Source organism: Peromyscus maniculatus, chromosome 2, assembly GCF_049852395.1.
Source record: "Peromyscus maniculatus bairdii isolate BWxNUB_F1_BW_parent chromosome 2, HU_Pman_BW_mat_3.1, whole genome shotgun sequence".
Classification (NCBI taxonomy): domain Eukaryota; kingdom Metazoa; phylum Chordata; class Mammalia; order Rodentia; family Cricetidae; genus Peromyscus; species Peromyscus maniculatus.
Genome location: NC_134853.1, coordinates 163,215,729 through 163,287,817, shown reverse-complemented (window position 1 = coordinate 163,287,817; position 72,089 = coordinate 163,215,729). Strand labels below are relative to the sequence as shown.

The window sequence follows — 72,089 nt, the reverse complement described above, 5'->3', positions numbered from 1 at the left end:
AGGCAGATGTCCATGTGTTCAAGGCTGGCCTTGTCTACATAATGAGTTTCAGGATGGTCAGTCAGGGCTAAATAGATAGTATCTATCTGTAAAAGGAATAGATTGTCAATGAACTCACTCAGTGTATGTAAAGGATACAACCATGCTTTCAGGCAAAACTATTTTATTGAAACCTATGGGAAATTATAATGCCATAGAAGGTGTAGAAAAGAATACATCCAGCATTAGGGTCTCCCCAGACATGAAAATGTGAAATCATAGCTGAACAGTATGTGTTTAAGCTGATGGACACTCAGGCACTGAGACAGATAACTCATATCTGAATCTGATAGCATTGAGTGTTTCTAAGTGACTCTCTAAGCCCTAGAGAGAGACAAAGGAGCTCACCTCAGTAAGTTTTATAGTGATAGAGAGATGGCTATAAATTCAAGGTAGCAGGGGCTAGTTAGGCCCAAGATCATTCTGAGCTCAAGACCATGAAGGTCAAGACCAGGATGTTCCCTGATAGAAAGTTAACAACTCAAGTCTTGTCCTTCTAGGCAGAACTGTGACTGTTTCTGCCTCTAGCTCTACAGTTTTCTCTGTACTGTCAAGCAGAAAACAAGACCACTAGATAGATATGTCAGCAGGAAACCCATAAGGAACAACCAGGAGACACTTAGAACCGTCCCTGGGTGTGCCAACCTTTGGCATGATGAGCCCCACCTCCATAGCACAGTGTTACACTGTGGTCATAATCATGATCACTCATTTCAAATATACTACAGCCACTACCTGTGCTCGAACTGCCTTTGACCCATGAGGAATCAGAGGCAGCTAGAAACTGTTCACAGAGTTCTGGGTACAGAGTTGACATGGGGCAATGTGCGGTGTAAGTTCTCACACCCTCTGCTAGGTCTTCCAAACCTAGCAGGTCCAGGCAGTCATACCAGCCCAAGGCTCAGAATATCTTGTCTGGCCATTCTGAGCCTTATAGCACCCCCATTCATTTCCTTTGAAGCCCCACCTCTAAGCCACATGTTGCCACCTGGTTGGATGATGGACTTCCACCTTATAATTCTTTTTGGAATTTTGCATCTGTAGCTTGAGTGAAATAAATCTCCGTGTGGGAAAGTATGAAAGCAGAGGTTATGGTCAAGGTCCCTGGACCATCCATGATCCTTCTAGACAAACTTTCAGCTCTGGCATTCATTGTCTTTCTTACATTACTACTACATTTTTTTTAATCAGATAAGATCTCACACTGTAGCTAAAGTCTATCTGGAACTCATAATGTTACCTGAGCTGACCTGTAATTCTCAGTAATCCTCCTGCCTCATTAGAGATTATGTAACAGAGTGTGTTCAGGTTATTTGATCTCTATAAAGTAGAGAGAATAAGATTCTACTTGGTAAAGGTAAGGATCCATTCCCAGAGTTACTGCCGCAACACTCAAACTTCCTTTCCTTTATTCTTTTTCTTTCTTTCTTTTTTCCCTTCCTTTCTTCCCTCCTCCCTCCCTTGCTTCATTCTTTCTTTCCATACCTGTACCAATAATGCTCTTGATGAAATTGTTGCCTAGATGAGGCTAGAAAACAGCTGTATCATCAAGTGGTATTGAGTCATTGATGAGAAATCCAGAGTGAATGTGATGTCTGTTATTGGTTCCCACCCCCAAGGAATCATGTTGGTGTTAAAAAGCCGAGCAGTTGCCTACCGGTTCAGGGAAGGAATGGCTGAGAAAACTATAGAGGAAGGTTGTCTCTGCCCTCTTCCTCCATTCACAAAACCCTGGTTCTCTCTCCAGCATTGCATGAACAAGACACACAGAGATATGCTGGTCACTCCAGAACTGAGTTTTGGGCCTGAGGCTCAGAGATTCAAGGTCATCTTGGACTATCCAGCAAGATTGAATCCAGCCTGGGCTATACAACAACCTCTCTCACAGAGCAAGGCAGGGCCCATGACTTTCTGTTGGAAGAGGTGCTGCAGAAAAGCAAGTCAAGACTGAGAGCTGAACCAGACATGGCCCCACATGTAGCACAAATCCTAATTGGTCTTATAATCAAAACCTGGAGCCAGATATCTGGGTCAATGCTGAAAGATCAGAGAAGCAGAGCAGTCAGCTACCTCACCAATCCTCCGTTGAAAATGCTGAGCTCCTGTCTCTGGAGTCCTCACACTGAATGGCTCTGAGATCCTGTCTCCTCCCCCCTCATATTCCTGTCTCCCCCTCACTAGTGCTGGGATTACAGGTGGGAGGCACCACCACTGCTTGGCTCTGTTTCTCCTTTAGAGAGATTCAACCTCCTATATCCCAGGTTGGCCTTGAACTCCTGATCTCCCTGCTTTCTCCTCCCAAGTGCTGAGATTAAAGATGTATGCTACAACTGCCTGGCCTCTATAGTTAATCTAGTGTTTGGCTCTGCCCTCTGATTTTGAGGCAAACTTTGCTTCTTAGAGCATACACCCACACACCTTTAATCCTGGCATCTGGGAGACAGAGGCAGGCTCCTTGACTCCATAAAAAGTTTCAGAACACCAAAAGCCACATGGTCAGACCCTGTTTCAAAAACAGATTGGGATTTAGGAGGGGATGGTGGCTCACAATTATTCCAACAGAAGACAGAAATGGTATTGCCAATTCTTCTGGGAAAACAAACAAAAACATCAAAACAAACAATAAGCTAAGCATGGTGTCCACCCTTTTCATTTCAGTGCTCTAGAGAGTGAAGTAGGCTGATCTCTGTGTGTTCAAGGCCAGCCTTGTCTACATAGTAACTTCTAGGCCAGTCATTTCTACACAGTGAGATCCTGTCTTCATAAATAGTTTTTTGGCTGGATAGATGACTCAGATGTTCAGAGCACAGACTGCTCTTTCAGAGGACCTCAGTTTAATTCTCACCATCAATATCAGGTAGCACACAACCATTTCAACCTCCAGATTCAGAGTGACCCAACTTCTTGGACCTTTGTGTCACCTTCTTCCCTGTGAACTTTTCAAAACACAGACAACAACAAACACATAATTAAAAATAAAAAAAAACAATCATTTGAAAAGTGGGATAAGTTGGAGGTGTAGGTCAGTGGTAGAGTTCATGCTTAGCATTCATGAGGCCCCAGGTTCAATTCCTGGCACCTCCAGTGCTTTCAAGCTCCTGTAGGTTACCAGCTTTCTTTTCTCGCCCCCCCTCCCGACTTTACTATTGCTCAACAGTGGTGGTGTATGCCTTTAATCCCAGCACTCAGGAGGCAGAGGCAGGTGGATCTCTGTGAGTTCGAGGCCTGCCTGGGCTAGAGAGTGTGTTCCAGGAAATGCGCAAAGCTACACAGAGAAACCCTGTCTCAAAAAACAAAAAATCAAAAACAAAAAAAGTGGGATAAATGAGCCTATCCACACATAAATTTAATAAAAAATAAATGAATATGTTTTTACTAAAATTAAATCAAGATGATTTCTAAGAGGTATTTTATTTACATACAGAAGACTGGGACAATTTTGTGATTAAAGGTCCAACTGTACTTTAATGTTTCTAAGGTAGATTCCTTTTATGTACTGCTAGGGTTTGGTCAACCATTTGCATGCCTGGTGCTTGTGGAGGCCAAAAGAGGGTGCTGCACTCCCACACCCGGAAAGGCAGAGAAATTTGAGCTAACACTTGAGTCCTAGAAATTGAACACCTGTCATTTGGAAGAGCGCCCAGTGTTCTTAGCTGAAGAGCCATCTCTCCATTCCCCCATTTACAAAAGGTTTAAATCCCCTATTTTCTATGATGATGCATGCACGGTAAAGGTAAGTACTTTCACACTGAAGCATACCCCAGGCCTTTTCAGAATTCCTTCAGCAATTCATTTGTATATTCATCCACACATTTGTGGGTGCCATGGGCCCTGGCCCCCGACTGGGAGTGGCTGCGGCCTTGCTTGCTGACCTCGATCAGATGTCCTCCCTATTCAGATTCCCTGTCGGTATCCACCCTTCTGAATGCTTAGGGGAAGTTCCTTGTTTGGGTATCCTGCATTTTGGTTGTTAACCACTTAGATGCAAGAATGTAGAACATTGGGTCTGGAATGTAGACCATTGACAGCGAACTTCTGCCCTCCAGGGGTTCCTCCATTTGTGCTGTAAGCCTGTATGTATTTAAGGTTTCTTCCCTCTTTCAATAAACGGCATTTGACATCCAATCGTATGAATGACCCGCAGTCTCTTGTCTTTATTTTTAATCCGCAGCCCTTCGCTCAGACATGGTAAATGGGTATCGGTAATGCTGGCATTACCGCTACACACATTCATGTTGTTTGAGAGTACATTTCATTTTCTAGCGGAGGCTACACTGGGATTCTTGGAGTAGACAGGCAAATACATGGGAACCTGCCTGCCTGCATCAGCCTACTTAGATTTCAGTTACAGGCATGAGCCTAAAATAGTTTTGTTGTTGTTGTTGTTTTGTCTTTATGAGCAGGGAACAGACATGTATCCAGAACTAGTCTTTAACCCACACACTGAGCCATGCTGCCTTCCAACAAGAGATACTCCATCCTAAACATCTTAGTGTATCACCAAACCAGGCTCACAAACAAAGTTTGAAACCTTTGCATTGGCTGAGAAAAGCAGGGATGGATATGGGTGTGTTTCCTTAAGCTGTATGTTCCCTGTGGATTGCCTGTGAGTAGACTCCATGGTGTCTGCATGGGGTGACAGATCTCTGGGAGTTTAAGCAGTGGCCCTAGGCTCTAGGATTCTGAGATTCTCCATCACCTTCTCTGAAATTTATTTTTGGTTCCTTGCCTGCTTGATTTTGTGTGTATACTTTTGTTATAAGAGAGGCTATTGAAGTTTCCCTGGCTAGCAGTCAATGCACAATGTATCTGAAGGTGACCTTGAACTTTAGGATCCTCCTGTTTTTGCCCTCCCAAAGGCAGGAATTGCAGGTATTTGCCACCATGACTCATTTGTGTCAAAATGTCTAAGAATCATTGGACTCCACACACCCTTTCCTAAAAGTGGCTTTCAATCCAGACCAGATTCCAGAATCCCCACCCAGATCCTCCTCCAGATGTCCTACACAGGCTGGGACTGATGGCATCAAATGTGTCATCCAGAGATGGAAGGAATTAGAGATGTGGTGAAGGCAGAAGCTCATCCATTTCCTACCCCACAAGCATTGACTGCAGGTTGCTGATGCGTGGCCACAGTATCGCAATTTGGAAGGGGAAAGACCTGACCAGCCTACACAAAACCATGTTTCACAGATAGTAATAACTTATTTTATCTTTCAGACTGGAGAGCACGATTCAGAAGCTACAATCAGCTGAGGAAGAGGCCCAGTGTCTCAGATCCAGGGCTTTCAGCCCAAGCTGGACCTGGAAGACATGAAACAGGGTGGAGGAGGACATGATTCCCTCTGAAGGGTATGTCCTCATGGCCATGTTCCTACTTGAGTCACTCTATTATCCTGAAGACCTTGGTAGCACATAAAGATGGGGCCAGGTTAGAGTTTGGCATGAAGACCCTAGTTAGTGTCTTTGTCTGTCTGCCAGTGAATTACCACCACCACCAACCCAGAAGGCCTAAGGTTATACTTGATGCACATGAGATCTACTGGTGTTTTAGGAATTTAGCAGAGTCAGTGTATCTGGATTAGAATGAACAACTGTTTTCTAGAAGTACACTGACCTTGAAGAATCCTTGAGGAAAACAGTTTCTGTTTTGCTGAAGGGGCATTGCAGCCATCCCATGACTTTGGTCACAAGGCATATGGGGCACACCTGAAGCTCTTATTTTATTATGTATTGCAAATGATACATAATAGAGGACTAGAGTCATGGGGGCATGTGATGCTTTCCTTTAGTAAGACATGCAAATTAGATTAGGGTCCTTGGTATAAGGAAATACTTTGTGTAACAATCAATAAATATGCCTTTGTATGGCTGTTCTGGGTTCAGTCCATCAGAGAATCTGGACTTTTCTGCTGCCACATAGACCTTAAAATTTCTTCTTGGAGTGCCTTCTTTCTTAAGCTTCTTTCTTGTGCTACTTGGTGTACCCTGACACACTGGACTTCCTGAGAACATGCTGGGCTGGGGGAGCAGACTTTCATAGGAGGAATATAAAACTACTTGGGCAATGTCAAAATATGTCAATAGCAGAGTGCATGCCTGTCTGTGATGTTAGGTCTCTGTGGGCTTTTGTGTTGTAAATCATGTGTAGCACTTTCTAGCAGGTATCCATTGGATCCTGTCTGAGACTGCTATGCTGGCAGTCTAGGATGTTCAGGTTTCCCCAGATTTAATTTTTTCAATTAAAATTTAAATACTGGAAGCCGGGCGGTGGTGGCGCACGCCTTTAATCCCAGCACTCGGGAGGCAGAGCCAGGTGGATCTCTGTGAGTTCGAGGCCAGCCTGGGCTACCAAGTGAGCTCCAGGAAAGGTGCAAAGCTATGCAGAGAAACCCTGTCTCGAAAAACCAAAAAAAAAAAAATTTAAATACTGGGATGGGTTTGTCTATGGCTGGGTATAGCACCTGAGTACAGGTGCCCAAGGAGGCCAGAATATATAGATACCCTGGAGCTGGAGATACAAATATTTGTGAACTCACCTAACTTGGCTTCTTGAAACTAAACTCAGTCCCCAACACTCTAGGCTTCTTCTATCTACATATTTTAAATATGAGTTTTATTTTGTATGTGTTCACACCAAACTCATGCTGTGCCTGTAAAGTTCATTCTTAACAGGTGTCTGGTCCCTTGGAACTGGAGTTACAGAGGGTTGTGAGCCACCAGATGGTTACTTGGACCCTAATCTAGGTCCCAGAAAGGAACAAGTGCTGTTGACTTCTCAGCTGTCTATCCAGCCCTCTTCTGTTGACATTTCTACTTTTGTTGAGAATGTAATAGGCAGTCCTGAAAACGTAACATTCAAGTGACACTATACAGATATGGTAGGATATATATATATATAAAATGTATACAGTGTTCTGTCTGTATGTATGCCTGCTGGCCAGAAGAGGGCACCAGATCTCATTACAGATGGCTGTGAGCCACCATGTGGTTGCTGGGAATTGAGCTCAGGACCTTTGGAAGAGTAGTCAGTGCCCTTAACCACTGGGGCATCTCTCCAGCCCCATGGTAGGATATATTAAGGAATATTTATAAAATATATATGTACATAAATGCATGTAATGCCAATTCATGAAAAAGGTCATGCTTTTGAATAGCAATGAGGGTTATGTGGCAAAGTTTTAACGGAAGAAAGGTGTAATTATATTAGAATCTAAAAAGAATATATATATATATATATATAATTGGTGAAGGACCTTCACAGTTACATTTGATTGAATTCAGCATCCATTCACAATATTGAATCATGGGATCATTAAGTATGTTCATTTTGTGTGCTTATACATGACAGAACATACTTGCCATTACCTGCTTGTGAAGGTCAGAGGTCCACGTTGGGAATCAGCCCTCCCCTTCTATTAAATGGGTGTCCTGAATCAAACTCAGATTGTCAAGGTTGGCCCCACGTACCCTTTACCCATTGAGCAATCTTTTTTTTTTTTTTTTGTTTTTGTTTTTGTTTTTCGAGACAGGGTTTCTCTGTGTAGCTTTGCACCTTTCCTGGAACTCACTTAGTAGTACAGGCTGGCCTCGAACTCACAGAGATCCCCCTGCCTCTGCCTCCCAAGTGCTGTGATTAAAGGCATGAGCCACCACCGCCCGGCTCCCATTGAGCAATCTTGACTACCCACATTTTAACTAACCTACCAATGAAGAAAAAACAAAAGTTGTGACACAAACTTCTTTTTTTTATTTTATAATTTAATTTTACATATCAGCCACGTGTTCCTTGTTCTCCTCCCCCGCCCCTGCCGCCTTCCCCCCAGCCTACCCCCCATTTCCATCTCTTCCAGGTCAAAGACTCCCCTGAAGATTGAGTTCAACTTGGTAGATTCAGTTCAGGCAGGTCCAGTCCTCTCCTCCCAGGCTGAGCCAAGTGTCCCTATATAAGCCCCAGTTTTCAAACAGCTAACTCATGCAATGAGCCCAGGACCTGGTACCACTGCCTAGATGCCTCCCAAACAGATCAAGCTAATCAAATGTCACACTTATTCAAAGGATCTGATCCAGTTGGGGACTCCTCAGCTATTGGTTCATAGTTCATGTGTTTCCATTCGTTTGGCTATTTGTTCCTGTGCTTTATCCAACCTTGGTCTCAACAATTCTCGCTCATATAAACCCGCCTCTTTCTCACCAATTGGACTCCTGGAGTTCCACCTGGGACCTGGAGGCTACCTAAATAGACAGGACACCAAGAAAGACACAGGGATCACCCAATGACAGAGAAATGGATGAGATCTACATGAACACCCTGGACATGAGTGGGGGTAATGAAGGGCGAGGGTGGAGGGAAAGAGAGCTTAGGGGAGCAGGAGATCCCAGCTAGATCAAGAACAGAGAGGGAGAACAAGAAATGAGAGACCATGGTAAATGAAGACCACATGAGAATAGGAGGAAGCAAAGTGCTATAGAGGTCCACAGAAATCCACAAAGATACCCCCACAATAGACTACTGGCAATGATCGAGAGACAGCCCGAACTGACCTACTCTGGTGATAGGATGGCCAAACACCCAAATTGTGCTAAAAATCCCATCCAATGACTGAGGGAACCGGATGCAGAGATCCATGCCCAGACACAAACATCTTTATTGCTACCTGATTATACAGACACAAGGAAACACAATTAGGCTCAGAGACTCATTAACAAAATAAAGACAATTCGACACTGGACATTTACTATGCAGATCCTAGGGACTGGCAACCCTTTAGGACAGGACAGGGACCTGTGTTGGCATTCTGGCCTGCCCCTGGAAGACCTGCCCTGTGCATGTTCTGACTTCAAGCCTACTTTTTTTTTTTTTTTTTTTTTTTTTTGGTTTTTTCGAGACAGGGTTTCTCTGTGTAGCTTTGCGCCTTTCCTGGAGCTCACTTGGTAGCCCAGGCTGTTCAAGCCTACTTTTAAGAGAAAACTCCACCTTCTCCCCTCTCTCCCTAGTCAGAGGGAGGCACCTCTCCAGCTTGAGCTCTCTCCTGCCCTCTCTTTTTCTCTTTCCCTCTCCCATCTCTTCCCCCACGAAGTAAAACTCTTCACTGAGCACTGTCTGCCTGGCATCTCTGTCTCTCACCCGCCATGGGTCGCCTTGGCTCCACTTGCCAGGGACTCCGAGTGCTGTATAATAACAGGATCTTTGTCTGTCTACTGGAGGTGTTAATGTGCAGGTGGCCAGCCAGAATGGGGAGCCCTGAAGTATAGTGCCCCACAGTCAGGTGGCCAACAAGCTGGGTTTGGTGCTTTCTGTTAGAAACCCCATTAATCTGTAAGAGGAGGGAAGAGGATGAGGAGTTTAAGGCTACACTGAAAAGACAGAAAGAGAATGGAAAAGAACTATGCTCATCCCCATTCTGTTGTTGTTTGTTGTCTTTTGTTCTGCTTCAGACATCTTTGATGTCCCCACAGTGCATCCCAGTACCCTGGATCGCCATCTGCTTCCCATTCCCCAAAACTCCCTTCCTTAACCCTTGGCTTTGCAAACATTGCTGCTTTGAAAACATTACATATAACCCACTGCAATGCACAAGTGGGAAGACAATGTCAGATTAGCTTCAGGTCACTTGGATGTTGAGAAATCTTAGCCAACAAGAACTGAGGCAAGACAGTATCTTTCCATTCCTGTGTACAGTCAAAGAACTGCCCTGAGCATGATCGAGGACCAGATTAATGGAGAAGCAAAGCAGCACACCACAGACAGAACACCAGGTTCTCAGCTTCTGACAATTACTTCGTATGCAGGAGGAAGGCCCTAAAGAGCCAGTCCTACCAGGTGGTGGTGGTACACACCACTAATAGCAACACTTGGGAGGCAGAGTCAGGCCAATCTTTGTGAGTTTGAGGCTAGCCTGGTCTACAGAGTGAGTTCCAGGACAGCCAGGACTGTTTCACAGAGAAACCCTGTCTCAAGAAAAAGAAAAGAAAAAGTGCCAGTCCTGACAGGAGCTACAGTTTGAAATGTAGAACACTTTTTCTGACTCCACAAGACACTTAACCTCACTGTGCTCATCAATGTCAGCCCCCATGTTGTGTCCCCACTGCATGCAATTTCATTTCCACCACACTGAGCAGTGTCCAAAACCATGTGTTCTAGGGTCCTCTGGATGAGAGGCCTATCCCTGTGCCTTCATTTCTTATTATCCAGAAGGAATTTACGATGAGCAATCACAAAGTTTTGTCTCTAGTTTGTAGAAATAACGCTCACAACAGTCCAAACAGGGATTGCTACCGATGCAGACTGATTGGAGCTGCCTTACATTAACATGTGTGCTCTTCAGCTCAGCACAACATTGGGAAAATTCCACTACCTTGATATAACCAGAGTGATCATAGACCTCTTTAGGAGCAGGGTACAGCTCCTCGTTCAGCTGGCTTAGGTTGGCAGTGTGGTACAGAAGGTCTTTCAGGGCATTGGTGGAAATTTCATTGTCATAAAGATTGATGCTGGTCAGCAGGGAGCATTGGCTCAGGACAGGGAGAAGGACCCTGAGGTCAGGGTCCTTCATCCTACAATCTTCTAATTCCAGGGTCAGCAGAGTGTCTGCAACACTCTGTAAGAAGACTTTGAGAGGCATGAAATTCAAATCACTTAAATTGACACCTCTCAGGCACAGATGTTTAAGCTGGCAGTGACCCCACTGGGCAAAGGACTCCAAGTCCGACTGTGAGAAATTGCAGAAAGAGATGGACAAGGACTCCAACGGGGTCTTCAGGCACCTAGGGAGAGACCAAGGGGTTATTTTGAAACACAGTGGTGGGTTGTCCTAGAGCTAGAGGGGACCACATAGCCAGGGTCAGTGTGACCACGGGATGGCCATGAGCACACAGTACAACCCATTAGTCTTCTTACTCAAATCACACCACTCTTGCCCTAGGGAGTCATCTTCATGGTGCAGACTGGCTCATTCCACAGCTACCTTTCCTATTCTTCAATGACAAGCAGAGACCCAGAGTTGCTATGGAGACTATTAGGCTAGAGCATGCACAGGAAGGAGAAAGACAGGATCCATATGGCCATGTCAGGTTGCCTTCTGAAGAATCATTGACTCCCCGTCACAGTGTCTGCACCTGTTCACTCTTCAGCCCTGCCTCTGACTCTCGCCCCAGCTTTTCCATGTCCTGTCCACTTAGGCCACTCCTGCTCTCAACAGAGCCTTACACTGTTTGGGAACCAGACTGGGATGTATTCTCCCCATCAAAACACAGAGCTCACCTGGGAAACTGTGCAGGTCTGAGTCCTCCCTATGCAGTGCCCTCTTCTTTTCCTGTTCCTCCACATTAGATCAGATAGGGTTGCTATGGAGGAAACCGCAACCCACCCTCCCTAGATCTAACCCCCAATGCTGGCCTTCTACCCTGGCAGCTCTGTCCATACAAACGACCCCACTTCATCGCTCAACTGTATGAGTGGTCATGTGGGCCCTTGAATCAGTTACCATGGAGTAAGCTCATCCTTACATGTTCATTGTGAAATGCACAGAGGTCTGCAGATACCAGGTGCCCACTAATGTATAAAAGAAAGGTTTGCCCTTGTAGCAGGACCTGCTCTCCATCCTTTCTTACATAAGCAACAGTTTCATGTGGTCATTGAGGAAATAGACATCATCTATGGTGACATGCTTGAGACGGTTGTGTTTGGAGAACTGAGAAAGGATCTTGCGGACGTACTTCTCGTCTCTGTCAGTGGTACTGCCAGTTGCAGGAGCATGGGTGTAGTCTTGGAAGACACGTACTAGCAGGATTTTGTGAAGATTTCTCATCTTCCTGATGAAAGGTACAAAACTGGCCAGTGTGGAGAGATCACCCACTGTATTCAGTTCCAACTCCTTGATGAAGTGCAGCTGTAAAATTTGGAAGACATTCCTGACAGTGCTGCCCTTTTCTTTACCAATCCTCAGCCTCACACAGCACAATTTCAGGAAATCCTTTATATCCTTTGCCCATTCCAACAACTGCTTTTCATATTCATCCGCAGGTAGGTGAAGATCAGTGACAACCTTCACATGCTGCCTCCTAGCTGCGTTGAGGAAGAAGGCCCTCCACTAATAGCTTCTCAGTCAAAGTTTTTGTTGAGTGGTTTCCACCATCTCTTCCAGACCACACACCTCTGAAATCATGGTGCACATACCTCAAGTCAAGCACTCGAAGCTTCTGCTCTCTGTAGATAAAAGAGAAGTGTCAAAAGGTAAGTTGAGACCCAAAACTTTTTCTCCATCTCTGATGGAATTTTCTCCTCCTTATCTCTGTTTTCTTCATATTCCTGCTTTTCAGTGCTGGGTCTCCAATACAGAACCTCAAGCTTGTCAAGCATGAGCTTTTTGCCTGAGATGTATATTGGAGACCTGTCCTGTTTCCCTGCATTCAGTTGCTCTGGACTTCTGTCATCTAGTATTGTTTTTGTTGTTGTTTGTTTTGTTTGTTTGTTTTTGTTTTGTTTTTCGAGACAGGATTTCTCTTTGTAGCTTTGGAGCCTGTCCTGGAACTCACTCTGTAGCCCAGGCTGGCCTCGAATTCAGAGATCCGCCTGGCTCTTCCTCTTGAGTGCTGGGGTTAAAGGTTTGCACCATCGCCTGGCCTTTTTTTTTTTTTTTCCTAAGTCAGGGTTTCTCTGTAATTTTGGTGCGTGTCCTGGATCTCACTCTGTAGACCAGGTTATCCTCGAACTCAGAGATCAGGACTCCCTGAGTGCTGGGATTGAAGGCATGTGCCACCGCTGCCCAGAATAAACCTATTTTTATTACCTGGTGGCGACAGAGGTACAGGGTCATACTCCTGTGGCTACATCTGCACCAAGAGCTATCTCATACTTAATTGCTATTTGCTACAAGGACTCTAGAGCTGTCAAGGCCCCTGCAGCCCTCCAGGATACCAGCCAAAGTCTCTGATCCACCTTTGACCCCATACTCCCTGATCCCAGATGTTCCTTCCATATATGCCAGTGTGTAGCATTTGACATTATATGGTTATTGCTTACCCGGGGGGAGACTCTCTTTTCAGCCTTGTGCCTACTCCATCCAACATAGCCCGGTAGATCTCCAAGTCAGGTTTCTTCATCAGCAACCCAACAGAAATGCAAGGGTAGGGCCAGTCTGCCACCAGGGCCTTAACCATCTCTGTTTTGTTCTGAGTGTCAGCCTCCTTCAGCAGAATGGGAAAGCACTCCATTGGCTGGTCCTGCAGAGCAGAGATGTCCAAGGTCTCATTGCTCACTAAGCTTCGCACTGCGAGGTGCAGGAGTGGTGGTGGGGCCTGGAGGCTCATTCTGATGGATGTTAAGGGAGATGATCCTGGGGAAGAATTTAGGAGAAAATTTATCTTCAGTCTGTCTTATGAAGATTTCTCCCCCTCACAGTGAGCATCTGTCACCACTCTGGCCTTGATGGAGACTTGGGTTTACTCACTACAGCACTATTTGGCAGTCTCAGAGGCAAATGCTGCTAGCCTGGCAGCATGTGGAGCCTCTCACAATCATTCACATTCACCAATGTCCCATCCAGTTTGCTACTCTGAGTCCCATACCGCTTTGGAAGGGGAAAACCGGGAAGGAAAAATCTAAGCTCTGTTTCTTATGGCAGAAAGGATACTAACCCCTTTTCAGAGACAATGGAAGTATTATATGTACAACCTACCCATATTGGGCTTTCAACAGATTGATCCTGCCTGGCAAAGACTGAGAAGAATCTGTGAAATGGGATCATTGCTTTTAATTTTCAAAGATTCAGAGCCTGGTTTAGGGAACCTAGCTATGTCAGACAACTTTGGAGTCTAGAGTTTCCTGGGTATGTTTTAGGGGCTAGTGGAGTATCTTGTCCTTCTAGCAACTTACCTGTTTTTGTTGAGACAGGGTCTCACTGTGTAGCCCAGAGCTGGCTATGTAATCCAGGGTGGACTCAACTCACACTATGATCCTAAAATTGTACACTAGCCAATCTGATGTGACCTTATTGCTCAGCATGTTCTGAATCAAACATTGCTTTTCAAAACTGCATGATGTCAGTCTGGTTGGTAAGAAACTGAAATTTCATTACTGTAGAGACAGATGTAGGAGGATTCCATCCATCTAGTCCATACTTTAAGTTTGAGGTTAGGCCAGTATTAGAGGCTTCAAAAATAACCCAAATACACAAGAATGACATGGATTGATGAGTTCCTTTGTTTTTGCCTGAGGTTGTTTGGTACTGGGGTTTGATCCAGGCCCTGGCTTTGTGGTAGACAAGTGCTTTACCACTGAGCTGCATTCAATTTAATGATTTCTAACTTGTATAGAGACCAAGTCACTCCATGGACCCCAGGCTATCCTAGAACAGGGAATGGTTTCCCCTCACATCTCCAGTGCTAGGATCACAGCATTGTGCAAGCAGCCTACTTGGCTTCTGTTGATGTCAGTCTGAGGAGTGAACTTGTCCAACTGACCAGGCAGAAGCAACTGCATCCAATAAGCACTGTCCAAAAACACCACGGTGTCTTGTAGCCCCTCTGAAAAATCCATCCCCAGGCTTTTTTTAAAACACTGTCAAAAATGATTTCAATTAGCTGGACGGTGATTGTGGGCGCCATGGGCCCTGGCCCCCGACTGGGAGTGGCTGCGGCCTTGCTTGCTTGACCTTGATCAGATGTCCTCCCTATTCAGATTCCCTGACGGTATCCACCCTTCTGAATGCTTAAGGGAAGTTCCTTGTTGTGTATCCTGCATTTTGGGCGTTAACTACTTAGATGCAAGAATGTAGAACATTGAGTCTGGAATGTAGACCATTGGTAGCGAACTTCTGCCCTGCAGGGGTTCCTCCATTTGTGCTGTAAGCCTGTATGTATTTAAGGTTTCTTCCCTCTTTCAATAAACGGCATTCGACATCCAGTCGTACGAATGACCCGCTGTCTCTTGTCTCTATTTTTTAATCCGCAGCCCTTCGCTCAGACATGGTAAATGGGTATTGGTAATGCGGGCGTTACCGCTACAAACGGAGGTTCCTACCAAGATCCGAGAAAGAAGGACCAGCTGACGGACACTCTTGGAAGGCCGGCCAGCATTTTACAGGTGAGAGTGGATTGAAATGGGTGCAGGTAGCTCACAGTCAGTTAAATGGACTGTTGAAGCAGGAAGGCACCAAAATTAAAAAGGGCAAGACAGCTAAAAATTTTAAATGAAAAAGGAAATCTTCCCAATAGAAAAGAGGGAAGGAAAGGAAATTTCCCGTTAGAAAAGGGAGAAAAAATTTTAATCAAGAAAAAAGGATTTTCCCGGTAAAAAGGGGAAAAATTTTTGAAACTAGGCCTAAAGATTTGGGCCCTGTAGAGGAAGCATGAAGGAAAGAGAGAAGCCTCTTCCCAGTGGTAATGGAAAATGTAAAGACTTTTTCCAGTTGTAGAGTTTTCAGGATAGCTGAAACTCTGAGCTCTTTCTCTCTGCCAGTGCAGAGCGGCAGCATCTGAATTACAAAGAATCGGCAGGTAGGCCTCATTGCTGCTGGCTGAACAGCAAGTGAGCCCAGAGCTTAAAGTTTTGCTGTCTGTTTGCTTATTTTAGTTCAAATGTTTTTTATTTTTCCCTCAGAGTGGGAATAATTCAATATTTAGGATCCCTTCGTGGGAAATGTTTTTCTGTTTTTCCCTTATGGTGGGAATAACTCGTTATTAGGTAGTCCCTTCATGGGAGTAGGAAATTTAAACGTGAGTTTGTGTGTGCGGGGCGCGCCCAGCGGCTGTGGCAGACAAAGGCGTGCACAAGATAGCCCAGAGCAGCAGGCGGACAGGCACGCCAGTGGGAGGCAGAGCCGTGATGGAATGCGGGCCAGGCAGGCGCTGGCAATAGAGTCTGAGCGCTGGGCAGAGCCAGCGAGCTGAGGCCGGGAAGGGACAGGTGCTAAAAGTTTAAACGGGGCCTAACTTCTGGTGAAAAATGTTTCCAGCCAGGACATTGAATGCTAAGTCAATGCTGTTTGAATAAAGGATGTTCTGTTCTTTTGATTGTCTTGATAAATGTTTGGATGAATGTTTGATCCTCATGGTAGATAAACTAGAGGAACAAAATTCATAATTTTAAACTATATATTAGGTATGGTCTTGTCTGTTGACCATTACTGAAAATTTGGCTCTGCAAAAAACTGTGTCACTAGAGGTCCTGGGGATACTAGAAGATTAGGGTCTTTTCCATAGAGGTCACTGCACAGCAGCCTTCAATAATACAACCGATAAAAATCACTTGGAAGAGTGATGAGCCTGTATGGGTGGAGCAGTGGCCCCTTACTAAGGAAAATTTGGAGGCTGCGTATGCGTTGATTAAGGAGCAGTTGGATGCTGGACATATCATTCCTTCCACTTCACCTTGGAACACACCTATATTTGTTATTAAAAAGAAATCAGGAAAATGGAGGCTGTTACAGGATCTTAGAGCTGTAAATAAAACCATGCTTCTCATGGGAGCAACACAGCCTGGCTTGCCTGCCCCTGTGGCAATTCCTAAGCATTGGCATTTAATTGTGGTTGACTTGAGGGATTGTTTCTTCACCATTCCTTTGCATCCCGAGGACAGTCCTCGCTTTGCTTTCAGTGTTCCTTCAGAAAAACTTAAGGAACCTTATCAGAGATATCAGTGGGTGGTATTGCCTCAAGGAATGGCCAATAGCCCTACTATATGTCAAATTTATGTGTCTTTGGCCCTAGCTCCAGTTTGAAAAGCTTTTCCAGGTGTTTATATAATTCACTGTATGGATGATATATTAATGGCTGCTAAAGATAAAAAACTTGTTTTTGATGCTTTTTCTTATTTACAAGAGGTTCTTAGCTTGGCTAATTTACAGATAGCCCCAAAAAATGTACAGGTATCTTTTCCCTATCATTATTTAGGTCATGAATTGTTACGCACGGGCATACGCCCACAAAAGATTACTCTGCGTATGGATCAGCTGCGCACACTTAATGATTTCCAAACCTTTCTGGGAGATATTCAATGGCTTCGGCCCACTTTAAAAATTCCAACAGGTCAGCTTCGCCCCTTGTATGATGTCTTAAAGGGCGACCCTGACCCTTCATCTCTCCGTAAATTAACAGCTGAAGGACGTGTAGCCCTACAACATGTACAAGAGACCCTGAAACAGGCTCACGTACAGTATATAGATCTTAATTCTCCCTTATTGTATTTATGTAAAGAATCATTGTCTTCATGCTTTTGCTTGCATGGGAGTGCCAAAATACATAAAGACTAATAATGGCCCCGCCTACAGTAGTATGAGATTTTCAAAATTCTGCCAAGATTTTTCTATTGTTAATAAGACTGGTATTCCTTATAATCCTCAAGGGCAGGCTATAGTAAAACGCTGCCATAGTACCTTAAAAACTTATATTGCTAAAGTAAAAAGGGGGGAGTTTGGGGCTCATCTCTACTCTCCACATTCTATTCTTTCCCTTGTTTTATATATTTTAAATTTTTTATCGGTGGATTCTGCAGGAGTATCTGCTGTACATAAGCACTGGAGGGCTCCTGTTGCAAGTCATCCTCTGGTGCAATGGAAAGATCTTTCTACTGGCACTTGGAGGGGACCCGATCCGGTGTTGGTGTGGGCCCGGGGATCTGTTTGTGTCTTTCCACAGGACAATGAAGTTCCTCTCTGGGTTCCTGAACGCTGTGTGCGCCCTGTGGCTGCTGCTGAATCCCAACATGGCAGAGACCTATTGGGCCTTCCTAAAAAACTCTCCCCTTCTGATGCCAATGGGGATTGAGAGCCCAATACGGCCAGCCTTGGCAAACATTATTCTAAGCCTAGGAACTGTAGCCATGTGGTTGGATTCCTCAGAAGGTAATGTATGGTAACTTTTTTCAAAAAACATTGAGAATGTACCACACCTTAGAGATTAAGAATAACTCTGAAGGTCAATGAACTTCAGTTGTAAACAGTAGCATACCAGCTAAGCCTTTTTCGCATTTTGCAACCCCCCTCAAGCTGGTGTAGTACCTACTTTTCAGGAATGGCTCTGTGCAACATTTATTTGCCTCCTGAAATTCATCTAGCCTTTTTGAAGATACCTCAAAATTTGTGAGCCTGAATGTAGCCATTATTGAGGCCATTAGTTCTGCTCCTTGTTTGCTGTTTTTGTTTTCTGTTTTCTTTGTTTCTCAGTTGTTCTCTTGCAGACCTGCCAGCCTAAGTAGTGCTGGGATCAAGAAAAATGGGCCTTGGTGGTTCGTGTTCCTGGAGCCGTGACCATGCCAGTGGACCGTGGCAGCTAGACACAGATGATGCTCACACGCTCCAGAAGAGACTCTGACATCGCTGTTGCCGTTGTTGCTGTTATAGCAGTGGTGGTCACTGCTGCTATTGTTTCTGGGATTGCTATTTCATAATTGGTTACTACAGCTAGCACAATGGAGACCCTGGCAGCAAAAGTAGCTACCACAGTTAGTTAATCTTTCTACTTATTGGGCATGACAAATTTAATTCCACTTTTATACATTATAATTGGCTTTGTAAGTTGTAAATTATTAAAACTCAAGTTCCATTTGCTTATGGGATACCACCTTACAAGGACTCCAATTTACAGTAAGGCTCGTTTAAGAAGGGAATGGTTCAATTGCCTTTAGCCTGCTGGCTATGGGTGGGTTCGGACTTCTGTTGGTCTTTTCTGTGTCACACAGATTGCAAGCCCAGTGCCACTTTGAGATCTTTGGCAGCAGTCACTCTACAGCTCACATGGTTGAGTCTGTATGATAATGAGTATTCATAGACGGGTAATGCTTGGGGGGCTGCCACCAACCTAAGACAGAGCACTTGTGTGGCCTAGGCAGGTGTCTCTATGACGGGTAAGGTGGTCTGCTGGTCCCACGCAACCTAAGTCAGAAGCTCATTTAATAAAAAGGGGGGACCTGTGGGCACCATGGGCCCTGGCCCCCGACTGGGAGTGGCTGCGGCCTTGCTTGCTTGACCTTGATCAGATGTCCTCCCTATTCAGATTCCCTGCCGGTATCCACCCTTCTGAATGCTTAAGGGATTCCTTGTTGTGTATCGTGCATTTTGGGCGTTAACTACTTAGATGCAAGAATGTAGAACATTGAGTCTGGAATGTAGACCATTGGTAGCGAACTTCTGCCCTCCGGGGGTTCCTCCATTTGTGCTGTAAGCCTGTATGTATTTAAGGTTTCTTCCCTCTTTCAATAAACGGCATTGGACATCCAGTCGTACGAATGACTCTATTGTCTCTTGTCTCTATTTTTTAATCCGCAGCCCTTCGCTCAGACATGGTAAACGGGTATTGGTAATGCGGGCGTTACCGCTACAGGTGATGGCATATGCCTTTAATCCTAGGACTTGAGAGGCAGAGCAGCCTGGGTCACAGAGTGAGTTCTAGGACAGCCAGGGTTACACAGAGAACCCTGTCTCCAAACACAAGACAATTTCTTTTCAATGGAATTACAAAACTGCCACCTGTGAAGTCTAATTCCTGGGATTATAAACACATTCAATAACAGTGAGACCATAACTGAGACCAGCACAGCAGAGAAACACAGAGCTATCCGGAGTACAAGACCAGCCTGGGCTGGTGAAACCTTGTCTTGAAAACCCTCTAAGAACTGAACAACCTAAAATGTAAATTACAGTCTATCAGTTATCTCATTAAAACCAACTAAATCTCTGGGTGAGGGTGGTACACACCTTTAATCCCAGCACCCAGGAGCCAAACCGTAGGTAAATCCCGGTGAGTTCAAGGCCAGACAGAATGTTCTGAGTTCTACAGAATGAGTTCAAGGACAGCCAGCGCAACACAGAGAAACTCTGTCTCAAAAATCAAACAAAGAGCTTAACTAAATCAAGACTAACACACAAACAAACAATCCCAGCCTGCCTCCTGAAGGAATTTATCTCAATTTTAGAAAATATTTGTTGATTTTATGAGCTAGATATGAAGTAACAGGTCTGTGACCTCCATTGCACCTCTTGTGAGGTACAAAGAAGACTGCTCTTTCAAAGTCAGACTGAATTACAGAGAGGTCATGACCTAATGAGATTCTGACCCAAATAAAAGTTCTAAAATGAACACCTGTTTTGTTCTTTGTTTTAGTGTTTTCAAGACAGGCTTTCTTTGTATAGGCCTGGCTGTCCTGGAATTAGCTCTGCAGACCAGGCTAACCTTGAACTCTCAGAAATCCACCTGCCTCTACATCCCATGTGCTGGGATTAAAGGTATGTTCCACAGCTAACAGCTATAAGCACATATGATTCCATAATTGAGAAGTGGAGGCCAGAAGATAGTTCAAGGTAATCCTGTGTTACATTAATCTCTAGGTCAATATATTCTATATTGTTATCCGGTCACCAAACACTAGAGGGATTTTATAATACAGTTAGTTTTGATCTCCACACTCAGGAGGATCAGGCCAGTGAATTCCTGCAGGTTTGAGTCTAAAGAGGACTAGAGAACCAGACTATTTCAAAAAGCAAAGAAACAAATTCTCTAATGTGCACTAAGCAAAGCTAATATCAAGGCACTGAGAACCTCCCAGCATGAATGCCAGATGTTGGGGGCTGAAGCAGAGGACCTGCCAGGGATTCAAAGGTTCATGGTTTAAAGAATGAGGCCTTGTCTCAATATTAACCAACACAAAGTAAGTAGTTGATAAGAATCAGAAAATGGTGGAGCATGCAGGTCATTCCTTCGCACAGGAGGCTGAGGCAAAAGGATCTTGATTCCCAACCCAGTGCAGCTACCTAGCCAGGCCTAGGAGAGTCTGTGCAGCACAGTTAGGCCCTGTCTCAACACCCAAAATTAAACCAAAGGAACAGAGGTCATTGGAGAAAAGAGCAGACCTAGATTTGGAAGCCCAATGCCTTCTGTCCTAGTGAAGAGAGTGATTTCTGTGTGCCCTGCACTGTCTTGTGTCTAAAATGTCTCTCAACAAGTTGGAGTGTCCTGATGGAGGTAAAGGACTTACCTGGCCTGGACATGAATGACAGGCTCCAGAGCTCTGAGGAGTGTCTTCTCTGACTCTAAGGGCACTTTCACAAAACTTTCTCCTCTCACCCCTTAGCAGCGGCCCCACCAACCAAAGCTGCCATATGATTGGATGATTTTGCTCCACCCATGTTATCTTATAGGAACTTCCTCCTCAATACACATTGGGCTCCATGGGGGAAGGAAGAAATAAAGAGAATTCTGAGCCTAGGATGAATATTAGGAGTCCGTGAATGAATTCACTTCACAACGCTGAGTTCATTTACTTTTTAAAAGTCATTCATTTATTTGCTTATTATTGCACTTGGCTTATAATGTACTGCAGTGATGGACTCTTAGTTTCTAGATAATCTTGTTTTGGACTCTCTACAATTCTCCTGCCTCACCTTTCCTATAGCTGGCTGAATTTTGTTTCTATGTTCCCCATATTGTTCTGTTTATGAGTCATGCCATGGTTTATCTGTGACTGATAAGAGACAAAAAGTAAGAAAAGAAGCTGAAATTCTTATTGTCATGACTGTGAGTATGTTCTGGAGTTCAAGGCAGAACTGGTTTCTCTTTCAGTCATCTACTGTGGCAGCTCTGAGAAGACTGGGGTGCGAGGCTGGAGAAGGAACAGTTCAAAGTCATCTTCAGCTACACAGCAAGCTTTAGCACAGCCTGGGCTAATGGAAATGATTTTTTTCTAAACTTAAGTAAAAACAAACCAAAAGGAACAAGAAAGGCTTTGAGGGAGAAGCTGCCCTTAGTTCCCCAGGGGGTAAGGGCTTTAGATAAAGGATCTGGCTGCAACCTGCTTGGGGAAGAGGAAATGGAGACTGGGTGGGGAGCAGGGTGTGGTGGGCCACACCTTTAATCCCAACACTCAGGAGGCAGAAGTAGAAGGATTCCTGTGTCTTGAGGTCAGCCAGACCCACAGAGGGAATTCCAGACAATCCAGAGCTTCACAGTGAGACTCTGTCTCAAAATTAAAAAATAACAAAAAAACAAAATAAATTTTTCATTTAACAAGGGGGCTGGGCAGCTAGCAAAAGGGAACATTTGGCAATGGTGCTTGGCATTAGCCTAACTACCCAAGTTCAGTTACAGGAAACCCCATGATTGAGAGAGAGAAAGACTGCCCTGGTTGTTCCTCCACCTCAACATGTATGCCCCACGCCTCCCCCAAAATAGAAATAAATGCATACTAAACAAACAGACAGATAAATAAATAAATAAATAAATGTAAAAAATATATGGTGGCAGGCACCTTATATGGTGGCTCACCCCTTTAATCCCAGCATTTGGGAAGCAGAGGCAGGCAGATGTCTGAGTTCGAGGCCACCCTGGACTACAGAGTGATTTCCAGGAAAGGCACCAAAACTACATGGAGAAACCCAGTTTGGAACTCCCCACCAACACACACACACCCACACCCACACCCCCCCACACACACATACACACACACACATATACATGTGTGTATGTATGTATATGCTGGGCAGAGGGTGGAACAAGCTTGTCACTGATTTAAGGAAGCTGAAGAAGACTGTCTTCAGATTGAGTCTAGCCTAAACCACAAAATGTAATTTACCTCACCTAACCAATGAACAACAGTAGGAGCTGGGACTCAATACAGAGAGTATCTTCACATCCAGTCAGGAACTCCATGATTTTGTCAACGCAGAGCCTCCATGCCATGGCAGGTGAGATCCTCAACCACTCCACCCCGGTCACCCAGCACTCAGACACACACAACAATAAATAGAATAAGATAAGTTTAAAAGAAAAGGCCCAAAGTCCTGTGCTAAATGCCACGGTGGTTATATGCTGACTTCCATAAACCGTAACTGATTGTGGAAGACACTTCCAAACATACACTTTTAACAGAAGGCAAACTCAGAAATGTGTGGGGTGGCCATTCACCAACCCCAGAGTTCCCCAGAGTTTTCTTGAGTGAGAGTAGCAGGAACTATTAGATAGAAGGATTTAGAGTGTAGAGATAAACAGAAAATACAAGATATTCTTCAGAGGGCCTGGAACCCATCCCAATGGGCCCTGACTGTCTCTGCCCTAGGATATTTGTAGAAATGCCAATGGGTGGAGCCAAAAACCTCCCCCCAGCACCGCCAAGTGCAGACCATCTCTGACACGTGCACTCAGGCCCCTGGTCTAATCATCGTCTCTATGCAGACCTGCTGGGTAAAGCCACTGGGAACTGAAAATGGGCTCCCAAAGAAATGTGGTGACTTCCAGGATAGGGACACTTTAGGCACAATCTCATTACAAGGGCTCTTGATATATTATTTGACATTTAAAATAATTCTGTTACATTAGCACTGACAGACCCCAATAAGAAACATAAGCACATGTTGTGGGCGCTAGACAGTCTTTTAAAACATATTTCTAATTATTTAAAATGCAGCATTGCTTAGTTGAGAAACTATGGATACATCCAAAATTCACTTCGGCACCTAAGGCTCGGGAAGAATTGCAGAAAATGGGTGCAAAGATTGTGAGAATCAAAGGATCAGAAGTTAACTGTGAGGCTGTGTCTCCTATAAATGTTGGAAGTTACACCATTCCAGTCTCCCTAACATGACTGCCTAAAGATGAGGTGAGCAAGAGCAATAGACATAGCAAAGTAGCCATAGGAACAACTGGAAGGCCTCAAACCTACACATAGCACTAAGGGATATTGAAATTGGAGAATTAGTCTTTCTAAGGAAAGGACACACCCACTGGTTATTCACTATCAAATGGTCAGCCCTGAAAACATACATATGAGAAGTATGCTGAAGGAGCAGGTTATACTTCAGAATAAATGTGTGTGCACATTTACATACATGCATGTAATGGCAGTTAATGAAAAAAGAGGCCATGAATTTGAAACTGAGCACGAAGGGGAATATGGGAGGTTTGCATGGACTCTGCTTTCCAGAGAAAGCCAGCACTTCTTTCTATAAAGCATCATGGTTGTGTTAAATCTGTATTAAAAAATCCTTCATTTTTTCTTTTTAAAATATTTAGTTTCATCGTATGTGTGTAGGTATTCGCCTCCATGTATGACTGAGCATCACATGTGTGCAGTGCCAGAAGAGCCCAGAACACGGTGTCAGATAGCTCTGGAACTGAGGGGAATTACAGATGTTTGTGAGCCACCATGAAGGGGTGGTGCTGAATCTGGGTACTCTGCAAGAGCAGCCAATGCTCTTACTTACTCAGCCTTCTCTCCAGAGCTCCCCTTTTCCTGATTTGAGCATCCGTCTGATCTCAAACTCACTGTGCAGCCAAGGAGGACCTTGAACTTCTGATTCTCCTGCTTAGGGGCCTGAGTGCTGGGATTTGAGCACCACACCTAGGTTACACAGTGTTTTGCAAATCAGACCTAGGGCTTCTTGAATGCTAGGCAGGGAGTCTAAGGAGGGAGCTACAAACAGTCCTAAATTTTTGTTTTCTTTGCTTTATGAGGTAAGGTCTCATGTATTCAGGCTGTCTTTTAAATCCTTATGCAGCTGAAGCTGACCTGGAATTCCAGCTGCCTTTAGCTTCCAAATCCTGGTGTTACAGGCATTGGCCACCACAACCAACCACCAATGTATCTTTTTTGTTGTTGTTTTGGTTTTTTTTTTTAAGACAGGGTTTCTCTGTGTAGTTTTGGTGCCTGTCCTGGATCTCACTCTGTACACCAGGCTGGCCTTGAACTCACAGAGATCTGCCTGTCTCTGCCTCTTGGGTGCTGGGACTAAAGGCGTGCGCTGGAGCCACCGCCGCCACCACTATTGAGCTCTAATTTATCTTATTCTGTGAGACCAAAATGAGACATCTTAGAAATGCTTTCACCCAAAAACTAAGGCCTAAGATTTCTCCTTTTGGGAATAGGCCATTAGTTACTGAAACCAGTCAGTTCAGATTCCAGAAACCAGGAAGTGTAAAAGTACAGAGTCACAAGATAGTCACGAGGTAATGCCCACCAGACTATGGAATGTCCTCTCCCTGGTTTCCAGGGTAACTGACCACAGAAATGACCCCACCTGAGGGCAGCTAATGAGAAATGATGGCAGGCAACCACTCCCTTAGAAGTAATTTCTAGCCAGGCGGTGGCGATGCACGCCTTTAATCCCAGCACTCTGGAGGCAGAGGCAGGCGGATCTCTGTGAGTTTGAGGCCAGCCTGAGCTACCAAGTGAGTTCCAGGAAAAGGCGCAAAGCTACACAGAGAAACCCTGTCTCGAAAAACCAAAAAAAAAATAAATAAATAAAAAAATAAGTAATTTCTAGAAGTCCCTAGAAGCCAGCCAATCAGAATTGTACCCGTACTAGCACCCCTAAATGATGTAACCTTGTGATTTTTCCCTTTAAAAGCTGAGCTTGCAGACAGGTGGGCACTTCCTCCAGCCTCCATTCATTGGATGTATTGGTCGAAGTCCCTGCCTAGGATTGTATTGCTTTTGGATATCCAGAATTAAACCCGGCTTTTGCATTCCGGCATGCTCGTGTTTGGTGGTCTCTCAGGGGGTCACGATCTGGGCACAACAATTCAAGGACAGAGAGACCTGGAAAAAAACAGGTGAACCTGTTATCACTACATCTTTCAAGAATTTTCTATTTGATGATATCATATTTTTAACAAGAAAACCCTGGAGATGGAGAGATCGATCATAACACACTTAAGGGCACTAATTGCTCTTATGAAGGACCCAAGTTCCGTTCCAGTTACTCACTTTGAGGACTCACAATTACCTGTAACTCCATCTCCATGGGAATCTTACATCCTCTTCTGGCCTCTGCTGGCACCTAAATTCATGTGCATACCTTTACATTCAGGTACACACACACATGTATATAATTTAAAACTAAAATGAATCTTAAAAAATAAGAAAACACCTTTGTGGATTCCTGGGAACCTCCCTAGCACTGTGCTTCTCCCTATGACCATGGGGTCTTCATTCATCAACAAGGTATCTCTTTCCTTGTTCTCCCACTCTGTTCCTGTTCCAGCTTGAACCTCCCGCTCCCCTAAGCTCTCATTCCCCAGTCTCTTGCTCTCCATTATCTCACCCCCTGGCCCAGTTTGCTCATATAGTAGATCTTATCCATTTCTCCATCTCTGGGTGATCCATGCATCCTTCCTAGTATCCTCCTTACTAGCTAGCCTCCCTGGAGCTGTGGGTTGCAGTTTGGTTATCCTTTGCTTTACATCTAGTATCCACTTATGAGTGAGTACATACCATGTTTGTCCTTCTGAGTCTGGGTTACTTCACTCAGGATGGTATTTTCTAGTTCTATCCATTTGCCTGCAAACCTCATGATGTCATTGTTTTTCTCTGCTGAGTAGTACTCCATTGTGTATATGTACCACATTTTCTTTATCCATTCTTCAGTTGAGGGGACTCCACCATAGACTACTGGCAATTGTCAGAGGGTTCCTGAGCTGACCTACTCTGCTGATCAGATGGCTGACTAACTGTCATCATAGAACCCTCATCCATTGACTGGGGGAAGCAGATGCAGAGATCCAAGGCTGGGTTCCAGGCAGAGCTCCAGGAGTCCAACTGATGAGAGAGAGGAGGGATTCTATGAGCAAATGAATTCAAGACCATGTTTGGAAAAAGTACAGAGACAACTAGCCAAACTAGTAGAAACACATGAACTATGGACCAATAGCTGAGGAGTCCCCATGGTACTGGACTAGGCCCTCTGGATAAGCTAGACAGTTGTTTAGCTTGAACTGTTTAGGGGCCCCCCAGGCAGTGAGATCAGGATCTGTCCCTAGTGTATGAACAGGCTTTTTGAAGCCTAGTGCCTATAGTGGGACACTTTGTGCAGCCTTAGTTCATGGAGGAAGGCTTGGACCTGCCTCAACTGAATGTACCAGGCTCCTCTAACTCCTCACTGGAGACCTTGCCTTGGAGGATGTGTGGATGGGGGATGAGTTGGGGGGGGAAAGGCTGAGGGGTGGGAGGAGGGAGGACAAGGAATCTGTGGTTGGCATGTAAAATGAATAGAAAAATCTCTTAACTAAAAAAAAAGAAAATAGAAATTTTTACTCATGATTATGATTTACTTTTTAAAAATCTTAATTTTTATTTTGTTTTATGAATAGACTTTTTTCATCTCAGGGCTCTGGAGCTGGAGTTACACACAGTTGTGAGCAGCCACGTGAATTCCATGAATCGAATGAGAATCCTTTGGAAGAGTAATCAGTGTTCACAACCACTGAAAACTCTGTAGCTCTCAATAATGATTTAGCTTTTGTTTTCTTTTGTCTTCTAAGATGCAGTCACACTGTGTAGATCTGAATTTTTGTGGAATTAATAGTTTACCCAGATATTTGGCAGGAGCATGTAGTTGTTGTCTGAAGTAGAATGGCTGGAGCCCAGCTACAGGACATTTTGATGCTGAGGACATGGGGATTGATAATTCTGATTCCATGGTGCTGAGTACAGCATCAAAGGCTTCTGGTGTGCTAGGCAGAAGCATTTCTACCAGGCCTGGCACTGCACACCTTTAATCCCAGCATGCAGCAGGCACAGTAGGTAGATCTTTAGGTGTTCAAGGCCAGCCTGGCTATATGAGTTCCAGAATGGCCAAGATGTGTACAAAGGCCCTATCTCTCAAAAATAAATACATAAATGAGCAAACAAACCAACAAATAAAAATAAAATAATCCCCCACATACAACACAAACAAACAAACAAAACAAAAGAGAATTCCCACTTCCTCAGAGAGACAGCCACAAAGCTCACTTAGCATCCTTCACCCTGAGATACAGATTGGACTTTCTTCTGATGCCTGCGGGAAGAGGTAAAGGCTCCTTTAGCCATTGCTGCATGCCCCAGGAGCAGTCCCACACACCTGGAAGCCCTCTTCAAGAATGGCTTTCTTGTTTGTTTTTCTTTTTCACTTTATGTACACATTTGTCTTGTAAGGGGGTCAGATCCCTTGGAAGTGGAGTTATATAGATGTGCACTGCCATGTGGGTGCTGGGAATTGAACCTGGATCCTCTGGAAGAGCAGCCAATGATCTTAACCACTGAGCCATCTCTGCAGCCCCTCAGATGGGCTCTTAATGGCCTGAGATTTATTTTTTTAAAGATTTATTTATTATGTATATAATGTTCTTCCGGCGAGTATGCCTGCAGACCAGAAGAGGGCACCAGATCTCATTATAGATGGCTGTGTGCCACCATGTGGTTGCTGGGAATTGAAGTCAGGACCTATGGAAGAACAGCCAGTTCTCTTAACCTCTGAGCCATCTCTCTAGGCCGGCCTGAGATTTATAATGGTCTTTGTTCAGAAGATGCTGTCCTGCTTTTTCATCCCACTCTCACTAAGACAGGCTCATATGTGATCCATACTCTCCTGAACCTCCGTATCCTCCCCCTGCTGGCTTCGACCACCTAGTCCTGTTGCCTGCAAGCATAAAAATCCATACTCATCTCAAATCCAAATTTCAACTTACCTTTTTATTTTATTTCTGTATCTTACTCAAACAAAGTGTTAATAGCTTAAATCTGGAGAGACAAAAGGATGTTCCGAGTGCCACCTTGCGCTACTGTTATCTTTGGATATTGGCTAAGGATGGATTGTGTTCCTTTGGGGGGTCATAAGTCACCACATTTCTAGTCCTAAGGGATGAGGGATCAGATTACTGAATCACCACTCTCCTCATCCACATATATGGCCCCTGTGTGCAGTAGTAATCATGTGAAGGTCAGAGGATGATTTTCTGTTGGAACTCACTTTGTAGACCAGGCTGGCCTCCACAGTGTTAGGATTAAAAGCAGCTGCCAACATGCCTGGCCTCAGAGGATGGCTTTCAAGGGTCAGTTTTCTCCTTCCACAGGAATTTCTGGGGATCACACTGACTCTGGTCTTGTGTGGCAAACCTTCACCCATTGAGCCATCCCAATGTTCCACAAAATGACTTCTCCATCTAAGCCCAATCTAGGAAAGATGAAGTCTTTCTCAGCCAGTACTCTGCATGCTATGGCCACATGTTAGTAACACTCAGTCAATGCTCATGGAATGCTCATGGGTCATTAATGTGCCCCTGGACGTATATATCCCAAACATCCATCACTTAATGATGGCACATCTGACGCCATGATCTCCATGGACCACCCAGGACTCCATGTGGATGAACATGATGGAAAATGAGAAATCCAATCTCTTATCCCTTGGGACTGGAAGGCTGTAGATGATGAGGGCATCTGTGACTCAAATGGTCCTTAGTAGTCTTAGAGTCTCCCAGGAGTCACTGAAGCTATCTGCAGTGAGAGGCTGCACTCAACTGCTGGTTTTAGTGTCTTGCCATCAATTCCAAAAGTGGTGACTCAATGACCCCCAAAGGAACCCAGGGCATCCTCAGCAAGACTAGCCCAGGTGACACAGTAAACATTCCCTTATACTCTCTAGATTAAAACTGTTAACAAGTTGTTTGAGTGAGATACAGAAAAAAGAAAATTAAAAAAAAAAGTGTTGACATTTGGATTTAAGATGAGTATGGTTGCTTAGGCTTGTATGGTGACAGCAATAGGCTCTGGTGTTCAGTGTGAGCTGGGTCAGAATTGGGAGGTCCAGGCAATTTGGGGTCACATGTGGCCTTGTCAGGTGAGAATGGTGTCAAAGGGCAGGACAGCAGCTGCAGGAAGAAGACTTCTAGAGAATTTTTGGCTATTCTAAGGGAGGGCTTCCATGTGTACAGCACTGCTCATGGGGCATGAATCAATGAATGAAGAATTCTTTGGCTCATCCTACAGGTGTTGGAAAAGAGTCCAAGCTGTACTGCAGGGTGCAGAATACCAAGAAGTAAGAGCAAACATGTGGTTGTCTACCTGAGGAAGTACACTTTTGTCTTTTTTTTTGGGGGGGGGGTTTCAAGACAGGGTTTCTCTGTGTAGTTTTGGTGCCTTTCCTGGAACTCCCGCTTTACACTAGGCTGGCCTCGAACTTACAGAGATCTGCCTGCCTCTGCCTCCCGATCGATTGCTGGGATTAAAGGCATGTGCCACCACAGCCCGGCCGCTTTTGTCTTTTGTTGTGGTTTCTATAGGGACTTTCTATATTTCCCTGGCTGTCCTGGAACTCATCATGTAGACCAAGATCACTTGAAACACACAGAGACCTACCTACTGTGCTTCTTGAGTGCTGAGGTTAACAGCATGCAGTGTACAGTGCCATGCCTGGCATTTGAGCTTCTGCCCAGCACACCAGAAGCCCTGGATGCAATTCCCCAGCACCATGAAACAAGAATTTAAGGATGGAAGGAAAGGTCCCAAGTAGGAAGCCAAGCTGGTGTCTGGGTTAGTGTATAAGAAAAGTCTGCATGCTGGGGTATCCTCTATATTCTGAGACAGCATTAGGTATGGCACCTGCAAGAGATGATGGTGAAAAGCACATCAAAATTTTGAGGTGTAGCTGGAGATAAGGGAGCACTAACACTATGGAGACTGAGGCAAGAGCATATACAGTTCAACAGTGGTTTGGGCCACATGGTGAGATTCAGTATAAAAACTCAAAAGAGACAGAAATAAATAGAAGTTTCTAGAAAATCCAGCAGAGCCAGAGGAGTGAGCATATACTACAGAGGTCATTTCAAACTCATTTTCTTTCTTTCTTTTGTTTTTTTTTTCAAGACAGGGTTTTTCTGTGTAGCTTTTGAAGCCTATCCTGGAACTCACTCTGTAGACCAGGCTGGCCTGGAACTCACAGAGATCCACCTGCCTCTGTCTCCTCAGTGCTGGGATTAAAGGCTTATGCCACCACTGCTCTGCTTTTTTGGGAGAATTTACCACTTCACATTTATTATGAGAACAGTAGGGACTGGCAATCCTTATGAAGAGGACAGGGACCTTTGTCCATCCCCTGGAAACCTTAATGTGCAGAAAGCCAGAAGAGGTTGGGAGCCCCTAAAGTTTAGCACCCCACAATCCTCTTACCTACAAGCTATGTGTAGCTACAGTTTTCCTGCCTTGCCCAGTCAGGACAAATCTTTGTCACCCACCAGTCCCACAGCCCCTCAGACCCCAACCAAATAAACACAGAGACTTATATTGCTTACAAACTGTATTGCCTTGGCAGGCTTCTTGCTAACTGTTCTTATAGCTTAAATTAATCCATTTACATAAATATATACCTTGCCACGGGGCTTGTGGCTTACCAGGATCTTCACATGCTGCTTGTTATGGCGGCAGCAGCTGGCAGTGTCTCCCCCCCCCCATTTCCTGTTCTCTCAATTCTCCTCTCTGTTAGTCCCGCCTATACTTCCTGCCTGGCCACTGGCCAATCAGAGTTTTATTTATTGACCAATCAGAGCAATTTGACATACAGACCATCCCACAGCAGCTGTGCTTGGGAGTATAAGTCAGTGACCTCAGCAATCATGGAGTGTAGGGAAAAAGACAAGGAGTTCAAGACCAGCCTAGGCTACATGACACCAAAAAAAGAAAGAAAGAGAATGCAAGGGAAGAATGTCCTTTAGAGAACAAAAGATTCTGGTCCAGTCCTGACTGGATACACATTTTGAAATTCAGAACACTCTGACACCACTTGAAAGCCAAGTCCCATTGTTTTCCATGTCAAAGTTAGGCCCTGTGGTCTGACTCTACAGAACACCATTTTGTTTCTAACACATTGAACAGAGTCAGAAGATGTGTATTCAGGTTCCTGTTGATGGGAGACTTGTCCATAGACTTTCTTTTCTAGGTATCCAAAAGCAACCTTCCCCTATTTACTGCCAACAATGACAAAGTATGGTCTTCATGTCATAGAAACAGAGATGGCAACATTCAAGGCAGAACTGAGTAGCAAAGAAAATGGAGCATGGATGCCTTACAGTTCAAACTATGTTCATGATCATCTGTCTACTTGGATGATATAACCCATATCATAGCACTCCAGAGGGGCAGGGTACAACTTCAGGATCAGCTGAGTCAGGTTGCCTATGTAATACATAAGGACCTTTAGGACACCATGGAGACATCATTGTCATAGAAATTGACCCTTGAGCTGATAGCACTTGCGCAGGGCAGGGAAGAGAGCACTGAGCTGAGAGTCCTTCATCCTACAATGTTCTGATTCCAGGCTGTGCAGAATGTCTGCAACACTCTCTAGGAAAACTCTGAGAGGCACAGTACTCAGATCAGATGAAATGACATCTCCCAATTCCAGATGTCTGATGATGGAGGCTCAGAAACTGGACAAAAGACTCTGAAAACTTGCAGAGAGAGATGGACAGGGACTCCAACGGGGTCTTCAGATACCTAAAGGAGAGCCCAAGGGGTTAGTTTGGCACATAGTGATGGGGTTGACCTAGAATAGAGTCAAACACATATCCAGGGCCAGTGTGACCATGGGATAGCAGTGAGAACCCAGTACTGCCTCCTCACTCAAGTCATACTATTCTAGACTGAAGCCAATCACCATCATGATAAGACTGAATCATTATTGTGATATCTACAGTGGCTGCCAGTCATCAAATGCCCTCTAGTCTATATGGGAAAACAGAAATGTTTGCTGTGATAGCAGAAGGAGCTCTCCCTTCTTCCTTACCTGAACAACTGAATCATGTAGCCACTGAGAAATTAGGTGCCAACCATGTAGAGATGCTAGAGACAGTTGAGTTTGGAGAACTGAGAAATGAACTTGGTGACTATCTTCTCCTCTGTGTCTGTTAGTGTATTTATAAGACTGAAGAGGTTCTAATGGAGTGGTGTTAGAAAGAGCTTGAGAAGATTTCTCATCTGGCCAAGGAGAGGTATGAAACAAGTCATTGTGGACAGGCTCCACCCTGCATGCAACTCTTTGACACAATCCATCTGGAAAATCTTCAAGACCTTCCTGGCAGTGTGCAGGGACCATGCCCAAATCTGCATTTTCATACAGCACAGCTGCAGGGAACCTCTTCTCTCCTGGGCCCACTACAACAAATATGCTTGGTGTTCATCCTGATTGAACCCAAGTCAAAGGTCTTGACCACCTTCAAATGCCACACCCATGCATATCTAGGAAGGCACTTGGTTCTTTGCTTTTCACACACAGCCTCTGCTGAGGACTCTCCATCTTCTCTTTCAGCCCATCCATCGCAGAAGTCGTGGTGCACATTCCTCAGAGCACTTGAAGCTTCTGCCTCCTGTGAGTAGAACAGAAGTGTCAGGAGACACAAAAGACCCAACCCAGAGTCATATTTTCTCAGGCAGCTCCCATGTCAGCTGTTCCCTGCTCTGCTGTGTCTTCTATATATTTATTCTCTCCAGTGCTGGATCTCCACACAGTAACTTGAGCCAGCCAGGCAAAGGCTCTGGAGACCTGCCCAGCTTCCTCCACTCATTTCTCTGGACTTCTGCTGTCACTGTTTCTATTAGCTGGTGGAGACACAGGAACAGACTCATTCTCCTGTAGCTACAGCTCCAAGCTGTGCAGCATACTTAACAGACATTTGCTACCAGGACCCTTGGGAGCTGTTCAGGCTTCTGCAGCTCTACAAGATGATACCAAATAAACATACTTAATGATCCCATGATTCAATATTGTGAGTGGATGCTGAATTCCATAAAACATAATTGTGAATGTTCTTCACCAATTATATAAATTTTCTTTTGAGATTTTAATATAATTAAACATTTCTGCCTCAAAATCCCTGCTGTATATTTCTCATTGATGTTTAAAAGCATGATCTCCTTTTTCATTAAATGGTATTACATGCATATATGTATATGTACATATATAAATATTCCTCAATATGCCCTGCTACATCTGTGTCGTGTCATTTGTATGTATGTTTCCAGGGCCACCTATTATGTTCTGAAAAAAAGTAGAAATGTCAAAAGAAAGTGGCTGGATAAACAGCTGAGAAGTCAAAAGCACTTGATCTTTTCAGGGACCTAAGTTAGGTTCCCAGTAACCATGTGGTGACTCACAACCCTCTGTAACTCCAGTTCCAAGGCACCAGACACCTGTTATGACCTTTCCAGGCACTGCATGAACTTGATGCACACACACAGAAGATAAGATAAATATTTAAAGTATGTAGAAGAAGCATAGAGTGTTGTTTGTTTATTTGTTTGTATGTTTGTTTTGTTTCCCCCCATGACTCATATCAGATTAGTATGTCTGGGCTTTAAAATAATTTTTAAAGTTTTATTTTTTGTGGGAGTGGTGGCATAGGCCTTTGTCCCTGCAGAGGTAGGTGAATTTGTATGACCTGGAGCCCAGCATGTTCGACATAGTGAATTCCAGCCCAGCCATAGTAACATATGGACATACTGTTGTTTGTGAAAAAAAAAAAAAAAACAAACAAAATAAGAATGATTGTATTTTGCATCATGTGTCTAAGTATTTTACCTACGTGTGTGTCTGAAGCCTTAGGAAGTCAGAAGAATTAGGTATGCCATGAAATGGAAGTAAAGTTGGTTTAGGAAACAATGTGGATGTTCTGAGTGGGGATTTAGGAATCTGATGAACATTGGAAGCCAGTTTTAGGGAAGGGTGTATGTAACTTCAAAGTCTTTTAGACATTTACCCACAGGTGATTCATGGTGGCCCATGTTTGCAGTTCCTACATTAGGGTGGCAAGGCATGAAGCTCCTGAAGTTCAAGTCAACCCCCAGGGACATGGCTTGTTAAAGGCTAGCCTGGGGCACTTGATAGCCTGTCTCATAACAAAAGTAAACACTCAAAATCCACCAAGCAAGCCAACAAAAATAACTATCACAGAAAGCAATGAAAAATCTTATAATTCTATAGGCTTGAGTCACTGCCTGACCTTCTGGAGGTGGATCGCCCCATGCAGAGACCACTGAGTTTACTACCCACAGGCCACCTTCAGGGATGATTCCTGCCTCAGGGTGACAGACACATATCCCTGCTTGTCTTATCCAACACAAATGTTTCAGACTTTGTTTGTAAAGGTCGTTGAAATACTATAAAGTTAAAGGCTCAGTACCACTAGCTGGAAGGCGGCATTGTTCACAGTGTGAATTAGTGGGTAGCCCTGGATGCATGTCCATTTCCTACTCATGACAGTAGAAACAACTGGTTACAGGCTAATGTGTAACTCAGCGCTCAGTAGGCTGAGTCAGTCAGGCAGGTTTCCTTGTATTTGCAACCAACATGTCTAATCCTAGAATCTCAGGGTAGCCTGCACTACAGAGTGAAATCTTGTCTCAAACAGCAAGAATACATGAATGAGTCTTCCAACTAATTACCGAATAGATTTTGTAAAGGCCAGGGTGATGGTTCAGTATGAAAGTGCTTACCTATAACATGTAGGTAGTGTCATTGAAAATAAGAGAATATCAATGAATTTTTAGTTTTCTTTAGAGGATTTCTCTATGTAACTGCCCTAACTGTCCTGAAATATCCATTGTAGACCAGGTTGGCTTTGAATTCAGAGGGATCCACCTGCCTCTGCCTCCTGAGTGCCGGGATTAAAGGTGTTCACCAATGCTCGCCACTAACAGATTTTTTTTCTTCTAAAGGTGTAGCTGGGGATGTGAATATACAAACTAATTAATGAATACGTACTTAATTTAATGTTGTGCAATACATTTATTTGTTTATTAAATAAGTGAAGAAAACTTCATTTTCCCCACTTTTTAAACATTTGTTTTTATTATTTTTAACTATATACATGCATGTGTCTGTGATGAGAAATGTATATAGGGATAAAGTTACCCACAGAGGCCAGAGGCATTGGATCCATTTGTATTCACAGTTTCAGGTGGTTTTGAGCTACATGATATGGATGCTCACAATTTTAGTTGGGTACTCAGAAAGCAGTCTCTACTCTAAACACCTGAGCCACCATCCAGCTCATAAATGTTGATGAAGACATGGTCTCGTTGTGCAGACACAAATGGCCTGGGGTCACCATGTAGCCCTGTGGGCCCTGCACACAGAGATCAGCCCCCTTCTTTCTTGGAGCACTAAAGATAAAGGGGTTCAAAATTTGTTTCTTTGCCTTGAAGAAGTGACAATCCTCATTTTGTTTCCTGTTTTGAAAAATGTGAGGCAGCATCTGATGCAAACCCCAGTCTGTTTTTGAAACAGGGTGTTTTAATGTAGTTCTGGCTTTTCTGAAACTCTTTTTTAAAGACTTATTTATTTGTTATGTATAAAGTGTTCCACCTGTATGTATGCTTGGGCACCAGAAGAGGGTACCAGATCTCCTTAGAGATGGTTGTGAGCCACAATATGGTTGCTGGGAATTGAAATCAGGACCTCTGGAAAAGCAGCTAGTGCTCTTAGCCTCTGACCATCTCTCCAGCCCTATTCTGAACCGTATTATGCAGATCAGCTTGCTTCTGCATCCATGATGCTGGCATTAACAGTGTGTTCACCAATGCCTGATTCAGCTCCTTTTATTGGTGACTTTTTTTCTGTTCACTCTGCTGGACTGGTCTTTACAGAAACACCCTCTTCTGTCAGAAAGCCAAGGGCACCATTTCCTTCCATGACATAGATTTAAAACTGTTCTGAGTACAAGGACTCCAATATGCAGTAAGGCTCATTAAGGAAGAGAATGGCTCAGCTGCCTTTAACCTACTGGCTGTGGGTGGGCTAGGACTTCTATTGGTCTTTTCTGTGTCGAACACACAGATTGCAAGCCCAGTGCCACTTTGAGATCTTCAGCAGCAGTAAACTCTGCAGCTCACACATGATTGAGCCTGTATGATAATGAGTATTCAGAGATGGGTAATGCCTGGGGGGTGCTCACCAACCTAAGACAGAGTGCCTGTGTGGCCTGGGCAGGGGTCTCTGTGACAGGTAAAGTGACTTGCTGACTTTTACATAACCTAAGTCAGATTCCACCCTCCTGAATGCTTAAGATAAGTTCCTTGTTTGTGTATCCTACATAATGGGCATTAACAGCTTAGATGCAAGATTGTAAAACATCTGTAGCATACTTCTGCACTCCGGGGTTCTCCCATTGTGCTGTAAGCCTGTATTTAAGACCTCTTCCCTCCTTCAACAAAGAGCATTCCTCATTTAAAAAAAAACTGTTCTAAGAAATGGTTTTTATATAGTCATGCTGGCTTCTGTCTTGTCAGATAGCCAGAGATGACCTTAGTTCTGGATGACAGGCTTATTCCAGATTGTCTAGTCCATGCAATGCTTTAGAGAGAGCCTAGAGTTTGTGATGCTAGGCAAATACATTTCCAGTTGGCTATATCTTCAGAACCATGGCCTACAGGAGCAGATGCAAGCCATGTTTCTGCCTCAGCATTCTGAGTAGCTAACATGACTAAAGAATGAGAGAACATGCAACTTGGTTATATATTCTAGAACAGATTGCACAGTTGTGACAATGTTTGCCACAAAGTTCTGTGAGGATATGTTTAGGAGATTTTGTGTGCATGTCTCTTGTCAGGAAGTTAGTAATGCCAATCTGACCAACACTCAGAACACATATGAATGAAATTAAGCCAGGTGTGTTGGCTCACAGGAATTCACCTACTAGGTGGAATGCTGAAGTAGGAGGATTGTCGGGAACTGGAGTATCAGATCTCCAAAGCTACCTAGCAAGACACTTCATCAGAAAAAGAAAAAAAATGGAGTACATAAACAGCTACTAAATTAATGAACAAATAAAATTCAGTATATAGGGCTCCTGTCTTTCAGGCAAATCTCAGGTTTTTGTCTCTCCCAAAAGAAACTCTTTTCACCAGGCAGTGGTGGCACATGCCTTTAATCCCAGCACTCAGGAGGAAGTGCCTGGTGCATCATTGTGAGTTCAAGGCCAGCCTGGACTACCAAGTTAGTTTTGGGAAAGGCACAATGCTACACAGAGAAACCCTGTCTCGAGAAAAAAAAAAAAAAGAAGAAAAAAGAAAAAAAAGAAAGAAAGAAAAACTCTTTTCTTCTAGATACTGATAAATATCTTATACAGGCAGCCTCAAACACATGAAGATCTCCCTGCTTTTTTCTTCCCCTACACTGAAGGGAATAAAGTATGTGACCTGAAAACACTGGGATTATTTTTGTTGTGTGTATTTGTTTGTTTTGAGACAGCATGTCACTTTTTGTAGACCTGGATGTCCTGGAGCACTCCATGTAGACCCAGCTAGGTGTGAACTCAAGAGTTTGGCCTGCCTCAACCACACAATGGTTGGGGTTAAAGGCATGCACCACCACGAACTGCAAAACACAAACTGCCTTGTACCTCTGTTATTAATTTTTATTATTTAGAAATTTTTGAATTTGTTTTGCACACAAATCAATGTTCTCCATCTTTCCTCTTCCTGCCCCCTCCCAGCTTTCTTTCCCAAACCACACCTTACTCCCTCCAACAAGAAGGCAAGGCCTCCCATGTGGAGGCACATTCAGTAGAGAGACAAGTCCAAGCTTTCCCCCTGCCTCAAGGCTTCATGAGGTGTCCCATCATAGGTAGTGGGCTCCACATTGTCCACTCATGCACCAGAGATGGATTCTGATCCTACCACCAGGGGGGCTCCCAAGCAGGTCAAGCTACACATCTGTCTTACCATGCAAAGGGGCCTAGTCCAGTCCCATGTAGGCTCCAGAGCCATTGATTCAGCTTTCATGAATTCCCTCTAGTTTGATTTGAACTATGGAAGGTGCTGTCATTAGCCAATAGAGTTTCCACTATTATTTGTGTATGTAGTATCCTTGATGGATATTCCTTCACAATTAGTCATGGTTTAGGTCAACAAACACATAACAACCATGACACACCAAGTGTAGGACTTCCTGTCTCTAGTTCTAAGAACAAGAAACATGAGGAAGAAAAAAAATAGTGTGATACAAAGTTCTTATATTGCCACCTGTCAGAATTCATTTCATACAGCTTTCTTTCAAAAGCATTCAGCATCGTGTGAAGCCATGTGCTCTGAGTTCCAATGCTGAGACAATTTCCTAGGATTTCATGTCCTGCACACCTTTGAGTGTGACTAGCTTAGTGTGATGGGGAAAAAACAAACCACAGACAAAGGTAGAGAAATGCTGGGGATGAGTGGTCAGTGTGCTGTGAAGGAGCCGCACCAGGAACTCCAAAACACAGAACATTATTATATGCAATGGGCAAAAGGGTACAGCTACTCATGCTACGGATCTCTGTGAGGAAGTCTCAAGCTGCAATAATCCCAGGGATGATTTCATCCATCCCCACCCCCTACCCCCAGTAGGCTTCCACAGCTCAGAACTCAAGCATGATCCTATTTAGTCTTATCAATGAAACCCAGGAGTCAAGTATGGAGTAATAACGTGGAGGATCAGAGAAGCAAAGGAACAACCACCAGTGACTTCTTACCTCTCCAGTTACTCTGACCTAATGAGAGGCCAAGATCCTGTCTACACCTCCCAAGTACTGGAATTAAAGGAATGAACTTCCAAGTGCTGAGATTAAAGGTGTGTGCTACCACTGACTGGCCTCTATAGTTAACCAAGGCTAGCTCTGCCCCCTGGTCTCAGAGCAAGCTTGATCTGTCAGAACACCAACAAACAATACAACAGTACCAAGCAGTAAACTTTCCCAATTTATTGCCAGCACAGGCAATGCCTGCTCTCCAGCTCATAGATAGAATGATTGAAACATTTATAGCATTGTCTTGTAGCAAAAGTCACTTTTCTGGGCTTTCTTTTTCTCATTATTATACTTAAGAGTTCGGGACAAAGTTGGTCAAACTGATCTACAAGTACTAGGCCCCTGTGGTCGTAGCATTCCAGAGGTGCAGGGTAAAGCTCCTGGGTCAGCTTGCTCAATTTGGCTATGTTGTGAAGCAGTTGCATGAGGAGAGGCAGAGACAGATTATTATCAATGAAATTGACCTTGGTGAGCTGGGAGCATTGGCTCAGGGCAGGCAAGAGCATCCTGAAATGTGAATCCTCCAGCCAACATTTCTCCAGTTCTAGGTCTTGTAAAGTGGCATTGACTCTTTCCAGGAGAAGTCCAAGTGGTGCAAGCCACTCATCTAAAAATACAGAGTTCAGGTGCAGATGCCGGAGCTCAGAAAGGTTCAGGCACTGGGGCAGATGATCCAAGTCTGCCTGGGAGAGGTCACAGTAAGTAATGGATAGGGTCTCCAAGGGCTTCTTCAGGGACCTGGTGAGAGAACAGAGATGGGTTTCTGTCACATGGTGTTGAAGATGATGGTAGAATTGATAAGGAAGCAGGTGTCACTTCTCCCAAATTCATTCTGCCCATGGAGGTCAACCCCCTTGGTGGTCTGCTCACAAACATCACACCATCAAGGACTGGCCTACTAATCTACTCACCTACAAGAAAAAGAGGTGGGTTCTATCTGGTCGGGTGGACCCTCTCTATCCTTCCTTACCTGAGCCATTCTCTCATGCAGCCAACTAGAAGGTAGATATCATTTATATAGAGATGCTGTAGGCAATGGAATTTGGGGAACTGAGAGAGCAATGTGCTTATCCACTCCTCTTCCAGCCCTTGGGATTCATCCATCCTGAAGATATTGGTGATGCCTTCTAGGACTAGAGTGTGAAGGTTTCTCATTTGCCCCAGGTAAGGTCCAAAAGCAGCCATGTCGTCTATCCACAAATCACGCAGGTGCAGCTCCCTTATACAGTGGAGATTTACAGATTTTAAGATCTCTATGACATTGGAAAATGCATGATTCCCAAATCTGAAGCTTCAGACAGCATAGATGAATGGAACCTTTTCTCTGCTGGGCCCACTGCACCAAGTGATTGGCATAATCTTTGGTGTCGTTGTCCACAAGTTTGAGGTCAGTTACCACCTTCAAATTGTTCTTCATCCCTGGGTCATGACATGTCTCCATGGGCTGCTCATGTCTCACGACCTGTTGAGAGCAGTCTCCTTCATAGTTTCCAGCCCATATGCTCCAGAAGTGAGTGTCCGTGGTCATCAAATCCAGCACTCTGACTTTCCCCTTTCTGTGGGAGAAATGACTAGAATCCTCAGAATCAGACAAGACTCATCTTACAGGCTTCTTCAAACCACATCTCACACTTCAGGTATCCCTTCCAAATAGTTCTTTCTCCCTATGTGTAAAATCAAGCCCAGAGCCTACTGCTCTGTCAAAAGGGAATGTTCCCATGCTGGTATCCTCAGCCCTGTCTCACTTCCTTCCATTTCATTCCCCTAAATCCCAGCCTCACTCACTCCACCTGTATTTTTGCAGTACAAGTATTCCTTGGGGTATTCCTAGGTGGCCTTGTCTAATCTAATCTTTTCTGTCCTCCCCATTTGCCATTATTTCCCGAGATGGTTGAGACTGGGCTCTAGCCTCTAGAATCTTCTAATCTGATGCTAACAGAATCCTCCAATTTCCCTTTGGTCAAATACTCCTGGTCTCCGCTAGTTCTCTCTCAGCACACACAGATCCTCCCTCCAACCCAGATGATGGTGTTTACCTGGAGCAAGCCATCTGTGTAGTAAAGGCATCTAGTCCATCAAGCAGAGCCTTCAAAATTTCCAGGTGGGGGGTCTTTATCAGGGCTCCTACAGGAAGGCAAGGGAATGGCCATATAGGGACCATGGCCCTCAGGATATTTGTCTGTCTGTTCTTGAAGGCCACCTCAAACATTGCTGGTAGCAGCATCCAGGGCATCACCTCCAGAGCAGAAATGGCCAAGGCCTCCTCCCTCAGTAGCCCTTTTATTGCAAGCTGCTGGAGTGTTGGTGGGGCTTGGTTTCCCATTGTGACTGGCTTTTGGGAGTCAATATTCTGGGGAAGCATGGAAACAAATACAGTATTAATGTCTGGCAACTTGGGAAACCTTTCTGCACACACAGGGAACTGTCAGGGCAAGATCACTGCTGAAGTGATGCTGGAGAACTCAGTGTAGCAACTCTTATCGTCTCTTGTTGGATTTAAAGCCATAATTCTCCTGTCTGGGGTGTCAAGTCTCTCCAAAGCACCCTCATTGTCACAGACCCCATCCTGTTCCAAACACAGCTCAGGTGGGTGGATCCATCCCACTGGGATGGGATCCACAAGAACCTTGAAGACTCAGTGTAGCAGGAATCCTAATTGTCTTGTCAATAAAGACCCAGAGTCAGATACCAGGGTGAAAGCTGAAAAATCAGAGAAGCAGAGCAGCAGCCACTAGAGAGACTTCTTACCCCTTTGGGAGCCTCAGCCTGAAAGAGACTGACTCCTGTCTCTTGCCTTGTATTCCTTTCTCACCCTAGCCATGTCACTTCCTGCCTCCACCTTCCTTGTGCTGGGATTAAAGGTGTGTGGGCCACAAGTGCCTGGCTCTGTTTCTCTTCCAGACTGGGTCAATCTTGTGTAGCCCAGGTTGGCCTTGAACTCACTGAGATCTGTCTGCTTCTGCCTTCCAAGTGCTGGGATTAAAGGTTTGTGCCACTAGTGCCTGGCCTCTATGACTAACTAGTGGCTTAGCTCTGCACATTGATCTTTTATCTGTTAGATCACAACCGAAATATCACCAAGGCACAGCCCAAGTTTTATATTGAAAATAGACTTTGGTCAACTCTCCAGGTCCTCAAAGAAAGCAAAGGAATCACCCATTTCCTAACCTATTCTCTGCCTCCTCTCAAGCAGCTGACCATGGCTGAAACAACTGAGGGCCATCTGTGAAATGGGTATTGTTACTTACAGACTACAGTTGTTGGTTACCCACTGTACTTGGGTATGAGCAAAGGAGTCCAAAGGGCTGCAAGCTCCAGCTCTCCAAGTTCAAGAGCTGAACTGGGTGTGACACAAACACTAAACAGAATCAGCCAACATCAGTAGCCATTGTCTTTGTCTGTAATCAATTGTAAAGTATCTGGAAAGAGGACACAAGAAAGAAAGAAAGAAAGAAAGAAAGAGAGAGAGAGAGAGAAAGAGAGAGAGAGAGAGAGAGGAGAGAGGGAGGGAGGGAAGGAGGGAGGGAGGGAGGGAGGGAGGGAGGGAGGGAGGGAGGGAGGACAAATATGAACAACCAGCAAAAATCTGAATACAAAACTAGTATAAAGGAGAAGACTAGGAATTGGAAATGATAATTCACATTTTGGAAGTAGGAAAATCACTTACTCAATGCCATAATTGTTTACTTCTAGAGCACCAGGGCAGCCTACATGAGGTCTACAGAAACCCCCAAAATGTAGGACTTTGGTGGGGGGAGTGTATTTCAACTTAAACATCAATTGATATCCCTGGTGATGTGGCCTATGCCTTTTATCCCACCACTCGGGAGACAGAGACAGGTGGATCTCTGTGAGTGTGATGCCAACCTGGTTCACAAGCAGAGTTGCAGGACAGGCTCCAAAGCTACACCAAGAAACCCTGTCTCAAAAAACCAACAACAAAAAAATTAACTGATCATTTAGATTAGGCTGGCATCAAACTCACAGAGATCAGCTTGCCTCTGCCTCCCTCATTCCTAGATTAAAGGCATGCACAAAAATGCCTGGGTTCAATTGACATAAAGATCAGCCTAGTCATGGGATTTAAGTGACTCACATTTGTGGTTCTGACCTGCCTGAATAGCCTTGAGTTCAAGTTCATCCTGACTTTTTTTTTGGGGGGAGGGGATTGAGTAGCTATGGATCTTTTTTTTTTTTTTTTGGTTTTTCGAGACAGCGTTTCTCTGCGTAGCTTTGCGCCTTTCCTGGAGCTCACTTGGTAGCCCAGGCTGGCCTCAAACTCACAGAGATCCGCCTGGCTCTGCCTCCCGAGTGCTGGGATTAAAGGCGTGTGCCACCACCGCCCGGCTGGATCCTTTTCTTGAACTTGCTGTGTAGACCAGGCTGGCCTGGATCTCACAAAGATCAGCCTGCCTCTGCCCCCTGAGTGCTGGGAATAATACCCTCACATTCTTAGTGAGACTCTAAACCAATAAATACAAAAACCATAAATGACCAAATTCATTACTGTATATAAACGAGAGCACAATATCATATTCTGATTATCCTGACCTTAAAGGGCTGAGGTAGATGAATCTGTTTGAATTTATCTTAAAAAATCAACAACACTAAACAAACAAACAAACAAATAACAACTAACCCCCACACGATGAAATAATACAATGACTATATTTGAAGTAAGGACAAGCCTAGACTAAGCGGCAGGAGATGGGGTTTCCTGTAGAGCTGAAGGTCTTACCTGATCTGAACACTGGTGAGAGGCCTCCAAACCCAGGCAAGGGCAGGATGTGACTCCAGGATCCAAGACTGAGAGTTTCTCTGGCTGCTCTAACTTTTTATATAGGTTTCCACTGACCCCTCCCCATTGTGGCCACACCCTCCCATCCTAAGCCTGCAGTCTGAATCAATAACTGAATCTCCACCCACTTAATGCTTTTGGGATTTACATGGTATAGGATCAACTCTAAATCCAAGAAAAAAGCTTCAGTCACTGAAGCTGATAGTCACTGAAGCCATGTTATGGTGGCCCATGCCTTTAATCCTAGCATTAGGAAAGAGAGACAGGCAGATATCAAGAGATACCCTGTGGTGATATTTTATGTGTGCTAAAATGTGATTTTTTATTCTTATGTTAATAAATAAAGTTTGCCTTGAGATCAGAAGTCATAGCAAGCCATAAACAGAAGTCAGGTGGTGGTAGCACACGCCCTTAATCCTATCACATGGCAGAGAGAGTCTCTGTGTGTTCAAGGACACAGGCAATCTTGGTGACACACGCCATTAATCCCAGTACCAACCGTAGAGGCCTGGAGGTCTGTGTATACAGGCATTGATGAGGAAGTGATGTGGCTGGGCTTAGAGACAATCAGAAGGCAGAACAGGAAGGCAATAAAGGCGCAGGTTAGACAGGAAGAGGCTCCCTTGGGCAGCAATGGTGAAGTGTGAGCTAAGGTGAGTTGGTGGCGATTGCTCTGATCTCTATGGCTTGCACCCCTGTATTTGGCTCTGTGTTTCTTATTTAATAAGACTGTTTAGAAATTTGTCTTCAACACCCTGTCTAGAAAAGGGAAAAGAAGCCGGGCAGTGGTGGCGCACGCCTTTAATCCCAGCACTCGGGAGGCAGAATCAGGAGATCTCTGTGAGTTCAAGGCCAGCCTAGACTACCAAGTGAGTTGCAGGAAAGGCACAAAGCTACACAGAGAAACCCTGTCTCAAAAATCCAAAAAAAAAAAAGAAAGAAAGAAAGAAAAAAAGGAAAACAAAAGCAGAAACATCATGAACAACAAAACTCATTCATCGATCCAAACACAAACAGAGTCATTAATTGCTGATCTATGTATTTATGTTGTAAATGTTTTGATCAGGGTTTTAAAGTGTAGCTAAGGTTAGTTGGAACTCCTGTGGCCTAGGCTGAGCTCCAATGCTCAGAAATCCTCCAGTCTCCATCTGCCTTTGTTATCGTGTGAGCTGTCACACCTGAGTTTTATTCTTGTGTGAACAACATAGTTCAGAAGTGATTTGGACCATCATTTACAGGACTGTGTCTCATGATCGACCTGAACCATAGAGCTGAGAATGTCATTCATTGTTAAAGGACCTTTGTCTAGGTCTTCATGAAGCTGATCAGGGGTTGAGCTGGATGCTGTGCCAGTCGGTTGCTAGGACAGCTACACAAAGACTGAGGCAGGAGGATGGTGTGAGTGCATTGCTCTTGTGAAGAGAGAACTGGTGATTCAGCTCAGTTGATAGAGTCTTTCTCTAGTGTGCTCACAGTTGTTATAGCAGCATGCAGGAACCGGAGGATAGCTATGTGGTTGAGTCTAGCCTGCTCCATGATAAAACCCTGTCCCAAGGAATGGACAACACTGAGAGCTGTTGCCTGGTGTCGGAGAACAGCATGGCAGAGAGCCATTGAATCCTGCAGTCTGTAGCATTATTCCTCGTGTGTTGTTCTCAAAGCCTCCATTCCACTCCCTTCAGCATGACAAGCCCCTTTCACATCTATCTGGCTAGGATTCCCATCATCCCACTCAATTCTAACTGCTACTAGGAATCAAAATTTGAAAAATTTAAACTAGAAATATAAAACACAATAAAAACATTCTAGAGTGGATATACCTGCCAGAACATTTGGCTTCTAGGTAAACACAGATGCATTTGTACATTCTTTCACACTCAAGAGTCAGGGGATTGCAGATATGCATCGTTGTGTCCTATTTGTGGATTTCTGAGATATTAGCCAGGCTTTGTGCATGGGAGACCATCATTCCAGCAGCTGAGGCTCATCCCAGAATTTTTGAAGAGGCTGGGGTACAAGGATGGCCATGTACCATCTCTGGAGTCATCGCACTCCTCAAAGAAAGATGGTCACTCAGGTTTGTGTCCATGTCATTTTAAGTTATTAATCAGTTACTTGCCTCATTTATTTATGTAATTTGCTTTTCTCAGGCTGGCCTGAAGTCAATATTTAGCCCTACTTGGCCAAAGACTTTTTTAACCACTTACCTTCCACAAAGGGATAGTGGGCTTACAAGCGTGTACCACACAAGATTTTCTCATTCTTTTGTTTTTGCTTTTGAGGTGGGCTCTTGCTACGTAGGTTGGACTGGCCTCTCACTCACACTACAGACTATTTCTCCTTTTGTAGCTTCCCAATGGCTGAAAGTACTGGTGTGAGTTACTGAGACATCTTGGAAATCTTTTTGTTTACTTCCACTTAACAGTCTCTGTTTTTCAGAGACCTGATCTGCAGTAGTGCAGGACAGCCTGTGGAGCCCACCCTCTTTCCAGATGCTCTCAGGTAGTTTCATGGCTTTTTCTGTTTGTTTGTTTTTGTTTGTTATTTGTTTCAAGGCAGTGATTCTCTGTGTAGCTTTGGAGCCTGTCCTGGAATTCATTCTCAAGACCATCCCTTAACTCACAGAGATCCACCTTCCTCTGCCTCAGAAATGCTGGGATTTAAGGCATGCACAACCACCACCCTGCCCAGTTTCATGGCTTTACAATTTTTATAACAAGGATGAGCAATGGTGGCACATGCCTTTAATCTGAGTACTCCCGAGGCCAAGTCAGGTGAATATATGTGAGTTCGAGGCCAGCCTGATCTACAGTGTAAGATCCAAGAGATGCACCAAAACTACACAGAGAAACTCTGTTTCAAATAACCCAAACAAACAACAACAACAACAAAAAAAAGAAATTGTAATCTTAAACCCATCATGATATTGCATGCAAACAGATGATGGGACAGATGGAGGAGGGATAGGCAAGGACATGAAGCCTTGTCTACCCCAGCAAGCGGAGGGTATTTCAGATGAGGTTAGTTTACAACACAGCCTGAGCCACCATCCACCTCACAAATGTTGATGAAGACATGGTCTCATTGTGCAGACACGAAAGGCCTGGAAGTCACAATGTAGACCTGGTGGGCCCTGCACACAGAGATCAGCCCCCTTCTTCTTCTTCTTCTTCTTCTTCTTCTTCTTCTTCTTCTTCTTCTCCTCCTCCTCCTCCTCCTCCTCCTCCTCCTCCTCCTCCTCCTCCTTCTTCTTCTTTTTGTTTTTGTTTTTGTTTTTCGAGACAGGGTTTCTCTGTGTAGCTTTGCGCCTTCCTGGAACTCAATTGGTAGTCCAGGCTGGCCTCGAACTCACAGAGATCCGCCTGCCTCTGCCTCCAGAGTGCTGGGATTAAAGGCGAGCGCCAACACTGCCCGGCTTGCCCCCTTCTTTCTTGAGCACTAAAGTTAAAGGGGTTCAAAATCATTGACTAATTATTTGTTTCTTTGCCTAGAAGATGTGACAATCCCATTTTTGTCTCCTGTTGTGAAAAGTGTGAGGCAGGTTCTTGTCCAAACCCCACTCTGTTTTTGAAAGAGGGTCATCATGTAGTTCCAGCCTTCCTGAAACTGTTTTTAAAAAAAATTATTTGTTTGTTGATTAATTAATTAAGTGTACACTGTTTTGCTTGTACATCGGAGGAGGACACCAAATCTCATATGGATGGTTGTGAGCCACCATGTGGTGGTTGCTGGAATTGACCTCAGGACCTCTGGAAAAGAAGCTAGTGCTCTTAGCCTCTGAGCCATCTCTCCAGCCCTTTTATGTAACTTTTTATGTAGACCAGCTTGCTTGTGCATCCAAGATGCTGGGATTAACGGTGTGTTCACCCATGCCTGGTTCAGCTCCCATTATTGGTGACTTTTTGTTTCTCTTCACTCTGCTGGACTGGTCTTTACAGAAACACCCTCTTCTGTCTGAAAGCCAAGGGCGCCAACTCCTTCCATGACACAGATTTAAAACTGTTCTAAGAAATGGATTTTATATAGCCATGCTGTCTTCTTTCTTGTTAGATAGCCAGAGATGACCTTAGTTCTGGATGACAGGCTTATTCCAGCTTGTCTAGTCCATGCAATGCTTTAGAGAGATCCTAGGGTTTGTGATGCTAGGCAAACACATTTCCAGTTGGCTATATCTTCAGAACCATTGTCTAACAGGAGCAGATGCAAGCCATGTTTCTGCTTCAGCATTCTGAGTAGCTAACATAACTGAAGAATGAGAGAACATGCAACTCGGTTATATATTCTAGAAAAGATCGCACAGTTGTGACAATGTTTGTCACAAAATTCTTTGAGGATATTTTTAGGAGATTTTGTGTGTATGTCTCTTGCTAGGAAAGGTAGTAATGTCAACCTGCCAACACTCAGAACCATGTGGTCACATGTGAATAAAACACAGCCAGGTGTATTGGCTCACAGGAGTCACCTACTAGGTGGAATGCTGAAGTAGGAGGATTGTCGGGACCTGGAGTATCAGATCTCCAAAGCTACCTAGCAAGACTCTTATCAGAAAAAGAAATAAAAATGGAGTGCATAAACAGCTACTAAATTAATGAACAAATACAATTCAGTATAATGTTCTCCTGTCTTTCAGGCCAATCTCAGCTTTTTGTCTCTTCCAAAAGAAACTCTTCATCTAGATACTGAAAAATTTCTTATACAGGCAGCCTCAAACACATGAAGATCTCCCTGCTTCTTTCTTCCTCTAGACTGATGGAAATAAAGGCATGCACCACCACGAACTGCAAAACACAAACTGTTTTAACTCCTATTATTATCTTTCTTTTTAAGAAATTTTTTCATTCGTTTTGCATACCAAAGTTTTCCATCTTCCCTCTTCCTGCCCCCTCCAGCTTCCTTTCCCAAACCACTCCCTACTCCCTCCAACAAGAAGGCATTGCCTCCCATGTGGAGGCACATTAGGAGAGACACTAAAGTCCAAGCTTTTCCCCTGCCTCAAGGCTTCATGAGGTGTCCCATCATAGGTTGTAGGCTCCACAATGCCCACTCATGCACCAGAGATGGATACTAATCCTACCACCAGGGGCCCTCCCAAGCAGATTAAGCTACACAACTGTCTCACCCTGTAAAGGGCCTAGTTAAGTCCCATGTAGGCTCCACAGCCATTGATCCAGCTTTCATAAATTCTCTCTAGCTTGATTTGAGCTATGGAAGGTGCTGTCTATAGCCAATAGAGTTCCCACTATTACTTGTGTGTGTAGTATCCTTGATGGATATTCCTTCACAATTAGTCATGGTTGAGGGCAACAAACACATAACAACCATGACACATCAAGTTTAGGACTTCCTATCTCTATTTCTAAGAACAAGAAACATGATGAAAAAAATAGTGTGATACCAAGTTCTTATATTGCCACCTGATTAGATCTCATTTCATACCACTTGGTTTCTAAAGCATTGAGCACATTGTGAGCCATGTGCTCTGAGTCCATTTCTGAGATCTGTCCCTAGGATTTCATGTCCTGCACAGCTTTGAGAGTGACTAGCTTAGTGTGATGGGGAAAGAAAAAACCACAGACACAGTTAGAGAAATGCTGGGGATGAGTGGTCAGTGTGCTGTGAAGGAGCCGCACCAGGAACTCCAAAACACAGAACATTATTATATGCAATGGGCAAAAGGGTACAGCTACTCATGCTACGGGATCTCTGTGAGGAACAGTCTCAAGCTGCAATAAATCCAGGGAGGATTTCATCCATCCCCACCCCCCACTCCGAGTAGGCTTCCATAGCTCAGAACTCAAACATGATCCTATTTAGTCTTATCAATGAAACCCAGGAGTCAAGTATGGGGTAATAATGTGGAAGACCAGAGAAGCAAAGGAACAAACACAAGTGACTTCTTACCTCTCCAGTTACTCTGAGCTAATGAGGGGCCAAGATCCTGTCTCTACCTCCCAAGCACTGGAATTAAGGCGTGAGTCTCACAAGGGCTGAAATTACGGATGTGTTCCAGAACTGACTGGCCTCTATGATTAAGTACTGGCTAGCTCTGCCCCCTGGTCTCAGGGCAAGCTTGATCAGTCAGAACACCAACAAACAATACAACAGTACCAAGCAGTAACCTTTCCCAGTTTATTGCCAGCACAGGCAATGCCTGCTCTCCAGCTCATAGATAGAATGATTGAAACATTTATAGCATTGTCTTGTAACAAAAGTCACTTTTCTGGGCTTTCTTTTTGTCCTTATTATACTTAAGAGTTTGGTGTAAAGTTGGTCAAACAGATCTACAAGTCCTAGGCCCCTATGATCGTAGCTTTCCAGAGGTGCAGGGTTTAGCTCCTGGGTCAATTTGCTCAGTTTTGCTATGTTGTGAAGCAGTTACATGAGGAGAGGCAGAGACAGATTATTATCAATGAAATTGACCTTGGTGAGCTGGGAGCATTAGTTCAGGGCAAGCAAGAGTACTCTGAATTCTGAATGCTCCAGCCAACAGGCAAAACAGGTTTCTCTCTCAACAAAGGGCCATATATCATGAGGCCTTTATATTTATGGACAACAGAGGGAACAAATAAAGGCCCAAGTCAGCTTCACAATGTCTCAAGGACAAATCCTGCATCTCCCCTTCCCAGTCACATGCGCACTTGCCCAAGCCTTTAATCCGAACACACGTCAGGCAGAGTCTCTGTGGGTTCAAGGACACACTAGGGAACAGCCAAGTGTAGTGAGACACGCCTTTAATCCCGGGACCCACCATAGAGACCTGAGGTCTGTGCAGACAGGAGGTGACAAGGAAGTGAGGTAGCTGGGCTAAGAGCCAATGAGAGGGCAGAACAGCAAGGCAATCCAAACCTAGGCAATAAAAACCTAGGTAGACGGGAAGTCAGGGCATTTTGGAAGGTGCAGAGCTGGTGAGGTAAGGTAGCTGGTGGCTCCCCGTATTTTCCTGATCTCTAAGGCTCTCATCCGTATATTTGGCTCTTTTTTTTTTTAAATTAATAAGACCGTTTAGAAATTCGTTTACAGGGCCAGGTGTGACTATAAGCTTCTGGACAGAGTCTTCTCTGCTTCCTCTGAAGCTTTTACAACCCGTTACTACTCACCAGGCTGGTCTCAAACTCAGAGATCCTCTTGCCTCTGCCTTCCGAGTGCTGGGATTAAAGGCTTGGTGGATCTAGTTTGTCCCGGGCCGGCTCTCTGGTGTTGGCTGGTTTTTGAAGGCCATTTCTGAGGTCCAGCGGTGTGGTGTGTGTGTGCGCATGTTGGTGTCGGGGTTACTCTGGTTCAGCGGCCCCAGACATGGCGTCCTCTACAGCGGCAGGGAAACAGAAGATTCCCAAAGTGGCCAAGGTGAAAAACAAAGCGCCAGCTGAGGTACAGCTAACTGCAGAGCAGCTCTTAAGAGAGGCTAAAGAGAGAGAACTCGAGCTCCTTCCACCCCCGACTCAGCAGAAGATCACAGATGAAGAGGAGCTCAATGATTACAAACTTCCGAAGAGGAAGACTTTTGAAGATAACATAAGAAAAAACAGGACTGTGATTAGGAACTGGATCAAATATGCCCAGTGGGAAGAAAGTCTCAAGGAAATCCCAAGGGCTCGGTCCATATACGAGGGTGCCTTGGATGTAGATTACGGGAGTATTCCACTCTGGCTGAGGTATGGAGAAATGGAAATGAAGAACCGCCAGGTGAACCATGCCCGAAATATCTGGGAGCGAGCCCTAACAACTCTGCCCCGAGTCAGTGAGTTCTGGCACAGGTACACATCCATGGAGGAGATGTTGGGCAATGTCTCCCGTGCCCGTCAAGTGTTTGAGCGCTGGATGGAATGGCGGCCTGAGGAGCAGGCCTGGCACTCCTACATCAGCTTCGAGCTGAGACACAAAGAGGTGGAGCGGGCCCGTACCCTTTACGAACGCTTTGTGCTCGTGCACCCTGCTGTGAAGAACTGGGTCAAGTATGCCCGATTCGAAGAGAAGCATGCTTCTTTTGCCCATGCGCCGCAAGTCTACGAGAGAGCAGTGGAGTTCTTTGGAGAGGAGCATGTGGACGCACACCTGTATGCGGCCTTTGCCAAATTCGAGGAAAACCAGAAAGAATTGGAAAGGGTACGAGTTATCTACAAATATGCCCTGGCTAGAATTTCAAAACCAGGGGCGCAAGAACTCTGGAAAAACTATACTGTCTTTGAGAAGAAGTTTGGGGACCGCAGGGCTGTTGAAGATATCATCGTGAGCAAACGGAGATGCCAATATGAAGAAGAAGTGAAGGCTAATCCATACAATTACGATGCCTGGTTTGATTACTTGCGCTTGGAGGAAAGTGAGGCGGAGGCCGACACAGTGCGGGAAGTCTATGAGAGGGCCATTGCCAACGTGCCGCCCATCCAGGAGAAGAGGCATTGGAAGCGCTACATCTACCTCTGGATCAACTATGCATTCTACGAAGAGCTGGAAGCCAAGGATCCTGAGAGGACAAGACAGGTCTATCAAGCCTCTTTGGCACTAATTCCTCACAAAAAGTTCACCTTTGCCAAAATGTGGTTATATTACGCACAGTTTGAAATACGGCACAAAAATCTGCCACTGGCCAGAAGAGCTTTGGGGACTTCCATAGGCAAATGCCCAAAGAACAAGTTATTCAAAGGCTATATAGAACTGGAACTACAGCTTCGAGAATTTGACAGATGCCGAAAGATTTATGAGAAGTTCTTGGAATTTGGACCTGAAAGTTGTACCTCATGGATTAAGTTTGCAGAATTAGAGACAATCCTTGGTGATATCGACAGAGCCCGGGCCATCTAGGAATTAGCCATCAGCCAGCCAAGCTTAGACATGCCAGAGGTCCTTTGGACATCCTATATCCATTTTGAGATTGAGCAGGAAGAAACTGAAAGAGCACGAAACCTTTACCAACAACTGCTTCAGCGAACAGAGGATGTCAATGTATGGATCAGTTTGGCTCGGTTTGAGTTTTCCTCAGGGAAAGAAGCAAGTGTGACTAAATGCAGACAGACTTATCAAGAGGCGAACAGAACCATGAGAAAGCGTGAAGAGAAAGAAGAGAGACTTACGTTGCTGGAATCCTGGCGAGGGTTTGAAGATGAATTTGGAACAGTATCAGACAAGGAAAGAGTAGACAAGCTCATGCCAGAAAAGGTCAAGAAGAGGAGAAAGGTCCAGGCCCAAGATGGGTCTGATGCCGGCTGGGAAGAATACCATGGTTACATCTTTCCAGAGGATGCTGCCAACCAGCCTAACCTCAAGTTTCTGGCAATGGCCAAGCTTTGGAAGAAACGGCAACAAGAAAAAGAAGCTGCCCAATAGGATCCAGATAAGGACATTGGTGAGAGTGAATCCTCATCTTTTTAAATGTTGGACATTTTTTTTTTAATAGAAACGAATCGTTTAGAACTTTGATTTCTGAACATTTTTATATATTTACACAGTAAGAAGTGATCTTTGATAGCTACCTTTCTAATTATTTTTTTAAACACTATGTCAATAGTGTTTAAATGTCGATAGAACACCTTAGATTCTTGTGTTCACCCCTCCTGCTCCTACCCTGCATGAAAATGAGTTTTCTATGGCCTGTGGACTCACATGCCCATCAGTGTATGACAGTTAATTTACAAGCCATGACATTTCCCTACAATGAGACAATGTTTAGACATGAAAGTGAAGTGATGATACACACTGGTACATGGCTAAACTCTGATTACAGTATAGAAAGCGAGAGAAACAGATCGAACAAGTTGTGCATTGTGATTCCGTGTACAGTAACTGTCCAGAAGAGGCAGATCCCAAGAGAGTGGATTATGCTTGTCAGGACTTGGGAGTGAGGGGAGAGGGAAAGAGTGCTTCGAGGAAGATCCCTTTTCGGGAAGATGACCGACCATATTTCACAACTGGAGGGAGGCGATTGTACACTATGGTGAATGTACAGAATGTGACTGACTATTTACGTTTAAAATGCTATGCGGTTATTTTGTATTTAAAAAATAAATTTCATCCTGTTAATACAATGGCCTGTGTAGTATATGCTCGCTCCTTTGGCTTCTGTGGATTTTCCAGACCCTGGGTTCATTTCCTTCTTCTTTGACTTTTGATTTTAGGTTTGACCATGGAGCCCTGGCTAAGGTTGAATTCTAGATCCTCCTAGCTGAGGAGTGTTGGTGGTGCTCTCCTAAGTCTAGCTCCATCCATACATTCTGATGCATGTTCCCCCAGTCAGCTCCTGTGGTTCCCAAACTGGCTAAGATTAGAGAGGAGCTCCCAGCACTCAGACTATTCTTATTCAGTACTTCAGACACCAGCTTGGCTTTTGTCTTGGGATCTTTCTTGCCATCCTTTCTTTGGGTACCATTCCGTGGTGCTAAGGACAGCATCAAGGGATTCCCATATGCTTGGCATGAGCTCTTCTGTCACCTGTGGTCATGCACACCTTTCATTCCAGCACTCAGGTGATCCAGTACCGAGATGTCCTGTGGTTGAGGTTTTCTAGTCTATATAAAGGGTATCATGTCAAACAAAAACACATGCACACACAAAACATGAAAACTTCCACTTCCTCAGAGAGTCAGCCACAAAGCTCACTTTTACTCCTTAGCATCCTTCACCCTGAGATACAGATTGGACTTTCTTCCCATGCCTGTGGGAAGAGGGAAAGGTTCCTTTAGTGATTGCTGCATGCATGCCCCAGGAGCAGTCCCATACACTTGGAATCCCTCTTCCAGAGAGGCTCAGCATTGATCCAAAATTCTGTAGCTGGAATTCCCTTATTCCAGAAGCTGCTGTCCTGCCCTTTGACACCATTCTCACTATAGCCCAAACTTGCCTGGACATCCCCATTTTATCCCAGCTGGCCTGGATTACCTGATCCAGGTGGCTTCACCTTACAAGCCTACACAATCATACTCATCTCAAATCCAAATGTCAACATTGCTTTTATTTCCATTTTTTCGTAACTCACCCAAACAAATAGTTAATAGTTTTCATCTAGAGAATATAAAGTAATGTTTATTGTGTCACCTGGGCTGGTCTTAGCCCTGGATATTAGCAGAGGATGGACTAGATTCCTTAGGGGTCACTGAATCACCATCTTTGGACCAGATGGCAGGACACTGAATCCAGCAAGTGAGTGCAGCCTCCATCACTGTAGAGGTCTTCAAAGACTCCTCTGAGACTGCCTCAAATGGACCATTTGAGTCACAGGTCCTCTATTCCACCACTGACTTCCAGTCCCAGGGAGGAGGGATCAGTGTTCTCTATCCCCACCATGCTCATCCACATGGAGTTCCAGATGGCCCATGTAATGTATAGCATCAAATGTGACATCATTAAGTGATGAATGTCAGGGATATAGTAAATCCAGGAGTATGTTGTTGAATCACTCCATGAGCTGGGACTGAGTATTATTGACATATGACCACAGCATTCAGAGTGTTGGCTGGGAAAGGCTTCATTTAATCTTGAGCTTAGACACACAGTCAGGTTGTGGAACATTGTGGTGGCTCAATGCTTGAGAGTTTGCTACATCAACTGAAAGACCTTAGTGTGATGCCCAGAATCTCCTGTGGAAAAAGAAACTGACCATTAAAAGTCATCCTCTGTAGGCAGGCATGGTGACAATTGTCTTTAATCCCAGCACATGGAAGGCATGGGCATGTGTATTTCTGTGAGTTCTTAGCTAGCCTGGTGTACATAATGAGTTCTAGGATGGCCAGAGCTGTGTATGAGACCACATCTCAGAGAGGTGGGAGAGACAGAGGAAGAGAGAGAGAGAGAGAGAGAGAGAGAGAGAGAGAGAGAGAGAGAGAGAGAGAGACAGAGACAGAGACAGAGACAGAGACAGAGAGAGAATCTTCTGACCTCCACATTGTTACAATGGCACAGAAGGGCCTATATACAGACTCCCATACACACTCAATGATATTAAATCAAAGGCATATCCAGATTACATGTGGGGTGTGTTTATGTAATGAACAGTCTTATTAAATAAGAAACACAGAAACAATGTAAAAGAGAAAGCCGAGAGGTCAGAGCTCAGAGCTTAAATCTCACCCTTCCGCCTGCGGTGTCCCAGCATCCCGAAAGAGAACTATATCCTGTCTGTTCGTCTATTTATAGTATTTTGTTCTGCCTTCTCATTGGTTGTAAACCCAAACACACGACTGCCTCGTCACTGTCTGAATGTACAGCCCCCTAGGTCTTAAAGGCATATGTCTCCAGTGCTGGCTGTATCCCTGAACACACAGAGATCTATGTGATTAAAGGTGTGTGCCACCACCGCCACACTCTGTCTATGGCTCTAATAGCTCTGACCCCCGGGCAACTTTATTAACATACAATCAAAATCACATTTCAGTACAATTAGAATACCACCACATTTCCCCTTTTCTATTTTAATAAAAAGAAAAAAAAGCAAAAGGTTATAACTAACAAAAGAAAAAGTATATACAAAAGTACAATAACTATATGCAATATATACAAGTAATAAATACCTAAACAGGTATTTGACAAATCAGAGAAAATAATTCCATTATCTATCCTATTTTGGTAAATCCAAGATGTATTTAATGCACTTTCTATCCTAATTAATTTTCAACTATAACTAACTAATCTTCAACCATAACTAACTAATATTCAACTCCCTCAGAGATCCAAGAAGGAAATAATATTAGCTAACAAAAATAAAAACAGGAAGTGCATGCATGCAACATCCAAAAAATTTGTGAGTAGACAGAAAGAGCCAGTTGCCTGGACAGTCACCTGAGGTTTCTCCGCAGTGCTGGGCCATCATCTTCAGCCTATAGGCTAAATGTATCTGACAGACTCATTTGTGATGTAGGATGTACACAAGGTCAACAGTTCAATCTCACCTTGGGTGAGAGCAGTCCATGTACCAGAAACACCTGAATTCTACTAGTGTCCTGTCATGATTCAGGATTTTAAATTCTGGAAATTGTTGTCAGTTTTTTTAATTCAGCTGTCCATTTTTCTTGGCTGTGTATATATGGCTTCATCTCAGCATCCCCTTCTTCTCTACATCCCTCTATTAAATGCCAGTCTACTTTCGAGAGGCGTGAACTTTCAGCTGCTGTTCCATTGCACAACAGAAGTCATCGGCCCTCTGCCTGTTAAGCTGCCTTCGAAGAAAAGGGCACCGTACCTTTTCCGGATGTGAAGGCCACTTCAGGGATGGGGCCATATTGTCCTGGCCTCAGAAGATGCCTTTTGATAAAGCCCTAACCACACTTGTTTTGGAAAGAATCAGTAGTCTCTTGTTTCGTGTTCTGTCTGTCCATTTTGTCCTGTTGATTCGAGGATACTTTGTTGTCCAGTGACTAACATTTGCCACAATGAAAGTTGACTCCATATGCGGTTTCTTCAATGCCCATATTTTCTCTGAAGTAGATTGGTACTGCCAGGACTCGACATGTCTCAAAAAAGAAAAATTTTCTAAGTTATTAAAACATTTTAGCCGGGCGGTAGTGGCGCACGCCTTTAATCCCAGCACTCGGGAGGCAGAGCCAGGCGGATCTCTGTGAGTTCGAGGCCAGCCTGGGCTACCAAGTGAGATCCAGGAAAAGGCGCAAAGCTACGCAGAGAAACCCTGTCTCGAAAAACCAAAAAAAAAAAAAAAAAAAAAAAAACATTTTAAATGCCATATTCTGTAGATCTCTGAAGGGTTTGAAGATGACCCGTCTAAAACATCTCTGCTCAATTTTTAAAACATATCTAATATGACTACAAGTTCTATTGTAATGTCTAACTACTAACTTTCATTTCTTTATATCCTAATAGTTGGTAATAATAATGTTGAAGGATCAGAAATTTGCATTACATTGTTAAATGAATGGTATAAATACAATTAGAAATATACATATAGCATTTTCTAACAATATCAGTTTCAAATTTGTATACAATATAAAACAATCCAATTCAATGTAAAGTATTTAAAACTAGTAATTGTCTTTTTCTTTTCTTCCTTTTCCTTCCTTTTTTTTTTAATAAGAACCTTAAATCTAATCTCCTTTGCTTAGCCTTTTTCCTAACCCTTGACAACAACTTGTAACCAACCCCCCTAAATACTGAAAATTATTCCAGACCCAAAACCCATTAAAATGACCAACAAACCACACGCCCCACACCACCTCTTTGGGAATGTGGGCGTCGTATTCTTAGAATTGCTTCCTGCTGGGTATGGGCGAAGTTTTCTTTATTCTGAAAGAAAAATTTTAGGTTAATTGTCAAATTCTAGGAGAGGTAATTATATCCTTCATTATCCAGTCTGTGTATAATGCCAAAGTTCAGGGTTTATCTCAAGTCCTTATTCAAGTAGTCTTTGAGACTGGATCATCTCAGCTAGTCATCTCAAAATTGCTCTGACCACCTTGTAGTTCAAAGCTGATCTGTGGATGATGTTTGTCAGCTTAGTGATATTATTATTGTCCACGTGGAATTGTTGTTGTTGTGGGGCCCCATCTTCTTTCTGGAGACTTCAGTTGATGTTAGGCCTGGCCGTGATTTCCTGCAGAAAACTGTTAAGAGACTCGAACACAAAAACATATATATGCATCTAGCCTTTTTTCTAGAATTAGTTAGTACTCTATATGACCATTCATATCTTAACAAAGTTTAAAATGTATATATATATATATTAATCTTGTAAATTTTGATGTAAAATTTATACTTTAAGAAAAGTTTAAAGAATCAGAATAGAATCAAAAGAATTGAGATTAGTAATAGAATAGTCCCTTAATTAATTTTGCCTTTGTCCTATACCATAGCAGAAGATGGCTCTTTTATTCTGGCATGATACAGGGAGTTTGCATTTTCCTTTTAACAACATGCTTGATTTTAAAGAAGGAGAGAGCCATTCTCCAACTCCAAAGTCAGCTTTAAATTTTAATTGAACTGGGACTATTAGAAGACCAATAGTGTTAAATCTTTAGAGAAAAGCAGAAACAAACATTTAGGAAGACATAAAATTTTTTAGATAATATATACCCATACATCATTTCATTCTGTTTCTTGCGATAGATGATTTGTCCCTTTTCTTCAGTTGTCTCATTTGTCCAGTGTTCTTCAAATTCCTTAACCTTCATTCTCCTAAAAGACAAAAGCAAAAACCTTTCCCCAAGACTAATTTTGGGGATATTTCCTTTTGACAAGTTATTATCTGATTAAATGAAAAGGCATGTGTTATTGATACAAGTTAGTTTAAATTGGATGTTCATGCTGGTTGATGAACTATCACCTCCTCTAATTAAGAGGTCTCTCTTGTTCAAATTGAACCTTTATCAATTTTGATGGTACCCACAGTTTATCTTCTCCTGTAGAAACAAAAGCAAAACCTCGTCCCCAATGTAATACATACCCTGGTTTCCATTCAGAGGTCAGCACATCCTTAAAGTATATAGGTTGATTTAATTCTGTAGTTTTTTCTATTATCCAATGTCTCTCTGCAGCTGTTGTTCCTTTCTATTGGCATTAAGAAAATTCAAATTTAATAGAGCATTATGCAGTGTATTTCTGGGGGTTTTTGTTACCCATTTCTGTTTATTTAGCATATCCTTTAGAGTTCTGTTTGATCTTTCTATAACTGCTTGACCTGTAGGATTATGTGGTATGCCTGTAATATGCTTTATATTGTAATAAGCAAAAAACTGTTTCATTTTAACAGAGACATATGATGGAGCATTGTCAGTTTTGATTTGTGCAGGTATACCCATGATGGCCATAACTTCTAGCAAATGAGTGATTACAGAATCAGCTTTTTCAGAACTCAAAGCAGTTGCCCATTGAAATCCTGAATAAGTATCGATAGTGTGGTGTACATATTTCAATTTTCCAAATTCTGCAAAGTGAAACACGTCCATCTGACAGATTTCATTTCTCTGAGTACCCTTTGGGTTACATCCTACTGGTAATGGCGTTTGATTGTACAAGGAACAAGTAGGACATTTCTTTACTATTTCTTTGGCTTGTTGCCAGGTTATGGAAAAATCCTTTTTTAAACCTTTACTATTGACATGATGTTTTTTATGAAATTCTGAGGCTTCCAGCACATTTCCTATCAATAATTTACCAATCTCATCATTGCCTTGTGCTAGAGGGCCTGGCAGACCAGTATGGGATCGAATGTGAGTTATATATAAAGGATGATTCCTTTTCCTGATTGTATCTTGTAATTGAATAAATAGTGAAGTTAATTCTGAAGCATCAGGGATAAATTCTGCAGTCTCAATATGTAACACCACTCTTTCAGCATACTGAGAGTCAGTTACTATGTTGAGAGGTTCTGAAAAATCCATTAATACCAACAGAATAGCATACAATTCTGATTTTTGAACTGAATTATACGGACTTTGAACCACTTTACTTAAATTTTCTGATTTTTAACCTGCCTTTCCTTCTTTGTTGGCATCTGTATAAAATGTACGAACTCCAGATATGGGTTTTTGCCGTACAATTCGAGGCAAGATCCAATCAGCTCTCTTTATAAGATCAATTCTATTGCTTTTGGGATATTTGCTGTTAATTTCTCCCAAAAAATTACTGCAAGCTCTTTGCCAAGGTTCACTTTCTGTCCATAATTTTTCAATGTCCTCCTTAGTTAATGGTACGACAATTTCTGCTGGGCTATTCAACATTCCCTGAGGGAGGACCCGCCATTGAAATCTTTTAACTGGTTGAGAATTATTATAAGTAGGCACTGTGAAAGCAAATCTTTCTCTGTCTTCTTCATGTAAGGGTATTGAAAAGAAACAGTCTTTTAAATCAATAGCTATGAGAGGCCATCCTTTTGGTAACAGAGTAGGCAAAGGCATCCCAGATTGTAGAGAGCCCATTGGCTGAATTACTTTGTTAATTGCTCTAAGGTCTGTTACCATTCTCCATTTACCAGATTTCTTTTTAATAACAAATACAGGAGAATTCCAAGGGCTGGTTGATTCTTCAATATGCTGAGCATTTAACTGTTCTTCTACCAGCTCTTCTAAAGACTGGAGTTTCTCTGTTGTTAAAGGCTATTGCTGGACCCATACAGGCTTGTCTGTTAACCATTTTAAAGGTAGAGCTGTTGGTGTCTTTGGAAGATCATCAGTTATTGTGCCCTGTTCTTGTATAATATGGATGTCTGGTGACCACTCATTAGAACAATATCTTCTAATATTTCTCTCAGTAACATGTGCTAGTTTATGATTTGTTTCTGACATTGGAGGGATGTTAATCTGAGTATTCCATTGTTGCAACAAGTCTCGACCCCACAGATTCATAGTTATGTTAGCCACATATGGTTTTAATTTTCCTCTCTGTCCTTCTGGACCTATACATTCGAGCCATCTTGCACTCTGTTTCACCTGAGATAATGTCCCAATTCCTAACAGTTGAACGTTTACCTCCTGAAGAGGCCAAGTTGGATGCCAAAATTCTGGTGCAATTATGGTAACGTCCGCACCTGTGTCTACCAGACCAGACAACAAAACACCATTTATTTTTATCATTAATTTTGGTCTTTGATGTAATCAACAGTCTTATTTAATAAGAAACACAGAAACAATGTAAAAGAGAAAGCCGAGAGGTCAGAGCTCAGAGCTAAATTCTCACCCTTCCGCCTGCGGTGTCCCAGCTTCCCGAAAGAGAACTATATCCTGTCTGTTCATCTATGTATAGTATTTTGTTCTGCCTTCTCATTGGTTGTAAACCAAAACACGTGACTGCCTTGTCACTGTCTGAATGTACAGCCCCCTAGGTCTTAAAGGCATATGTCTCCAATGCTGGCTGTATCCCTGAACACACAGAGATCTATGTGATTAAAGGCATGTGCCACCACCGCCACACTCTGTCTATGGCTCTAATAGCTCTGACCCCCGGGCAACTTTATTTATTAACATACAATCAAAATCACATTTCAGTACAATTAGAATACCACCACAGGGGTGTGTATGTAGATGTAAAAGACAGCAAGTGCTCCCAGAATACAGGAAAAGAAAGGGTGGTGTCAGGATAATCTGGAAGTGTTCCAAGAGTTTCAGGGTGCTGAAATCAAACGCTGGTCCCCAGAAAGAACAGCAAGCCCTGTTAACATCAAAGCCATCTCTCCAAGAGAATCTCTCTCTAGCTCTTTGACTGGGGTTTCATGAAGCTGAAGTGTATAAAATGCCCAAGAACAGGGAATTTTGGGTCCTTTTTCACTCTGAAAGTTCTAGGATGCAGAAGGTGTGAAACAAGGGGGGCGTGAGAATATGTAAACCCAATTAGCATAATGAACAACTATGAAACTGTCCATGAAAGCTACTCAGTAAATTAAAAGAATACAATGCCCTCTCATGCAAAAGGGTTTTCTGGAATCCTATGGGAAACTGTAATGCTAAGGGTGGTGGGGGAAATAATATCCAGCTCTTCAAGCCTTCCAAAGCAAGAAAAAGACAGATCATAGGTCAACAGTGAGAATGCTGTATGCCCAACACCAGTTCATAGTTCAAACAACTTACTGTAAAAGAAAGAAACATATGTCCATAAATTACAAATCTTTATGTAGGATGGACAACCAAAAGGCAGAAGCCAACCAAAGACAGAGGTGTTCTCTGGATGACCTGAGTTTTGGTTTCAGCACTCAAGTTAGGTGGTGGCTCTTGTAAGTGCAGTCTCAGAGGACCCAACACCCTCTTCAGATGCTTTAAAGGAACCATATGTATATACACACATGTATATACATAAAGCAAAATAAATTATTTTAAAACCTGGGACCAGATCCTTAAGGTTTCTGAAAGGATGAGTGTTGCCTGTGGAGATAGGGTGTTCATTAGCATTCAGGACACCTTGCCTGCATTCAGGGTCCTGACAGGATTTATCTCAGCTGCAGTCACTAAGAGGATCCCCTGTGGGCATTCACTAAGTTTCCTTATAAAAGGCTGTCCTTGCATACCTGCCATCTCTTTCTCTTTCTTCATTTTCATCCCCAGAACAGTCTCTGCCTCTTCTCCCCCTTACCTCAATAATCCTGCAAGGTAGGCCTGCTGTATGTTGTGACTCCTTCCTGCTCCCTCACCATTTTAAAATACAACAGTGTCTGTGGTTCAAGCTTGTTTGAGCTTTAAGCAATCCTCTAGCCTCTGCCTCCCTAGTACTAAGTATAGGCACAAGCCAAGACAGCCCTTTAATTCCTTTATTAAGTTTGTGACTTCCTGTCTTAACTTTTAAATTCTTTTAATTATCCCGCTGGTAAATGAAAAGTCTTTCTTCCTTTTTTCTTTCTTTCCTTTTCCCTCCCTCCCTCCCTCCTTCCCTTCCTTCCTTCCTTCCTTCCTTCCTTCCTTCCTCCCTCCCTCCCTCCCTCCCTCTCTCTCCCTCTCTTTCTTTCTTTCTTTCTTTCTCTCTTTCTTTCGTCCTTTCTTCCTTTCTTCCTTCCTTCCTTCCTTTCCTTCTTTTTTTGTTTTTTTTCTGTTTTTCACAATAAAGATTATTATGGAAATAGGCTGGTGCGGGGACAGAGGAAAAGACAAATAGGTCTGGATTAGGTGGCTCAGGTGAACTAGTGGGGCTTCTTCCCATGGATACCACATTCACTGAGGGCAGGGGAAAGTCCTCCATGGGAAGGGTGTACTTGCGGTCCTTGCTCTTGGTCAAGGAGCTGCCAGAGGCTGTGCCCTTCATTTTGCAGTGTTGTAGGGCATTGTTGGCAATATCTGAGATGAACTTCTGGGCAGCTAGCAAGATGAGCCAATGTATGTGTGGGTCTGAAGCTTCAAAGACAGCAGGGTTCAAGTAATAAGCAGTTACTGTATCTGGGATCCTAGGAGTGTAATCCTCCAACTGCATCAAGAAATTTGCAGAAGTGCTGAACACTACGGGCTTCCCTTCTGTGTTGGCCTTGCTTGGCAGGGCATACAGGCCCTTAGACATTGCCCTTCAAGGGGAGCCAAGCCAGCTGCTGCCACCTAGACTGTCCTGCGCTGGAGCCCGACATGGGGCAGGTCCCCCTGGCCCTGCAGTCCCCGCTTGGTTGGTCTTGCGCTCAGAGCATGTGCTGGTGGGCAGGGCAGTAGGAGCCCATACCTGGGGCACCCGACCTGTGACCAAGGCTGCACAGGCTGCTGCTGCCAGAGTGTTACTGCCTGAGCCGCTGCAGCTCATGGTGCTGGTGGCAAAGGCGGCGAACCAGGCTTTTCTTTCATCATGATTTAGATCTAATTTTATTAAGGTATTTAATCTTTTTTTTTTTTTTTTTTTGGTTTTTCAAGACAGGGTTTCTCTGTGTTGCTTTGTGCATTTCCTGGAACTCGCTTTAGAGACCAGGCTGGCCTCAATCACCTGTAGGATTTGCAGAAGGAGGCAGAGGCAGGAGGATCACGAGTTCGAGGCCAGCCTGGGCTACACATTTCCTTTTGACATTTTTGACAAACATTCCCAAGATCATCCCCTCTGTCTAAAATCCCTTTGAGGCAGGGCGTTGAGGGCACTGGCTTTTAATACCACCAGTGGGAGGCAGAGGCAGGAGGATCTCTGAGTTTGAGGCCAGCCTGGTGAGTAGTAATGAAAAACCCTAACCCTTCAGGCTTACACCCCACCCCCAAGCCCCAGGAGAATGAGGAACTAAAGAGTTAGTTCCAGGGAAAAATTGACTCAGCCATTACTCAACCACCCTCACCACAATGTATGGAGATTTCTGTTAAGAGATGCACTCAACTGTGACTGGGATAATTGCAAGTGTTCCAGGAAAGACCACTGTAACCTTTGTGTAACCTTCACTCCACTTCTTCCCTAATACCCCCCCCCCAATATTCCGGAAAAAATGTGCACATGGACGTGATTGTACCTACCCTGTGATTAGGCCATGATCTTCTGAAATTAGCCCCTAGACATGAACCAATCAGAATGAAATTGCATGGGAATTGTAATCTTATGGATTTTATGTTTTTTGTTTCCTTTAAAAGTACCTATGTGACTGCAGTAGGGCGCAACTCTTGCTCTTGGGAGGAGAGGAGCCCCACTGTACAGCCGTATCAATAAACCTCTTGCTGTTTGCATCAACAAGACTGGAGTCTGGGTTCTTGGGGCACCCAACTGAGAAGGTAGTACCCTGGGTCTGGGGTCTATCAGTAACACGGTATAAAAGCTTACATATAGAGGTGTAAATTAAGTCTGGGCTTAATGAAATTTTCTCCTTCACAGTAGCCACACCAACCAAGAAAAAAATTAAGATGAAATGAGAGACTGGCTAGCCTGGGTGAGATGGGGCATCCTGATGGGGGTGAATGACTTGTCTGATTGGGAAACTGATTACAGGTCTTCCAATCCCAGCAGGGTAAGTCAGTCACTACAGGTTTAAATGTCACAGGATCTTGCCTAGCCATTCTGACCTTATATCCACTTCCCCCTTGCTTTCCCTTTGGAGCACCACCTCTTAGACACAAGCTGCCACTTGATTAAATGAGGAAGTTCTCACCCATTTAATCTTACTATTTGGGATTTTGCATTTGTAATTTGAGTGAATCAGACCTTATTTTGGTATGGATGAAATCTGAGATGATGGTCAAGGTCCCAGGTTCATTCATAACACTCCTCCTCAAACTCTGAGCTCTGGGATTCATTGTCTAATTTACATTATTACTTTGGTAGATTTTTTTTTCCAGTTGATGTTTCACACTATATCTTAGGCCTATCTGGAACTCTTACTGTACTCTGAGCCCACTTATGTGTCTCAGTAATCCTCCTGTCTCAGTAGACCACATGTAACACGGTGTGTCGAGATTAATTAGATTTCCATGCAGAATAGAGAATGAATTGACACCACTTTGAAGACAATGTCCCAAATGCAGAGTCACTGTACAAACACTAGGGCTTGCTTTTTCCTCCCTCCCTCCCTCTCTCTCTTTCTCCACCCCTCTCTTCCTCCCTCCCTTCCTGTCTTCATTCCTTCCCTCCTACCTAGAGTAGGATACACCCAGGACCTGTCTAGACAACAGCATCAAAAAGCCTCAGAGGAGCAGCCAAGATGAGGTCTGTGGGGGGCCCAAAACAGCCTGATCACAGAGCTGCCATGACAGGCTTAGAGGCCCACACATAGCTTCTGGCAGGAAACAACTGGACCCAGGAAAAGCCATAAGCTGACTTCACCCAATGGTGCTGCATCTAAGGGGAAATACCTGAGCCCCAGACACAGCTTCTGGCAGGCAGTCTTTGAACCAGAGAAGCTGTAAGCTGACCCCACCCAGTGGGGCCTGCAACTAAGAGGAAATGCCTCACATTCCAAACATTCCCTATACCTAGACAAATGTCAGCTAGTTAGGACCCTGAACCCTGGAAATCCCCTCCCCCACAATGCCTGGGCTCTGGGCTTCTGCCCTCCCTGCTGAATTGGAGAGAGGCTCTAAGTTGTGAGCTTGAAATAATAAAGGCTCTTTTGTTTTACATAAGGGATTCTCCATGGTGGTCTTTTGTGGGTCCCTGCAATCTAGGCATAACAAGGTCCAGTGTCCTGAAGCTGGGATGGGGGAGACAGGGAGCACTGCTTGACCTCCTGTGGATCTCATAGCTCTATGAAACTGGTCTACATCTTCAGTCAGTGACCAGAGGGAGATGCCACTCAATATGCCCTCAGGCACTCAAGCAGCCCTAGGTGGCCCATTGATATTTCTTCTTGATTTCTCAGATGAACGTATTTAAGATCTGGTGCCAAGCCATCTTGAGTTGTACACCAGAGAGGCCAAAGCAGGAGAATTGCAAGACAACGGCCTAGCCTTGTGTTTTATGCCCAGAGCTCTGGTACTAATTTTGCCCTTATCCCATTCAACGTTATTAGAAAAATTGAATAGACAAACAGTATTCTGAATCTTAATTTACTTAAACTAAATCAGCTCAGCCAGCAAGATGGCTCCTGATAAAGGTGCCTGCTGCCCTGCAGAAAAAAAACTGAGTTAAACTTTTAGGACCAATACAGTTGGTGGAATGAGAGAGAGAGTCAGCTCACACAAGTTGTCTCCTTGCCTACACATACAAATTAAATATGTAGTAAACCAAGTTGACTGTCTAATGTCAGGCAAAAGTCTTCCACTAGTCTTAATGGCCTCTAGAGCCACTTCTGTATGAACACCAAAACTGGTCAATTCTAGTAGCTCAGGCCTTTAATCCCATCACATGTGGGACAGAAACAGGTGGATCTCAGTGAGTTTGAGGCCATCCTGGTCTTGGTAGTTATTTCAGGCCAGCTGGGGGTGAAGCAAATATCTAAGTGGATTCCTCTTGAAGACTGGTGAATTTGATGATGGACTTAGTGTATCCTTTGCCCTTCCTGGCTCTAATACTAATCTTCAAGGCTACACTCCTCAGGAACAGATTTCAACCAGCATAACGACCTACCAACAAATGTGAGACAATCTGCGACCTAGAGCCTGAATCAAACATTTCTTTACTTCTTTGGGGCTGAGGAGCCAACCCAGGGCTTTAAATATACTGAGTTTGTTCATCATCACTCAGCTGTATCCAAGCCACTTTTCTCAAGCTACTGTGGAACCAAAATAAGACCAAAATGCTCTCACCCCAAAACTAAAGGCCTAAGACTGCTCCTTTTAGCTACAGGCCATAAGTTACTGGAACAGGCCAGAAGTTACTGAGACCAGTCAGTTCAGATTCCAGAAACCAGGAAGTGTAAAAGTACAGAGCCACAAGATAGTCACGAGGTAATGCCTGCCAGACTATGGAATGTCCTCTCCCTGGTTTCCAGGGTAACTGATCACAGAAATGCCTCCACCTGAGGGCAGCCAATGAGAAATGGTGGCGGGCAACCACTCCCTTAGAAGTAATTTCTAGAAGTCCCTAGAAGCAAGCCAATCACAATTGTACCTGCACTAGCACCCCTAAATGATGTGACTTTTCCCTTTAAAAACTGAGCTTGCAGACAGGTGGGCGCTTCCTCCAGCCTCCACTGCGTTGGATGTATTGGACGAAGTCCCTGCCTAGGCTTGTATTGCTTTTGGATATCCAGAATTAAACCTTGCTTTTGCATTCCGGCATGCTCGTCTTTGGTGGTCTCTCTGGGGGTCACGATCTGGGCACAACATTTGGGGGCTCGTCCGGGATCCCCAGAGACCCCCCGCCAGGACCCCTAAGAGCTCCGGAGGTTCATCTGCACCGATCGGTAAGAGCGCTCCATTTTCTTGTCTTTGTTTTCCTGTTACTTTCATTCTCTTATCCGAAGCCGGCGGTTGAATCTGACAGGCTCACCTTGGCGGACGCGCCTGTAAGGTGACGCTGGAGGAGTTGGAAGACGTTCCAACCCCTCATCAGGATGCGGGGGTCCTCACAGGTCCCCCCGTCATAGGACGCCCGAGAGGGGTCCGTCTGTTAGGATACCCGTGAGGGGTCCGTCTGTTTGGATCCGTCTGGGGATCGGGAGATGCCCGTGAGGGGTCCGTCTGTTTGGATCCATCTGGGGATCGGGAGAATTGTCCCTGTCCCATCCGTAGGTCTTTGGCATTATTGAGGCTCCCTCTCCGGACTCTCGTCTGTCTGCCTGGACCATCTGTAGGGCCCTTGTTCTTCCTTTTTGTCTGCCTATCTTGTCAGTGTTATTTGTTATACCTTCATAAATGTATAAATGTGTGAGAACTGTGGCCACATGTGTGAGTGTTTTATGCCTGAGCTTGTGTGTGCATTGGGACTTGTGGGCCGATTGCCAGCCGAAGGGATGGAGACCCCTTTGGTGGTTGTACTGACACAGACTAACCTAACATTGTTTCCTTGCTCTCTCTGACCAGAGCACAGGCAGCAGGCAGCAGAAAGCTTGCGGCTGCACAGCTGCTACTTCGGGGACCCAGGGCACCGCTGAGAGGGCTAGGCGGCCTGTGAGCATCACGGGGCCTAGATGCAGCGGGTTCGGGCCCCAGTTCGCTCAAAAAGCTGTGGAGTAGAGGCTTGGCTGCATGGGAACTAGGCATGGCTTTGTGCTAGAGCGGGCTGTGAGCACTGTGGGGCCCAGATATGGCGGGCAGGTTCTAGCTGGGCTCCTGTGTGGACATGGGGCAGAGCTGGCGGGAGCCAGCAGGAGCCTCAAGGAGCTTAGTGTGGGGGCTGGTGGAGAACTAACTGCCCCTCCAGGGTCACAGCTGAGGAGTGGCCTACAGGTCTGTGGACCCAGCCAGGGCGTGGAGTTATCTTTTGTCTCCAAGGTGCATGCTTTCCCCCGCTTTCCCCGTCCTCCTCTTCCATGCTGTTGGGTGGGGCTCCCAAGACCTGCCCTGGGGCTAAAACCTGATCAAGGTCTGGCTCCAAGAATGGAATGTCACCAACAGTTTCTCGTCTGCGGTACAGTGCTGATGCAAATTGAGAGTTATTCTTGTTATGGTATATGCATGTATTTCTGTTCTTGTTTAAAATACTGTAACTTTACAATATATTCTAGAGTACTGAGGGAAATCACAAGAAAGACTTTGGTAAGAGTTTCTGTTTTAAAGGAAAAGAAAAAGTGGAATTTGTCTGGAGTAAATGTCTGAGGGATCAAAGGAACGGACTGAGGGTATATGGAAGGTTGTAGAAGGTCAGAGAGGATGTGATGTAAACTGTTAAGGTTTCTTATACCTGCAAATACTGAATTTAAAAGTTGATTCCAGTTGGTTTTCATCTTAAGAATAGCTAATGATTCTGTAAACTGCTAATGTGTGTATGTATACAGGTATGTGACTTGAAAATGTAAGCAAGCTTTAACTGTATGTATGATGTATGTATGTGTGTAACTTGGATCCAACTGTGTGTATGTGTGCAAGTAATTGTTTAGAAAAACGAGCTTTAAACAGCAACCACGTGGCTCCCTCCATCTTGGCTAGTGACCTCATGGGCAGCCATGTAGCTGGCAGCCATCTTTTACTAAGGTTATAAAGATCTACTCGGGTTAACATCTGAGTACTTATGTCTTTACCAAGTGTTCAACAGCAAGTTTCTAGAGAATTTAAGTAGATGGCAACATGTGTTTAATAAATAAGGTATTTGATTAATATTAAAGCTGCACATCAATTCTTTTATACACAGGAATATACCTTGCTCTGGCAGCTAAACTTTGCAACATAAAGGAATCATAGGAAACAGCTGAGGTTTGCAAATGTATGGCAGGACTAGAGTTCCAAAAAGAGTCTAGTTGCAGTGGTGGAAGACATTTGAGAGATCTCAGTCTTTTTTTTTTTTTTTTTTTTTTTTCTTTTTTTTGGTTTTTCGAGACAGGGTTTCTCTGTGTAGCTTTGCGCCTTTCCTGGGACTCACTTGGTAGTCCAGGCTGGCCTCGAACTCACAGAGATCCACCTGGCTCTGCCTCCCGAGTGCTGGGATTAAAGGCGTGCGCCACCACCGCCCGGCTTGAGATCTCAGTCTTTTAAGAACAGTTTTTATAGTTAAAAACCAATGGCTTAAAAAAATGTTTCTTCTTACCCAAGGTACGTTCAGGCTTAAGAATGTTGTATAATGATATTTTGTTTTGGTTTCTTTACTGAACCTGTATTTGATGCTAGAAGAGCTTCAACTTAAAAGCATTGTTTTTAGGCTACTTTTGTAGATTGTTAGAGAACATAAATAATCAGTCATAAGTAATCAAGTTTTTTAATTGTAGTCAGGGTAAGTAAGTACTGATGTAAGTTTACTCATTTACTCAGTCTCTTGCATATGTTTTCAGGGTTTAGCTTGAAACAAGTAATTAAAAACAAAGTTTGTCTATTCAGATATACCTGGACAGCCCTCATACTTCAGAGATCTGCAGAATATGGCATTTAAATGTTGATCTAAAAGCTTACTATATCAGACAGGCTTCCAGGTCCTAGCAGTGACCCAAGGTCTCCAAAGAAGATTACGTACGAGGCACCACAACGTCTCTGCCTGAAATATGACAACGCTGACCACAGGGCAAGATGCCCCAGTGAAACGCCTGCCGGCAGGACCCAGCTCAGACTGTGGATGAGCAGTAGGACACTGGAATTGATTGCACCCTTTTGCCTGATCAAGGTCAGTCTTCCATGTCCCTATTCTACAGGAAAAATACTCTGCCTTATGGACCTGATGGCGGAAGAAGATTGATGCTGTTCTGACTGGTGCCTCCAACATATGGAGACCTGGGTAGGGATTGATCCCTGTAATTTATAGGATTGGAAGCTTCTTGGTCTGCACTCAGATATAGTTTATCCTTCTCAGATTTCTGATAGTACTGATGGCTGGGCTAGCTCTAACTTTGTCAGCATGGCAGCATCAAACAGATCCTTGTGCAAGGCCATAGCTAGCTCGTTAGCTCACTTTTAGGAAAATGTTCTAAGTCATAAAGGTTCAGATATGAGTCTAAAATTGAGATATGTTTCAGATTACTCTCTTGTTCTATGGTTCAGAGCTTAACATTTAGGAGCCCTGATGAGCTGGTAGAGCAATGACTACTTACTATTCAGTCACAAGCTCAACATTTTGGATGTCTAAATGTAAACCTAAAAGTGCTTCTCATCAGGTCAAAAATCTCTGTCCAATTTATACCTGGCTTTCTGGACAGAAGGAAAATGCACAAGCTTTTAAACCAAATCTGTAGTTCTTGTTGGGACTCAAAGGTATGAGTCCACTTCTGCTGTTTTATAAGATACCCATTATCTGCTTTGTCTGCAATATGGATTTCAGTACAGATTGGTAATACTAATGTATCTAAAACTTTTATGTCATTTTGTAAGTAGGCCTCAAAGGATCAAAAGAATCATAAAAACCTAGACCCACTTCGCAGAGGTCAAAAGGACCCCAGATAAGTATTCCCAAAGATGGTATTTTTCCTCTCTCCTGGTCTTGGGACTACTGATTTTCCCATTACTAAGGGTATGGACCTAAGGGTTCCAAATAAGTTCATAAATTTTAACTTCTGTTCCTAGTTTAAATTTGTCTCAACAGATTTCTACTCAGCTGGCAGTCACCTCCAGGTTTCAGTTGCTGACTCCACTGCTCCAGA

General features: G+C 44.0%; 1 long non-coding RNA gene, 1 other non-coding gene and 2 pseudogenes across 2 annotated transcripts in view; 2 read left to right on the top strand and 2 right to left on the bottom strand.

The window, feature by feature from the left end:
* Positions 1-2,544, bottom strand: part of LOC143271711 (uncharacterized) — a 2,763-nt gene extending 219 nt beyond the window's left edge. The window contains exons 1-2 of the long non-coding RNA XR_013048892.1: positions 2,458-2,544; positions 1-86 (exon numbers count right to left, since the gene is read on the bottom strand). The exon at positions 1-86 is cut by the window's left edge and continues 219 nt beyond it. This is a non-coding gene — a long non-coding RNA (uncharacterized LOC143271711). The remainder of the gene's footprint in view (positions 87-2,457) is intronic.
* A 507-nt stretch (positions 2,545-3,051) lies between these two features.
* On the top strand, positions 3,052-3,123 carry Trnaa-agc (transfer RNA alanine (anticodon AGC)). Its single transcript has one exon. It is a non-coding gene; the product is annotated as a tRNA-Ala (tRNA).
* A 48,304-nt stretch (positions 3,124-51,427) lies between these two features.
* LOC143271710 (crooked neck-like protein 1 pseudogene) lies at positions 51,428-53,500 on the top strand (annotated as a pseudogene).
* A 10,159-nt stretch (positions 53,501-63,659) lies between these two features.
* Positions 63,660-64,270, bottom strand: LOC143271709 (transcription initiation factor TFIID subunit 10 pseudogene; annotated as a pseudogene).
* Between the last annotated feature and the right edge of the window lie 7,819 nt (positions 64,271-72,089).